The sequence below is a fragment of the Staurois parvus genome, unplaced genomic scaffold, assembly GCF_062004578.1.
Source record: "Staurois parvus isolate SC_StPar_1 unplaced genomic scaffold, SC_StPar_1.0 ptg000095l, whole genome shotgun sequence".
NCBI classification, from domain to species: Eukaryota; Metazoa; Chordata; class Amphibia; order Anura; family Ranidae; genus Staurois; species Staurois parvus.
The window spans coordinates 5040455-5112543 of NW_028317891.1; positions in this window are offsets into that span (position 1 = coordinate 5040455).

Here is a 72089-nt window from a genome sequence, read left to right on the forward strand (position 1 = left end):
GCATTCACTATATCCGGTCTCCCCAGATCCTGCATTCACTATATCCGGTCTCCCTGGACCCTGCATTCACTATATCCGGTCTCCCCAGATCCTGCATTCACTATATCCGCTCTCCCTGGACCCTGCATTCACTATATCCGCTCTCCCTGGACCCTGCAATCACTATATCCGCTCTCCCTGGACCCCGCATTCACTATATCTGCTCTCCCTGGACCCCGCATTCACTATATCTGGTCTCCCTGGACCCCGCATTCACTATATCCGGTCTCCCCGGACCCTGCATTCACTATATCTGCTCTCCCTGGACCCCGCATTCACTATATCCGCTCTCCCTGGACCCTGCATTCATTATATCCGCTCTCCCTGGACCCTGCATTCACTATATCTGGTCTCCCTGGACCCCGCATTCACTATATCCGGTCTCCCCAGATCCTGCATTCACTATATCCGCTCTCCCTGGACCCTGCATTCACTATATCCGGTCTCCCTGGACCCTGCATTCACTATATCTGCTCTCCCTGGACCCCGCATTCACTATATCTGGTCTCCCTGGACCCCGCATTCACTATATCCGGTCTCCCCGGACCCTGCATTCACTATATCCGGTCTCCCCAGACCCTGCATTCACTATATCTGGTCTCCCCGGACCCTGCATTCACTATATCTGCTCTCCCTCGACCCTGCATTCACTATATCTGGTCTCTCACAGTACACACAACGTGGAAATATAAACTGCTAAATACCTTTTCTCATCAGCAGTATATAGCAGTCTTGTGACATCTATCAGTGTTTGGCTGAGCACAGGTTAAAGCTTGTAGGATGAGTTTTATTTCTCCTCTGACTGTCCTATGAGGCTGCAGGACCCCTGACCCTCTGTCTGGACAGCGCTGATTGGCCCTGGGCTGATCACATGCTTGTAGGAGGAGATTGTATTCTCCCCTGACTGTCCATGAGGTTGCAAGACCCCTGAACCTGTTTCGACAGCGCTGATTGGCCCTGGGCTGCTCACATGCACTCTCCCAAAGACAAAAAAACCTCTCTAGCAATACACTTTATACTGAGCATGTGCAGCGTGCCCCCAAGGCTCTGCTCTATCAGCAGATGGATTGGGGACTGTGGAAGGGGAGGATCAGAGAAGACAAGATCAAACTGCCCTTTTACACAATGTGGAGGATTAACCCCTTAGGTCCCACAGTGAGTATAACAAGCATGCTTTACTGCATCTACAGACTGATTGTACTGTTGGGGGTTTAGTAACACTTTAATAGATCCTCTAGCAGAAAGCAACAATGGTTCACTCTCTCAAGAGTAGATCCTTCCCAGCAATAGTTGCCCCCCCTGAGCAACATATGACCCCCCAGCAACAGTACACCCATCCCTCAACAATAGACTCCCCTCAGCAACAATAGATCCCCCAGCAGCTAGCATCAATTGACCCTCCAGCACAACCCAGTACAGCTCGCCATTACATACATTCAGTGCTGGAGGTGCCGGAACTGCATTCCTCCACATTCCCACTCCAGAAAAGCCCTGCAGGTTAGGCGTCATTTACATCTGAGCTTTTTAGTAACCGGCCGCAAAATCACACATTTTTGCTTGTGCTACAAAACATGCTAAATAGCCGCACATTTGTGATAACATTCATTGCTAATAGCACCACAAATATGGCAAAACGCATGGTAAAACCACGCAAAACTGAATGCGGCCGAAAGCTGCGCGGGATTCTTTAGCTCATCTGTTGCACGTTGAGCCGCCTGTTGAAATCACGCACAAACACTCGCAAAAAAACGCATGCTTAGAAAAGCTAGGTGTGAATGGGGTCTTAAAGCAGATTTTCCCCCTAAAATCCCCCTAAGGTCGGTGATGTAGTTTGGGGCAGCATTATGAATGGCTTTGTATGTCAGGGTTAGTAGTTTGAATTTAATGCATTGGGCAATCGGGAGCCAGTGGAGGGATTGGCAGAGAGGGATGGCAGAAGCGGAGCGGTTGGTGAGGTGGATGAGTCTGGCCGCTGAGTTCAGGATAGACTGAAGCGGGGATAGTCTGTGATGAGGGAGACTGGTGAGGAGGGAGTTGCAGTAGTCCAGACGTGAGATAATAAGGGAGTGAATGAGTAGTTTAGTAGTGTCTGGGGTTAGGAACGAACATATTTTGGAGATGTTGCGGAGGTGGAGCCTGCATGAGTTTGCCAGCGATTGGACATGGGGTTGGGTGGACAGGTTTGAGTCTAGAGTGACACCTAGGACTTTGGCCTGCAGGGTGGGACTGATGAAGGCGTTGTTGGTCATGATGGAGAGGGTGGGGGGGGGGGGGCGTGGGCTGGGGGGGTAAATTGAAAAGGTTCAATTTGAGGAAATGGAGCGACATCCAGTCTGATATGTAATTCAGTAGGCGGGTGATACGGGCAGAGACTGAAGGGGTGAGGCGAGGGGTGGAGAGGTACATTTGCGTGTCATCAGCGTACAGGTGATAGTTGAAGCCGTGGGAAATGGCCATTATGGCCACTAGGTGGTACTCACTATTATAGGAAATAATCAGATTAGACAAAATTCTGAAATGTTCTGTTGTGCCTGTGTTTATAACTAGACCCATGTGCAGGGGCGGACTGACCATTTGGAAACTCAGGCACTGCCTGAGGGCCCGGGGTCAGTAGGGGGTCCCATGTGATGCCCCTGGTACCTTTTTCATAGTCTTTTTTGAGTTTGGGCAAGGACACAGGGGCCCCATGATCCCCTATTGCCCGGGGGCTCCATGAGTTGTCAGTCCGCCCCTGGGTGTGTGGGATTACTCACTCAGTAAAGCTTGTGGGTTGGTGGCTGCCTTCAGGCCTTACGTTGGGCTGGCTCCTTCCCTGCTTCCCTGGCTGACCTCTCTCAGAGAATGGTTGAGGCTGAGATATGCTCCCTTACAGCTCCTGCCTGCAAGTAGGTCCCTCTGCTCAGCTCCCTCCCAGGCTTCACAGTTCAGCCTTCATTCCATCTTCCACCTGACACTACTCCTGCTGATCAAGCTCTTCCTAAATTTAAGGGCTGTCCTGGCCCCATGCCAAGCCTCCTGCTTAGGGAGTGGCCAAGATCCCCTAAAGTATGCAGATCAGCCCCTCCTGATCCTCACCCACTGCCTTCTAGAAACCTCTCAAGTTTCTAGAGCAAGGAGAGATATCAGGGTACTGATCTGCAGAGCCCTCAACCCTGACCTAAAAATGACCCAGGCTGACTCATCCCAGGCTGCTATCCAGCCTCTAGATGAAAACCTATCATGTTCCCCATGGCAGAAAAACACAAGAAAAGATTTTATGGAAAATAGATTACAGGGCCATTAAGTAGTGGATGCATATGGAATATCTTTGGAGAATGAGGATATCACTTGGGGCCGGTTCATACTGGAATGTGCAAGTTCTCTTGAGCTTTCTGTGCATTCCAGTCCAATGAACTGGAACATGCAAGCACTACTTTTCTAGAACGCACTGCACCAAACTCCATGGTCCGCAAACTCTTTGCATTTGCAAGATGTGTTTGAGGGTCCATTAACAATTCATTGGCACCCGCACATTCTTGCAGAGCGTTCACCTGTGGTGCAACGCCTTAGGCTGCATTCACACCTGGGCATTTCCTAAAAGTGCAACAAAACAGAAAGAAATGTGTTTTTTTGCCACGCATTTCAGAAACACACTGCAAACATGCTGCAATTGTGGGTGACGCTTGTGGTGCCATTGATTGTTAATGGCATCGCAAGGGCAGGTAGCAGACGTGTGTTTTGCCAATCGTTTGTTGCACAACAAAACGCAATATAAATGAGCCAAAATGTACACTGCCCCAGGTGCAGGGGTGGACTGACCATTTGGAAACTCAGGCACTGCCCGAGGGCCTGGAGTCAGTAGGGGGCCCCATGAGATGACCCTGGTACCTTTTTCATAGGCTTTTTTGAGTTTGGGCAAGGACACAGGGGCCCCATGATCCCCTATTGCCCGGGGGCCCCATAAGTTGTCAGTCCGCCCCTGCCCAGGTGTGATGCCCATTAACGCATGAAAAACACGCAAAGAAAAGTCAAGTGGGAGTGAACGTTCCCGCTACAGTCAGGTGTCAATGAGGCCTTAGTGTCACTATATGTGTTACTGTAAAGTGTCTACTAAAAACCAAAGCTGTGTGTAAATTTGTAGCCAAATGTCAGTTATGTTAAAAAATTGGTTAGCATCTCCGATTCAAAATATTTCCTCTCTCCTACATACTCCAGGTAGACTTGACAAGGATCAGCAGGAACATTCTCTTCCAGCACTTTCCGGGGGCCTCTGAGGATGAGCAAAACGCTTATTCCTTGCATCAGCAACCTGAAAGTGTCACCTCACATCCGAAATGTCAGAGGCGAGAGCCGGAGCTCTACCTTAAATCCAGAATGACAAGACCATCTTGCATCTTCTGCAATGTGCATATGACAGCGAGACCCCCAGGAAGGGTTAAACACAAGTATGGAGCGTGCGTGACACGACAAATCCGCGGGTGACAAAGACGGTGATGGATGAAGCGTCGTGGAAATAAATGCCACTTGAAGTCTGGGGATGGGAAGTTGCTGAGTTTGGGATTTCGAAGCTGAAAATAATTAGATGAAACTGTATAGGTGGATTGAAGTGAACCAAATGGTATCCTTTGTCAGGCTCATGAGCTCCCTTTGCTGCCTCTTAAAATGGAGCTCAAAAAGTTAAGATTTTGCTATAATAAAGGAAACATTTAAAAGTGTTTTTCGTGCCTAAGTAGCACCTTCAAAAATTTAACTTTCGTCTAGATTTCCTCCTAAAAAATAGCAAAGATCTTCCTGGTATAGTGCCTAGGCACCTTTGTACTTACAGCTGCCCAATCGCTCGGAGGACACACAAACCTTCTCACGGTGAGCCATTCCTGAGCTCTCCCGCTCCACCGTGTGACCACTGCATGCATGACTATTGCACCAGAGATAGGCTTGTCCACTTCCCATTACCACCATTACCGTTTCGCACCAACCCCCCCCTCTCCCCTTAACCAATTATACTTACAAAAAACACAGCACCAATTTTGGAGTAAATGGCCAACATGGCCTTTTACTAACAACTCAAGTTTAAATACACCAACCATTCCTTATAACAGAAACCCAAAGAATTGTTGTTGGTCTTCGAAGGCACCCCAAACGATCCGAAATGCACCTGTGGACAACCATATACACTAGGCCTCCAGCCGCAACCAACCAGCTCGGAGACAACCATACCGTCCACAGTGCAGCACCACCACCTTCCAGTTAAACCTTGGTTAACTGGGAATGTCCCCCGGGCACCCCATACCACCGATGGGTCCCACACCATTGTTTTTTAGCTTCCAAGATAAGAACCGCCTCCACAGACCAACAACCGCCCATGAACCAACATAACCCCCCCTCTTCCTGGAGGGACCCAATACTCACCAAAACAGGGAGGGCGGGAGGGAAGCTCTCACTCCTGACGTCCAGCTCAACTGACGCCCCCTCACAGAACCCCCCACCCTAAGGTGCAGCAAACCCCACCTACACCAACCTCTACCAACCAGGTACCCCCACTATCAAAACAAACCCCCTGGAGCTAACCTTAACCCTTTCTGCTCCTCCTTCCCCACTCTGGGCCTAGTCATGCATGCCCTGCGCTATTTCTTTTTTATTTTCGCTACGGGCATTTCTTTTGGGTTGGCTGCCCACAGAGGAGATAGAGGAACATCCATTCCCCCATCTCCTCTGTGAAGAATGAAGCCAGAAGCAACAAGGATTTTGTCACTTGGGGTTTCAGTGCTCTCTTTACCTGGTGGGTACAGCCAGGGAAGCATCTAAATAAAACCGATCTGTGTTTAATCAGTGGCTTTGAAGAGCGGGGGAGATTTCAAGGGTCTAATAGAGAGTACCACCTTCCACTGTCCAAAGATATTACAAAGGGTCTTGTTCTCCCCTTGTGATAGCAATAAAGATAAATAAAAAAAGTGTAAAAAAAAAATATATCTTGGCATTCACTCCCTTTGAAGCTCTCCGAGTTGTAGAAACTACGTATCAGCACTAGAAGGCATGCAACATGAGCTTAAACTGGGACAAGCCTTCTTTTTCATGCATAAGCCTTGCATGTTGCTAGGATACAATAAATCCAAAATGAAATATAAATATTATATTCACAGTGTCTGTGCCACTCCAAAAATATTTCCTTACAAGACTAAAAAGTGAAAGAAAAAAATTATACTTATTACCATAAAATATATACAGTATATATAATATTCACAAAATTGCGCTCTCATCACTATCATTATTCCCCCTAAAGAAGTCATGCATGTGGTGATGAAACGCGCAGGGTCGGGACTTTTGGATGACGTCACGACGCTTGTTTAAACAATAGAGTGCAATATTCATACAGTACAAGAGTGAAGGCGTTATTGCATAGGATTATTGGATTTACCATACAGGCTGAAATTTTGGTGCGATTCAGCCTCTGAGGATAACAGGGGACATGCTCCCATTTGAAAGACTGCTGAGTTCCAAGATGGATTGTGGATGTATGATATCTAGGATTTATAAGATCCTGGTTGAATTGGTAAGAGCTGGATCCCCTTCGTTCTTGGAGGGTTGGGAAAGAGAACTGGGTACAAAAATGAATGATCACCAGAGGAGGAAAATGTTTAAGTTATTGCACGGGGTGACAAATACGAATATATTTGAGATGAATTATACATGTTTGCCTAGACCAGTGGTTCTCAACCTTCCTAATGCCGCGACCCTTTAATACAGTTCCTCATGTTGTGGTGACCCCCAACCATAAAATTATTTACCCAGTAATTATAATTCATGAAGTGTTGTTTTACCTCCAATACTGCTGCTTTCAACACAGTAGCTGCTTTCAACACAGTAGCTGCTTTCAACACAGTAGCTGCTTTCAACACAGTAGCTGCTTTCTACACAGTAGCTGCTTTCTACACAGTAGCTGCTCTTTACACATCGGAAATACTGTATGTGTTTTCCGATGGTCTTAGGTGACCCCTGTGAAAGGGTCGTTCGACCCCCAAAGGGGTCGCGACCCACAGGTTGAGAACCACTGGTCTAGACGGTATTGTAGAACGAGTGTGGCTCATAAACAGCGAGAAGAAGTATCACCTTTATGTTGGAGAGGATGTGGGGCAATAGGGACAATGGCTCATATATGGTGGGTATGCCCAAAAATTCAGTTATTTTGGCAGGAGATAATTCATCATATATAGGAGATTTGGGGGACATCTATCCAGAAGGATCCATGGCAGAGGCGGACTGACAACTCATGGGGCCCCCGGGCAATAGGGGATCATGGGGCCCCTGTGTCCTTGCCCAAACTCAAAAAAGCCTATTAAAAAGGTACCAGGGGCATCTCATGGGGCCCCCTACTGACCCTGGGCCCTCAGGCAGTGCCTGAATTTCCAAATGGTCAGTCCACCCCTGTTCCATGGGTGTGTCTTTTTTATAAAACAGAGATGTCAGTAAAACAAAATAAAAATAGTTTATTATACCATCTGATTAGTGCAGCAAAGGTTTTAATCCCTAAGTTTTGGAAAGCCCAGGATCCTCCAACAGAATTGAATATGTTAACAGGATGGAGGAACTTTGTTACATGGAGAAAGATGAAATGGAACAATTTAGAAAGATTTGGGGTAGATGATATGAGTTGAAAACATCAGAAAAATACTTCAAAGTGGAAGGTCCATCGGTAGCAGAACCAGAGAATTTAAATGGTTAAAGAGATCTATATACATGACCAGGGGCGGACTGACCATTTGGAAACTCAGGCACTAGGGGCCAGTAGGGTCAGTAGGGGGCCCCATTAGATGCCCCTGGTACCTTTTTCATAGACTTTTTTGAGTTTGGGCAAGGACACAGGGACCCCATGATCCCCTATTGCCCGGGGGCCCCATGAGTTGTCAGTTCGCCCCTGTACATGACTAGATCAATAGGAGGGGAGAGAGAGGATAAGACAAAATTGGACAGGGTTTTTTTTTTTTTCTATTGGGGGGGTGGGTTTGGGGAGGGAATGGGATAATGTGTATGTGTCTGATGTAATAAGAATTTATGGCTGTTTTGTATTGTATTTTTTATTTTTTTAAAGAAAATCTAATAAAAAATACAATAATTGAAAAAAAAATGGTGCGATCTAGCACCTGGACCAAGTGATTGCGTATTTATCTATTTTAAAGAGTTTATTAAATAGTTGGAGGATGAAGCACTACGTAGCGTTTTATTTACATGTGATGGCGTGGATACTAAGGAGAAGGTGAGCGGAGAAGTTGTGCACAATGGTTGGTGGATATACACAAGAGATCTTCGTGGTTCATTGAAGGGACAAAAGGCGTGTTGAGTATTTATTGTGAGGTCATACAGTGAAGGTGAGCGTACATCTGGTGGTAGTACAGACACTGAATGTAATTGAATCTGGCACAAGTGGTGGCACATATTTAAGAAATTGGACTGGTTTAATTAATTGATGACAGAGGACTTTTATTTTTATTTTTGATTTATGAGCATTTGACACCTAATTAAGTTATTTTCATTAATCAGCACTGCACAAATTTGGTTATATCTTCTTTTTCATGGTTTGGAAGAGCTGTTATGTTGAAGATGAATATCCTAGACAACTGTATATCATGCAAGCAGTCCCTATACAACTGGCTCCCACCTTCTTTTCCTCAAGACAAAAGACATCGCACAACTTTCTCCTGGCAGAATATTCTCCCCCAGATTCATTTTGCCCTTGATGTCCTACCAAAACTCAAAGGTGGTATTAAGTTCCCTGATATAAAAAATAATATTATTGGGTCTACCACCTTCCAATTGTTTGGAACATTCGTACCAACTTGAAGGGCTAGATCTGACCGGAACACAATTTTGCCCTAATGCCGCTTGCATCCATGCCCTGACTCTTTCCTAAGCACATTCCTTGCACCTTGATGAGACATCCTCTTATAGGCCCAATCTATGCTCCCAAAAGGTGTTCAAGACACTTCCTTTCTCTTCCTAGCCAGACCTTTTGACACCAGTTTGTCTCAACATTGAGTTTCCCTCCAGAATGTCTTGACAATGTCTATCCTGGATTTGGCCCCATTTGAAGATTTTGGTCAAACATTTTCACAACTGCAAATCCTTGAGCTACAAATCCCTGGCCTCTCAAATTCAGGGACAGTAGTTCTCCTTTTTGGACATATGTCCAACTGCAGCACTTTTTAAGAAGCTTGGATCGTATTATCCTATGGGCAGGAATCCTTACTCCTTTTGAGTCCATGTGTTCCAGAAATGCACCTCAAGAACACCTGATTTCCACCATCTATACACTCATATTTAGTGATCATCTACCGAATATAGAGAAGGTCTGTGCAAACTAGGAAAAGGACCTAACTTTAGACCTGGGAACCCATCAATACGTACATCCATAAAGGGTTAGTGAATGTGATAGTCCAGGAAAATGGCTACAAGATAAGATGGAGATAGTACAGAACTCCAACTCTGATACATACATTTGCTCCTTTTGTATCAAATAAATCCTGGAGAAGTGATATGGAACTAGGCACAATGCTGCACATTTGGTGGACCTGCCCGAAACTTCAACTTAACTGGTCTGAGGTTCACCGTTTCGTATCCATGGTTACCACCTACACCTTAGACTTCACCCCTGCCCAGCATCTTCTTTGTCATTCATTTTTAGCCAAGACATCTTCTTTTAGGTCCTTGGTGATGCACATGTTGAATTCAGCTAAGCTCTGTGTCCCTGTATATTGGGGCTCTGCTGAAGTCGCAGCTACTCAGGAATGGGTCTCCAGCAGGGGCGGACTGACCATTTGGAAACTCGGGCATTGCCCGAGGGCCCGGGGTCAGTAGGGGGCCCCATGAGATGTTCCTGGTACCTATTTCATAGGCTTTTTTGAGCTTGGGCAAGGACACGGGCCCCATGATCCCCTATTGCCCGGGGGCCCCATGAGTTGTCAATCCGCCCCTGGTCTCCAGACTTAGTAAAATAGCTGAGATGGAAGAACTGATCTGCATATCCCTTGATAACCCTTCAAAATTTAAGACCATTTGATCTTGCTGGCTTCATCTTCAAATGACTGTGGAATACATACAACTCTAGGGAAAAGCTCCCTAAACTTGTGACTCAATAGGGTGACAATCACTCGGGTTTGCACACCTTTCCTCTTCTCTAAGAATATTCAGACTTATCATGCCACCTAGTTTTCCGCCAATTGAGCATGGCCAAGGGGGTGCTGGAGGGAGTCAACAACCTAAGTCTCACTGAAGCCTGCCCACCCCTACCCTCCAAGCCTCACCTTTCCTTTCCCTCCCTCCCCCACCCAACATACAAAATTGCAACAGCCCCCTTTTTATTCTCCATGGCCCTTTCTTTCAGAAAATATTTCATGTTTGGTGGTTTTGCTGTAAGTAAAAAAAATAAACTGTTGAGTATGTGAAAAATGCCAAAATTGCCCTGGGAGGTGAGTGGTTAATTAGCGTATGAATATTTACCATGGCAGACAATTCTAACCAAAGGGTAATAGTCCGGCTTAGAGGGCTGATGAATGTTTTCTATACAAGATCCAGGCTGTGATGCTCCGTACTGCCATCAAAGGATGAAAAGGTCAGTCCTTCGGGGGAAGTAATTGGCGGCACACTCTTGTCGATGATTAGCAAACTTTCCTTCTCTTAAATTCCAAGCGAAAAATCCCTATCAAGAGTTTATGGCTTTTTGCAAAATGCAGTCAATTAATAGGAGACCGTGGGGTATTTTCAGAAAAAAAAAATAAAAAGGAATGAAGCTATCACATCTAAGGACCAGTAAGCTGCAATAATAACGTCAAGGCCAATGGTGTAACCATACCCATAGTAGATCCTGCAATTGCTATTAGGTCCAGAGGCATAGAGGACACAAAGCTGGCTGGCGTCACAGTAATTTATGCGCAGTGCATCTCTAAAGTATTCAGACCCCCTTCACTGTTTCCAATGTAAAAAAGTGAAAACAGAATTTTAGAAATGTTTTCAAATGTCTAAAAAAGGAAAAACTGAAATATCACATTGGCATAAGTATTCAGACCCTTTGCAACAACACAAACTTCACTTAGGTGCCTCCCATTTCTGTTGATCTCCGCTGGGATGCTTCTACACTTTGATTGGAGTTGACCTGTGGTAAATTAAATTGATTGGACATGATTTGGAAAGGCACACGCCTATCTATAAATATTGTCACAGCTGACAATGCATACTGTATCAGAGTAAAAGCTGTGAGGTCAAGGGAACTGCATCCAGAGCTCAGAGACAGGATTAATGCAATGCACAGATCTGGGAAAGGCTACAAAACATTCTGCTGTACTAAAGGTTCCTAAGAGCACAGTGGCCTCCATAATTCTCAAATGGAAGAAGATTGGCACAGCTAGGACTCTTCCAAGAGCTGGTCATCTGTCCAAACTGAGCAATCGGGGGAGAAGGGGGTTAGTAAGAGAGGTAACCAAGAACCTGATGGTCATTCTGACTGAGCTCCGAAGATCCTGTGTAGAGATGGGACAAAGTTCCAGAAGGAGAAATATCACTGCAGCCCTCCAAACGGCTTTATGGCAGAGTGGCTAGACGGAAGCTGTTCCTCAGACCAAAACACACAAGTTTGCAAAAAAGCACATGAAGGACCGCGAGGTGCAAGATTCTTTGGTCTAATGAAGCCAAGATTGAACTGTTTGGCTGAGGCTCCTGAAGGACTGTGAGGTGCAAGATTCTTTGGTCTAATGAAGCCAAGATTGAACTGTTTGGCTGAGGCTCCTGAAGGACTGTGAGGTGCAAGATTCTTTGGTCTAATGAAGCCAAGATTGAACTGTTTGGCTGAGGCTCCTGAAGGACTGTGAGGTGCAAGATTCTTTGGTCTAATGAAGCCAAGATTGAACTGTTTGGCTGAGGCTCCTGAAGGACTGTGAGGTGCAAGATTCTTTGGTCTAATGAAGCCAAGATTGAACTGTTTGGCTGAGGCTCCTGAAGGACTGTGAGGTGCAAGATTCTTTGGTCTAATGAAGCCAAGATTGAACTGTTTGGCTGAGGCTCCTGAAGGACTGTGAGGAGCAAGATTCTTTGGTCTAATGAAGCCAAGATTGAACTGTTTGGCTGAGGCTCCTGAAGGACTGTGAGGTGCAAGATTCTTTGGTCTAATGAAGCCAAGATTGAACTGTTTGATTGAGGCCAAACAGTTCAATCTTGGCTTCATTATTTCATAGAATTGAGATTCTAAACATTACATCTGGAGGAAACCAGGCACCACTCATCACCTGTGCATTGCCATCTCAACAGTGAAGCATGATGGTGGCAGTATCATGCTGTGAGGATGTTTTCCAGTAGCACGGACTGGGAGACTGGTCAGGGTTGAGGGAAAGCTGAGTGGAGAAAAGTACAGAGATAGCCTCAATGGAAACCTGCTCCACAGCACTCAGGACCTCAGACTGGGCAGAAGGTTCACCTTCCAACATCACAATGATCCTAAGCACACAGCCACGACAACACAGGAGTGGCTTAAGGACCACTCTGTGAATGTCCTAGAGTGACCCAGCCAGTGCCCTGACTTGAACCCTATTTAACATTTCTGAAGAGACTTGAAAATGGCTGTCCACCGACGGTCTCCATCTAAACGGACTGAGCTTGAGAGGATTTGCAAAGAAGAATGGCAGAAAGTCCGGATGTGCAAAGCTTGTAGCGTCATACCCAAAAAGACTCCAGGCTGTAATTGCCGCCAAAGGGGCTTCAACAAAGTACTGAGTAAAGGGTCTGAATACTTCAGTACTGTACATGTGATGTCAGCTTTGTCTTTTTAATAAATTCAGACATTTTTAAAATTCTGTTTTCAATGTCAATATGGGGTACTGAGGGTGGAGTAATAAGAAAAAATTATTTAGCCACAGTACATATACGTATGTGTATATACGTGATTTTGCATTTCCGGTAGGGGGCACATGCAATTTGCGCGACTTCCCTACCCGTGCCGCTAATTGCGGCCGTGTGTGTCAATCACTGGGTCCCGGAGCCCGGCGATTACCAGTAAACACTGACAGGGAGCATGGCTGCATTGTTTACACTGCAGCTCCCTCTCAGTTTGAGCACACTGATCCAGATCACTGAGCTCAGCCTTCCGGATCAGTGTGCTTACAGTAAAGCACACACCCCCCGCCCCCTAGTGAAACACTCCCCTCACACAGTTAACCCTTTGATTGCCTTCTAATGTTAACCCCTTCCTCCCCAGTGCCATTAGTACAGTATCAGTGTTTTTTTTTGTTGCACTGATCACTGTATTGATGTCACTGGGGATGTCAGTGACCCCAAGTCAGTTCCCCCCAGTGTCAGAATGTCCGCCGCAGTCCCGCAGTTCTGCCATAAGTTGCTAATTGCCACCATAAGTTACTGATCGCCGCCATAAATCATTGATTGCCACCATTATTAGCATAAAAAAAAATCCCAGTATCTATACCGCCATTTGTAGACGCTATAACTTTCACGTAAACCAAGTCAGTTCCCCCCCAGTATCAGAATGCCCACCGCCCCGCTATAAGTCACTGATCCCCGCCATTACTAGTATAAAAAAAAAAAAAACAGTATCTATACCGACATTTGTAAACGCTATAACTTTCATGTAAGCCAATTAATTTACACGTATTGGGATTTCTTTTTTTAGCAAAGACATGTCGCAGAATACATTTTGGCCAAAATTTACGATGAAATTTGATTTTTACATTTTTTTTACTGGACATGGTTTATAGCAAAAAGTCCAAAATATTGTTTTTTTTTCTTAAAATTGTCGCTTTTTTTTTTTTTATAGCACAAACAACGCACAGGCGATCAAATACCACCAAAAGAAAGCTCAATTTGTGGGTAAAAAAGGATGTAAATTTCATTTTGGAGCAGCGTTGTATGACCGCGCAATTGTCAGCAACACAAACCGCTTCTGTAAACAACTGTAGTATTAGGCTGTAACATAACACCAGGGGCGGACTAACCATTTGGAAACTCGGGCACTGCCCGAGGGCCCGGGGTCAGTAGGGGGCCCCATGAGATGCCCCTGGTACCTTGTTCGTAGGCTTTTTTGAGCTTGGGCAAGGACACAGGGGCCCCATGATCCCCTATTGCCCGGGGGCCCCATGAGTTGTCAGTCCGCCCCTGCATAACACCATTATCAAAGTGAATATTTTATGAATGCACTGTAGGTAACACTGACATCTACAGTGAAGGAAATAAGTATTTGATCCCCTGCTGATGTTGAATGTTTGCCCACTCACAAAGAAATGATCGGTCTAACAATCGAATGTTTGATGTATTGTAACAACTAAAAAATGATGACTGATCTGCATGTTCATGAGGGAAATAAGTATTTGATCCCCTTCACAAAACATGACTTAGTACTTGGTGGCAAATCCCTTGTTGGCAATCACAGAGGTCAGACGTTTCCTGTAGTTGGCCACCAGGTTTGCACACATCTCAGGAGGGATTTTGGCCCACTCCTCTTGGCAGACCCTCTCCAAGTCATCAAGGTTTGGTGGCTGACGTTTGGCAACTCGAACTTTCAGCTCCCTCCACAGATTTTCAATCGGATTAAGGTCTGGACACTGGTTAGGCCACTCCAGGACCTTAATGTGCTTCTTCTTGAGCCACTCCTTTGTTGCCTTGGCCATGTGTTTTGGGTCATTGTCATGCTGGAACACCCATCCACCACCCATTTTCAATGCCTTAGCTGAGGGAAGAAGGTTCTCACCCAAGATTTGACAGTACATTGCCCCGTCCATTTGATGCGGTGCAGTTGTCCTGTCCCCTTAGCAGAAAAACACCCCCAAAGCAGAATGTTTCCACCACCATGTTTGACAGTTGGGATGGTGTTCTTGGGATTATAGGCAGCATTCTTCCTCCTCCAAACACAGCGAGTTGAGTTGATGCCAAAGAGCTTGATTTTGGTCTCATATGACCACAACACTTTCAACCAGTCCTCCTTCCGCTGTCCAAAAGAAGTCTATCCCACATCACTGCATCCCGATGAGACGCTCCAACCATCCCAGCAAAGCATGATGTTGGGACAGTACTCTCTTGTCGACAACACCGGAAATTGATGGTTAGAGTTCCCCCCCCCGTGAATGGTGTTCTTGGGATTATAGGCAACATTCCTCCTCCTCCAAACACGGCGAGTTGAGTAGATGCCAAAGAGCTCGATTTTGGTCTCATCTGACCACAACACTTTCAACCAGTCCTCCTCTGCATCATTCAGATGTTCAGTGGCAAACTTCGGACGGTCCTGTACATGTGCTTTCTTGACCAGAGGGACCTTCTCACCCAAGATTTGCCCAATCAACCAGCAGATCTTTCGCTGTCCAAAACAAGTCTATCCCACATCACTGCATCCCGACGAGATGCTCCAACCATCCCAGCAAAGCATGATGTTGGGACAGTACTCCCTTGTCGACAACACTGGAAACTGATGGTTAAAGTTCCCCCCTGTGAAGGAGGATCTCCACACTTCCTGTTCTCTCTAACATCGTCAAATAGACAAATGAAGAGATATCTTCCAAACTGGAACCCAGGCAGCAAAAAAAAAGTTAACACATTACAAATAAATTAATTAACTAATTATATAATTTAAAAAAATACTCCAAATACAAACACATAAAAATACACTATAAATATAAAAAATATTTTTTTTCAAGAAAATGTTGCAATCTGAATCAGTGGAATTAAGTTTCTGCTTAGACGACATTCTGCCATTGGCAAAAAGGACAATTTCCAAAGGAAATTAGTTTTAGCAGAATCTCTCCACTCATCCCCCACCAAAAATAGATAAACTGCTGCTACCTCCCACCGTACCACATCCTAGAAGAATCTATCAGCAAAAGAAAACAGAGCCAGTAACTCCACGAAGATCCGACTTTGCGGGCACAAAAGTCATTATAAAACAATACAATTCTATTATATCTTCTTTGCCACTTCAATACCGGGCACTCTCACCCAGGGGCGGACTGACAACTCATGGGGCCCCCGGGCAATAGGGGATCATGGGGCCCCTGTGTCCTTGCCCAAACTCAAAAAAGCCTATGAAAAGGTACCAGGGGCATCTCATGGGGCCCCCTACTGACCCCTGGCCCTCGGGCAGTGCCTGAGTTTCCAAATGGTCAGTCCGCCACTGGGTTCTACCCGCTGTATTCTGATCTGGGTCTCTGAGCGTAGGTTTTGTCCAGTCCGGACACTTTCCCCCCCTTCCTGCCCAGGCCAATTGTCAGCTTTCAGCGCTATCACACTTTGAATGACAATTGCGCGGTCATGCAACACTGTACCCGTATGAATTTTTTTGCTTTTTTTGAGACAGATAAAACTTTATTTTGGTGGTATTTATTCACCGCTGGGTTTTTTTATTTTTTTGCTATATGAATGAAAAATCCACACATTTTGAAAAAAAGTTTTTCTTATAAAATGTTGCAAATAAATAATCTTTCTTCATAAATTTTGCCCAAAATGTATTCAGCTATCTTGTTAGTAAAAAAAAAAATAACCCAAATTAGTTTATAACCAAAAATTATGATTTTTCAAAAATATTTTTTACATTTGTATTTTATTTTTTTATATTATTATTTATGTTTTTTTTTTTTTACATACTGTCACCCTAGCAGTACAATGTCCCCATAGTGACACTGTACTACTTGTGGGGGGTGATGAAGATTTTTTTTTGTTTGTTTTACACCTATTGCTTTTACGCCCATAAAGGCTGTAAAAGCAATCATTTCTCCTTCTCTCTGTCTGCATTCCTGCAGCCATTGAGAAATACTGTGAGAGCTGTGATTGGCCACAGCTTGTCACATGGTACAAGGCTGTTGTGAATGGCCCTGTACCAGGGGTGGACTGAGGAAGAGGTTGTGTCCTCGAAACGCGTTAGCAAGTTGGTCATCCAGGGTTCCATCGTATGGACTCAGATGTTGTTTGGATCATACATCTTGTTCAGTGTGACATGCCTGTGTTATTATGTCCATTGTGAGTATGATATCTATTTTGTTTCTTCAATAAATTATTTTAAACGATAATGCACTAGGTCGGTGCGCCCTTTTTCTGTTTCTCCATTTGTATCCAGTGGACTGACCATTTGGAAACTCGAGCACTGCCCGAGAGCCCGGGGTCAGTAGGGGGCCCCATGAGATGCCCCTGGTACCTTTTATTAGCTTTTTCATAGTTTTTTTTGGGTGTGGGCGAGGACACAGGGGCCCTATGATTCCCTATTGCCCAGGGGCCCCATGAGTTGTCAGTCCACCCTTGCCCTGTACCATGTGATCTCTGTGATCATTCACAGATTTCACACATAATAAGCAATGATGTCAGAAGTGACATCTTGCTTACTACTCTGCATGTGATCACTGATTGGCCAATCAGTGATCACATGATCGGGACCTCACACAGAGGTCCCGTACAGGGATCGGTGTTCCCGATCCCAGGGAGCGCGCACAGGCAGGGAATCCGGAGGCCGTTTATAAACAGCCACCCGCTCCTGCTCTGCTCCTATCAGGACGGGAAGTGTTTAAAAGCCAAAAAAAGAGGTCCTATACAAACACCGCCTAGAACTGGGATTGGACCCCTGCCAAACAAATAAATATAAATAAATAATCATTATAAATAAATGATTATAAATGATAAATAAACATCCAACCATTTTCATAATCACGTGAAAAATGGCCGACAAGGCATCCTTCCTGTGTTTTTTATGTCAACGCGTTTTGTGGGGTTAAAAAAAAAAAAAAACTATTATAATAATTAGGAAAAAAAAGAGCAAAGTTTAACAATCTATTGTATGTGAACTAGAAATAAAACAAGTTTTACATCATTTTTAATAACATGTTTTTTTTTTTTTTTTTCTTCATTTTGTTTTTTTTTTCTTTGTACCTTTTTGAATAATTACCCGTAAGTCTAAAGACAACCGCTTCCTTTATTCAACTTTTGCATTTCCTTTGCAAAATTATCCAGCTGTTCTGCATATCTTTAGCCAAGAGGAGACCATATATATAAATATTCCAGTAATTATTGTCGGAGACTACCTGCCTTTCCCAACTGAAAGAACGACTAAAAACATTTCCAGGTTGCTAATAAAGAACAGTCTGGGTCTAGAATACCATTCAGCAGGCAATGAAAAATCCATTCAACTCCATTCAAAGGAAAGGAGACATGAACACCAGGTGTAGTTATTTTCTACTGTGCAAAAGATAAAAGCTGTTTTTTTTTTATTTTATTTTTTATTTGACACCTTAAAAAAAAAAAAAAACCTTAATTAGCCAACTGGAGAAAAAAAGAGTTCTTGGAATTTGTATAATAGAGATCTGCCTTGTTTTAAACCCTGACTTATACAGTTTTCTGAAAATTAATTATTTTAATGTACAGTTGTGTCCAAAATTATTCAACCCCCAATGCTGTAAAGGGGTTTAGGGACTATAGTGTACATTTGGAATTGTATTCAGAATCAAATCCTACAAGGACGTTGTAACTACCCAAATGCAACTAAAATGACATCAATTGTTTATGTAATACAGTAGTAAATGGTTCTTATGTGGTTTCTTCATTGCCACAATTATTCAACCCCTTAAAGACTACCACTCTGAAGAACAGAGGTTCATACAGGTGCTTTCCATCAGGTATTGAAAACACCTGTGGATGTCACCGAGCAGCAATCAAGCATAATAAGCACCAATTAGGCAGCTTTAAAATGACTGTGATACTCAGCTCCTTCTAGACATTTACTGGTGTGGTTACAAACATGGTGAAGGCAAGAGAATGGTCCAGGAAGACAAGAGAAGAGGTGATTTCTCTTCACAGGAAGGGCAATGGCTATAAGAAGATTGCAAAGATGTTAAACATACCAAGAGACACCTTAGGAAGCATCATTCGCAAATTCAAGGCAAAGGGCACTGTTGAAACGCTACCTGGTCGTGGCAGAAAGAAGATGCTGACTTCGACTGCTGTGCGCTACCTGAAGCGTAGAGTGGAGAGAAGTCCCCGTGTGACTGCTGAGGAACTGAGAAAAGATTTGTCAGATGTGGGTACAGAAGTTTCAGCCCAGACAATAAGACGCACACTGCGTAATGAAGGCCTCCGTGCCAGAACTCCCAGGCGTACCCCCTTGCTGTCTCCAAAGAATAAGAAGAGTCGACTGCAGTATGCCAAAAGCCATGTGGACAAACCACAAAAGTTGTGGGATAGTGTTCTGTGGACTGATGAAACAAAATTAGAACTGTTTGGGCCCATGGATCAACGCTATGTTTGGAGGAGGAAGAACAAGGCCTATGATGAAAAGAACACCTTGCCTACTGTGAAGCATGGTGGAGGGTCAATCATGCTTTGGGGCTGTTTTGCTTCTGCAGGTACAGGGAAGCTTCAGCGTGTGCAAGGTACCATGAATTCTCTTCAGTACCAGGAGATATTGGATGGAAACGTGATGCAGTCCGTCACACACCTGAGGCTTGGGAGACGTTGGACCTTTCAACAGGACAATGATCCCAAGCATACCTCCAAGTCCACTAGAGCATGGTTGCAGAGGAAAGGCTGGAACATTTTGGAGTGGCCATCGCAGTCACCAGACTTAAATCCGATTGAGAACCTCTGGTGGGACTTAAAGAAAGCAGTTGCAGTGCGCAAGCCTAAGAATGTGACTGAACTGGAGGCCTTTGCCCATGAAGAATGGGCGAAGATACCCGTAGATCGCTGCAAGACACTCGTGTCAAGCTATGCTTCACGTTTAAAAGCTGTTATAACTGTAAAAGGATGCTGTACTAAGTACTAAGATTGAATGTCACTTGGGGGTTGAATAAAACTGATAATGCTGTGAGCACAGAAAAGACATTTGTGGTTATTTCATTATAACTGTTATGTTATATTTGTCTGACCTACAAGTGCCTCTTTAATGTAAATGTAAGCAAGATGACTGAATGATCAAAAGCAATGTCAAACTGGCCAAAACACTCAATTTCAGTGGGGGTTGAATAATTTTGGACACAACTGTACAGTCTCCAGCTCCAATCCTCAACCCTTTTTATTTTTAACCATTAGCCACCCGGCCTATAGCTGTTTGGCGGCTGCAAAATTGCTCTAGCTTTCCGGGGTGTACGCCATTTGGTGTCCTCCCGCACATGCGCAGTTCGCGCGGTTGCAGAGCCACGCAGGGGCGCGATCTGTCACCGGCCATGTACCTCGGACACGGCCAATGACAGATCTGAGTACCAGCCCCCGTTGCCGGTACCATGTGACCTGCTGTGACCAATCACAGCAGGTTACATGACAGTTGTATACAATGGATGGCTTCATTCATGCCATCCATTGTATACTAGTGTCTAGCTGTGAATGGTCACAGCGATCACATGCACATGTCATGTGATTAGCTGTGGCCAATTCACAGTTAAGCACAAAAAAAAACCCCTGAATGAATCGATGTCATTCTGGTAAATGCTTGCTTATCGCAAAGTAAAAAAAAAAATACTGATCACTTCCCCAAAGTAGTACAATGTTACGATGGTAACATTGTACTACTTTGTTCATAGTAAAATATGAAAATAAATCTTAAAAAAAATTAAAAAAAGTAAAAAATTTAAAATAATAAAAAAAAATAAAAAAATATATATATAAATATATTTTTTTCATACTGTCACCAGTCAGTGTCCCTGATCACCACCATGCCAGTTATATGATGACACTGTACTGCACTGGTGACAGTATGTAAAAAAAAAAATAGTGAAAATAATTTTTTTAATTTTTTAATTTTCCGAAAAATTATGACAAAAAAAATACAACTTCAAAAAACTCACCATTCCTCTTATGAAGTACGTCGGACTGTCTACTCTGCAAAAAGGGGTCATTTGGGAGATATCTGTAATGTTCTGACATTTGGGGGATATCTGTACTGTCCTGACATTTGGGGGGATATCTGTACTGTTCTGACATTTGGGGGGATATCTGTACTGTCCTGACATTTGGGGGATACCTGTACTGTTCTGACATTGGGGGGATATTTGTACTGTCCTGACATTTGGGGGATACCTGTACTGTTCTGACATTTGGGGGATATCTGTACTGTTCTGACATTTGGGGGATATCTGTACTGTCCTGACATGTGGGGGATATCTGTACTGTTCTGACATTTTGGGATATCTGTACTGTTCTGACATTCTTGGACCTCAAGATATTAGATTGGCCGTCAGTACTTCAGGATTGATCAATATTCAGATCTATACCATAGTTTGTGAACTCTATAACTTTCCTACAAACTAAATAATACATCCTAATTTGGGTTATTTTCACCAAAGACATGTAGCAGAATACATCTCGGCCTAAATTTATGAAGAACAATTATTTATTTGTAAACTTTTATAACAGAAACAAAGAAAAACGTGGGTTTTTTCAAAATTTTTGGTCTTTTTTTGTTAATTTAGCAAAAAATAAAAACCCCGGCGATGATTAAATACCACCAAAAGAAAGCTCTAGTTGTGTGAAGAAAATTATAAAATTTTAGTTTGCGTACAATGTTGTATGACTGCGCAATTGTCATTCAAAGTGTGAGAAACCTGAACCTGAAAACTGGCCTGGGCAGGAAGGGGTAAAACTGCCCGGTATTGAAATGTTTAAATATTAAAGCATTTTACATTTTTTTTACATTTATTTTCAAACCTGAAATGTAGTCAAATAGATAATAAAACATATTTTTTTTTTAATGAAGTATTATTATTATTATTATTATTGTTTTTTTTAACCTAAAAAGCAGGCAAACAAAATAATTTATGCAGAGGTTTAATCATTTATTTTAAATCAATTAAATATATTACAGAAATTATTTTAAAGTGTGCCACCTCCAGTCCAGTCTTTTTTTTTGACAATGCATCATTATTATTATTTTTTTTTAATCTGAACCTCAGGCAGATCTCCAGCCATAGTCCTCCCCCCTTTTTTTAGATAATAAAACATAATTGTTTTTTATGAAGTATTTTTATTATTATTATTATTATTATTATTTTATTTTATTTTTTTTAACCTAAAAATTAGGCAAACAATATAATTTATGCAGAGGTTTAATCATTTATTTTAAATCAATTAAATATATTACAGAAAATATTTTAAAGTGTGCCACCTCCAGTCCAGTCTTTTGTTTTTTGACAATGCATCATTATCATTTTTTTTTAATCTGAACCTCAGGCAGATGTTTGTTTAAAAATAAAAAAAGTTTTGATGTCTTCAGACTTTTTTGTTACTTGACTATTACAAGTCAGCAGGATGTTCCTGTCTATATGTTATTGTTCTGCTCTGCCCCTGCGAGGGCGTATTTTGAGCCTGATAGGTTCTGAAAAATCAAACCTTTCCAAATAAAAAATATTGAAACAGAAAAATAAAAAAAGGATATTTTTAAAAGCAACTCTTGCGAATCCCTGAATACGAGTTATCAGCCTCGTGCATTATACAGCAGAGCTCAGACTGTAAGAAGAAGAAGCAGAACAAAGAGCCGATCGGTTGTGCTTACAGTGCTCATACGCCATCACAGAACAAGCTGATAGAACGCAGGGTGACAAGGAGATGAGCTCGTCAGTCTGCTGCTTCTCCTTCACTGTCCAATCACAGGCAGGGGTTGACCTTGAGAAGTTAGGTCACCCAGAAGGGGCTGTGTAAATCCCGGGACTGGATGGAAAAAAACATATCCTTCGGCAAATAAAACATTTCCTATATATATACAGTTGTGTTCAAAATAATAGCAGTGTGTTGAAAAAAGTGAATAAAGCTCAAAATCCTTCTAATAGCTTTTATTTCCATCCACACAAATGCATTGGGAACACGACACATTCTATTCCAAATCACAACATAAAGAAAAATACATCAAATTTGTGTTGTTCCTCTAAAAAAATTGAAGAAAAGTGAATATTAGACGGTTCAAAAAAATCGCAGTGTTTGTATTCTTCTTTACAAACTCAAACATTCACTATATAAACTGAGAAATGTTTGAAGATTTTCCTTTGAATGACTTCATGAATATTTGGTTGTAGTCGCACTGTTTCTGAGAACTGCTGTACATCTGTGTTGCATGGAGTCACCCAACTTCTGGCCCCTGTGATCAGGTATTCCAGCCCAGGATGATTGGACCACATTCCACAGTTCTTCTCTATTTCTTGGTTTTGCCTCAGAAACGGCATTTTTGATGTCACCCCACAAGTTTTCTATTGGATGAAGATCCGGGGATTGGGCTGGCCACTCCATAACGTCAATCTTGTTGGTCTGGAACCAAGATGTTGCACGTTTACTGGTGTGTTTGGGGTCGTTGTCTTGTTGGAACACCCATTTCAAGGGCATTTCCTCTTCAGCATAAGGCAGCATGACCTCTTCAAGTATTCTGATGTATTCAAACTGATCCATGATCCCTGGTATGCGATAAATAGGTCCAACACCGTAGTATGAGAAACATCCCCATATCATGATGCTTGCACCACCATGCTTCACTGTCTTCACAGTGTACTGTGGCTTGAATTCAGTGTTTGGGGGTCGTCTGACAAACTGTCTCCGCCCACTAGACCCAAATAGAACAATCTTACTTTCATCAGTCCACAAAATGTTGCGCCATTTCTCTTTAGGCCAGTCAATGTGCTCTTTGGCAAATTGTAACCTCTTCAGCACATCTTTTTTCCAACAGTGGGACTTTGCGGGGGCTTCTTGCAGATAGCTTGGCTTCACATAGGCGTCTTCTAATTGTAACAGTCCTCACAGGGAACGTCACACCTTCTTTCATCTTCCTGGAGCTGATTGTTGGCTGAGTCCGCGCCATTTTGGCTATTCTTCTATCCATTCCAATGGTAGTTTTTCGCTTTCTTCCATGTCTTTCAGGTTTTGGTTGCCATTTTAAAGCATTTGCGATCATTTTAGCTGAGCAGCCAATCATTTTCTGCACTTCTTTATATGTTTTCCTCTCCAATCAACTTTTTAATCAAGGTACGCCGTTCTTCTGAACAATGTCTGGAACGACCCATTTTCATCAGAATTTCAGAGAGAAATGCACTGTAACCAGCATGTACAACATTTGCTGTCTTCCTTCCTTAAATAAGGGCAATAATTGCCACCTGTTTATCAAAGAATGAATGACCTCACTAATAGAACTCCACACTGCTATTATTTTGAACACGCCCCTTTCAATGAGTGATTCAATGACACAGAATCAGCAGCATGCATGTCATGACTGTTGGGTCTGTTGGATTTCTATTACTCTACTACACCTGCTAGGAAATTATTTGCCATGTAGAAATATCATTTCCACCAAAAACAGTGATTGATCCGGTTAGTGATGTCTGACTGCTATTATTTTGAACAGAACTGTACATGTACTGTATTCGTGTATTTAGCTGTTTTCCTGGAGTTCAGATTTAACCACTTGACCCCCTGAGGATTTACCCCCCTTAATGACCACGCCTCTTTTTGCTACTTGGCGCTGCACTAATTCAACTTATAATTGCGCGGTCATGCAATGCTGCACCCAAACAAAAGTTATGTCTTTTTTTTCACACAAATAGAGCTTTCTTTTGGTGGTATTTGATCATCTGTGCACTTTTTATTTTTCATGCTATAAACAAAAAAAGGCCAAAAATTTTGAAGAAAAACAATATTTTTTACTTTCAGCTATAAATAATATATAGTAAACTCAAAGCTGGTTATAAATTTAGGCCAAAATGTATTCTGCTCCATGTTTTTGGTAAAAAAAATCCCAATAAGTGTATATTGATTGCTTTGTGTGGAAGTTATAGCGTCTACAAACTATGGTATAAATACTGCAATTTACGCCATTTTTTTGCTATACATCGCTGCGCTAGTTTAACGGACAATTGCGCGGTCATGCAATACGGTACATAAATGAAATTTACATCCTTTTTTTCCCCACAAATTGAGCTTTCTTTTGGTGGTATTTGATCGCCTGTGCAGTTTTTATTCTTTGTGGTATAAAAAAAAGGCTGACAATTTTGAGGAAAAAAAAACAATATTTTGGACTTTTTGCTATAAAACATGTCCACTAAAAAAAAATGCAAAAATCAAATTTAGTCATAAATTTCTGCCAAAATGCATTCTGTGACATGTCTTTGCTAAAAAAAAAAAACAATACGTGTAAATTAATTGGTTTACGTGAAAGTTATAGAGTTTACAAATGGCGGGAAAGATACTGGGATTTTTAGTTTTTTTTTTATACTAATAATGGCGGCGATCAGCGACTTATGGCAGCAACCAGCGACTTATGGCAGGACTGCGGGACTGCGGCGGACATTCTGACATTGGGGGGTACTGACTTGGGGTCACTGACATCCCCAAAAACACTAATACAGTGATCAGTGCAAAAAAAACAAAACACTGACACTGTACTAATGGCACTGGGGAGGAAGGGGTTAACTTTATTTTGCAGGGAAGGGTTATCTGTGTGAGGGGAGTGTTTTACTAGGGGGGGGGGGTGTGTGCTGCACAGGACACCACTGATCAGGAGAGAGAAACTCTTCTTTCTCGATAAGCTCGTCCTCGAGCTGTCAAGGAAGTGACAGACAGCACAGCTACTGCAGCTGTGCTCTCTGTCACTGTTTGCCGCCGATCGCAGGGACATAGCCGGTAAGGACCGGCTGTGATCCGGCGACTGACATCCTCGACGGTGATCGGCGGGACAGATAGGGCGGCGGCGCGCCTTGCGCGCACCCCCTATCTGTTTACAAAACACACGTTTTAAAACGTGGTTTTGCCTGCCCGTGCCGCCCTGCCGCCGTATTTATACAGTGGCTGGGCGGCATGTGGTTAAGTCTAATGAGTTGTCGGCTCAAAAAAAAAAAAGAAAAAAAGAAGGAAAGCTATTTCTCGGGTCTGCACAGTACGCAATGCGAGAGACAATTTTCTCTGACCTTCCGAAACGCGCTCCCTCCTCTCACCTGTAATGTGGATAACGATAAGAACTATTTGATTGCCTTCCCTGTTCATCGCAGAGAAATATCCGCGTCGTTTTACTGAAAGCCTTTCATTTTTATTGCTGGATGGTAATTAGCTGTTTTTAATGAACTATATTAAGCAACACTGTTAGAACCCGAAATGGAATCGGCATTAACCGGCCTGTGATTGGTTGTCTTAATTAGGACGTGAGATGAATGGTAATGGAGGATGATACATGGAGAGAGGCAGAACCAGGAGCTCCTCAGCAAGGTTCAATCAGGCTTGGGAGAATCTAGGAAAACAAAGGAAGGAAACTGTTACAAAGTATCCATTACCGAGGATAGGAGTCCTGTATGTGATAACCACTCATACCTTCAATAATGAACTCCAAGTGGGATACTTTAGTTTTAGGTGAGTAATAGTCCTTTAACCACTTTAACCTCCTCGGCGGTATGATTCTTTCCGATTTTTTGTGCTGAAAGTGGTACCATTTTTTTTGCATGGAAATATGTATTTTTTTTTATTGTAGGCTGTAATTTTTAGGAATAACTCACTGAAATCTGTCCGAGTCTAGTAAACATCCCGGGGATGATAAAATTTGAAACACAAAATCATAAATTATAATTTAATAAATAATCATAAAAAATAATAATATAATAATAATACATTTAATTCAATAATATAATCAAACCAAAAACAGTGAAATTTGAAATACAGAGGCAAATTCACACATCGCTGAGCAAAGTCGCAGAATCGTTTTCAGTGTCTGATGAGGAATTTCCCCCACGAATCATTATCACTCAATTCTGCAAGTGGTTCTGATTTACTATCGCTGTTCTCTAGCCGGTCTAAAACCGCTTTTGACCTAAAGGTACGCTTTTTGGACGCCATGGACGTTTCTCAGTTTCCAGGCAGAAAGAACAGTAAAAATGCAGGCAGGGCGCAGGACAAAGCTCTCGGGACAACATTTACAGTGGGGATCAAAAGTTTGGGCACCCCAGCTAAAAATTTGTATTAATGTGCATAAAGAAGCCAAGGAAAGATGGAAAAATCTCCAAAAGGCATCAAATTACAGATTAGACATTCTTATAATATGTCAACAAAAGTTAGATTTTATTTCCATCATTTACACTTTCAAAATAACAGAAAACAAAAAAATGGCGTCTGCAAAAGTTTGGGCACCCTGCAGAGTTAATATCTTGTACTGCCCCCTTTGGCAAGTATCACAGCTTGTAAACGCTTTTTGTAGCCAGCCAAGAGTCTTTCAATTCTTGTTTGAGGTATCTTTGCCCATTCTTCCTTACAAAAGTCTTCCAGTTCTTTGAGATTTCTGGGCTGTCTGTCACGCACTGCTCTTTTAAGGTCTATCCATAGATTTTCAATTATGTTGAGGTCAGGAGATTGTGAAGGCCATGGCAAAACCTTCAGTTTACGCCTCTTGATGTAATCCCCCGTGGATTTCGAGGTGTGTTTAGGATCATTATCCATTTGTAGAAGCCATCCTCTCTTTAACTTCAGCTTTTTCACAGATGGCATCAAGTTACCATCCAAAATTTGCTGAAATGTTATTGAATCCATTTTTCCTTCTACTCGTGAGATGTTCCCTGTGCCACTGGCTGCAACACAACCCCAAAGCATGATTGATCCAACCCCATGCTTAACAGTTGGACAGAGGTTCTTTTCATTAAATTCTGTGCCCCTTCTTCTCCAAACGTACCTTTGCTCATTCCGGCCAAAAAGTTCAATTTTAACCTCATCGGTCCACAGAACTTGTTTCCAAAATGCATCAGGCTTGTCTATATGTTCATTTGCAAAGTTCAAACGATGATTTTTGTGGTGAGGACGTAGAAGAGGTTTTCTTCTGATGACTCTTCCATGAAGACCATATTTGTACAAGTATCTCTTTATAGTGGAATAGTGTACCACAACTCCAGTGTCTGCTGGATCTTTCTGGAGGGATCGTGCAGTCAAACGTGGGTTTTGAATTGTTTTTCTCACAATCCTGTGAGCTGTTCTGTCTGATATTTTTCTTGGTCTTCCAGATCTTGCTTTAACTTCCACTGTTCCTGGTGACTGCCATTTCTTAATTACATTCCGAACAGAGGATATTGACATCTGAAAACACTTTGCTATCTTCTTATAGCCTTCTCCAGCTTTGTGAGCGTCAACTATTTTCAGTTTCAGTTTTCTAGACAACTGCTTAGAAGAACCCATGGTGCTGATTGTTGGGGCAAGGTCAGATGAGTCTGGGCATTTAAAACCTTTGAGATTGACATCACCTGGTCTTCCCAGACGATGATTGAGAACAATCCATGACACTGGCAGGTCTCAGCTTGGCAAAGGGGGCAGTGCATGCTATAAATTCTGCAGGGTGCCCAAACTTTTGCAGACGCCATTTTTTTGTTTTCTGTTATTTTGAAAGTGTAAATGATGGAAATAAAATCTAACTTTTGTTGACATATTATAAGAATGTCTAATCTGTAATTTGATGCCTTTTGGAGATTTTTCCATCTTTCCTTGGCTTCTTTATGCACATTAATACAAATTTTTAGCTGGGGTGCCCAAACTTTCAATCCCCACTGTATATATATATATATATTTTTTTTTTTTTACTGTATTGGTCACGTTTTTCTGAGGAGAGTGCCCTCACTGCCCCCAGATGACGAAGGTCTAAATTGTGAGTTAATAGGATTTTTTCTAAGTCTGCTCTGCCTGGCACAATATTGTATAATAATCCCAATAAAATAGTGAATGAACATCAAACAATTTGTCTGTGACCCGCCTGGCCTCCGATCCATAGAGGTATAGAAGAGAACACTTGACTGACTTGCTAAAATTTTTGAAGTTCTATAAATCCATACTTTGATATTCGACTGTTAACTTTGATATACTTCCTGATGCGTCCTTCTAAGAACTTACTTTTTGCAGATGAGTTAATTAGCAGTTATATTATCATCTCTACCAATTCTTTTTGTCTCAAAACTAAAAAAGAAGAATGGCTGCATTGAAAATCAAGAGTGAAAATGATATATACAGGGGGTTAGACAAAAATATGGAAACGCTACGTGATTTGCAGGTGTGAAAGTGATGACATGTCTCGCGTTGAAAGCGGCAGTGATGTAACATTTTTTCTTCCTCTGTGTGATGAGACACCTAGCTAACAGGTGGGAAGCCTCACTTTCGTCATTCACTGCGTGTGCTGCTAGTAATACAGAGCATGTCAGAGCTTACTGGGTTTCAAAGAGGGCAAATTGTTGGTGCCTCTGCGACTGAAGTCGCCAATTTATCTGCCGTGTCACGAGGTCTGGTATCAAAGGTTATGACGGTATATACAGTTCCGGGAAAACGTTGCCTGATAAGTGCGCTCAACTGACCGAAAAAGACAAAAGGACATTGTTCAAGATTGTGGCCCGGAATAGTAAAACAACTGCTACAAAAGTGACTGTAGAGCTCAATCTCAGTCTCGTGAAGTCCTATTGGCAGAAAGAGGCTTGCTTGACATCTAGGCCTTAACAGATGTTTCCCTTCGTATATACTATCCTCATTGTGTGTTCAATTTCCATATTGTATGTACCCTCCCAGATGCGGACTGACCATTTGGAAACTCAGGCACTGCCCGAGGGACTGGGGTCAGTAGGGGGCCCCATGAGATGCCCCTGGTACCTTTTTCATAGACTTTTTTGAGTCTGGGCAAGGACACAGGGGCCCCTTGATCCCCTATTGCCCGGGGCCCCATGAGTTGTCAGTCCATCCCTGTACCCTCCTTCTTTTTGATCTTTCTTGACGGTCCCGGGAACTCACCCCTGAGTTATTTGGCAGTAGTGTTTTCAGCATCTGACTATAACTTTTTATGATATATGTAGTGCTACCCCCCCCCAAGGGCCACTGGTTCTTCCATGATAGTACAGAGGTTGCCCACCCCCACTATAAGTACCAGTCCAAACACTCCAGCTCCAATGGGATGCCTTTTTGAATTGTTCTGCTTGAAGAACGTTAAACAGGAGAGGGGTTAGGACATGGGATGCTCCAAAAACAACTCAGCAAATAGCTATGAGAGGACAATCTTCTCCTTGAGTGATTTGTGAGCATTGAACAGTCTAGGGCCTCAAAGCTGTAGACCATGTGGCAAGTTTCTTTGGCATCTGCTTACCTTGAACCACTGCACACCTACTGGCACCCAATGCGATTTCCAGAGCACTGCGCTATAACAGGGGAACTTTTTCCAGTCTCACACTCCAGGATCCTGCCTAGGACAGAGGAATGGCCAGAACTCTGGAACCCCATCTCAATCCATAGCTACCACTGGTAATTACATCCCCAAAAGCACACAGTCAACGGGAATCAATTCAAGTTCTTTTGCTGTTGTCCTCCAGAGTCCTCAGGACATGATCCATTGAGTGGGACAATCCTGCTTCAGACCAGATCCCTTGTGGTGAAATCACCAAGCCCGCTCTTCTGAAGACCAATCCAGGCCCTCAACCCTGACACTACAGAGTCCTCAAGAACAGCTACACTGTCCATGGGCTGCCTAAGGGCAGCAGCCCCTCAGGCTTCACGGGGAGAGAGAACCATCACTGTAGGCCTTTAGACTATCACCTTTTCAGCCCCTTCTGGACACTCCTCTCCAGGGACTGGCTGGAACACGATAAATATTCAGGCTAGTTATTGAAATCCCCCTCCCTATTTTCTGGAAGCTTCTTCATGAGGCAGGGGGAACCAAAGGAACTCCCAGACTGTGAAACCCTGAACAGACCAGAACAAGCAATTACTTCTCCCTCGACTACAGACGGAGCCCAAAACTACATTTGCCTTGCATCTTACACTAGGGGGGTGCTACAAATGCCTACTGAGTAAGCAGAACCATTTTCAGGGAAACGCGTCGAGATCTAATTCCCCTCCCAGTTTGAAGTCATATCAAAGTTGGTCTTTACATGTATGACTACATACTACATACAAATATAATCCCATATTTATGACTATTATGACTGGGGTGTGACCACACTTTCTGAATGAGGCCTTATTGTGTATATTTCAGGAGATATTCAGAAATGCAGAATCTTTTTCCACCTTTTAACCTTTTCCCATCCGGCCCATGTCGTCGATAATCGGCCAGAAGGGAGCACTGCCGATGCGGGTGGACGTTTCTAAAAGTCCCCCCGCATCCATTGCCTGTGCACACTCCCTGGGAGCACACAGCACGGCGATCGGTGCCTGCTGTGTCCGGAGGGCACAGCGGAACACAGATCGCTGTACGGAACCTCTATGTGAGGTCCCGATTCATGTGATCAGTGATTGGCCAATCAGTGATCACATGAACAGTAGTAAACAAAATGTCACTTCCTGACATCATTGCTTACTATTAGTGAAATCTATGAATGATCACATGGTACAAGACTATTCACAACAGCCTTGTACCATGTGACAATCTGTGACCAATCACAGCTCACACAGTATTTCTCAATGGCTGCAGGAATGATTGCTTTTACAGCCTTTATGGGTGTAAAAGCAATCAGTGTAAAAAAAAGAAAAAAAAATCTTCATCATCCCTCACAAGTAGTACAGTGTCACTATGGTGACACTGTACTGCTAGGGTGACAGTATGTTAAAAAAAACATAAATAATAATATAAAAAATAAAATAAAAATGTAAAAACTTTTTTGATAATTGTATAATTTTTGGTTATAAACTAATTTGGGTTATTTTTTTTTTACTAAAAATATAGATGCATTTTGGCCAAGATTTATGAAGTAAGATTTTTTATTTGCAACATTTTATAAGAAAAACACTTTTTTTTCATAATTTGTGGACATTTTCACTGATATAGCAAAAAAATAAAAATTCCAGTGGTGAATAAATACCACCAAAATAAAGTTGTATCTGTCTCAAAAAAATGCAAAAAAAAATTAATATGGGTACAGTGTTGCATGACCGCGCAATTGTCATTCAAAGTGTGATAGCGCTGAAAGCTGAAAATTGGCCTGGACAGGAAGGGGGTGAAAGTGTCCGGACTGGAAGGCGGTGAAAGTGTCCGGACTGGAAGGGGGTGAAAGTGTCCGGACTAGAAGGGGGTGAAAGTGTCCGGACTGGAAGGGGGGGAAAGTGTCTGGACTGGAAGGGGGGGGAAAGTGTCTGGACTGGAAGGGGGTGAAAGTGTCGGGACTGGAAGGGGGGAAAGTGTCCGGACAGGAAGGGTGTACAAGTGTCCGGACTGGAAGGGGGGAAAGTGTCCGGACTGGAAGGGGGTGAAAGTGTCCGGACTGGAAGGGGGTGAAAGTGTCCGGACTGGAAGGGGGGGAAAGTGTCTGGACTGGAAGGGGGGGAAAGTGTCCGGACTGGAAGGGGGGGAAAGTGTCTGGACTGGAAGGGGGGGAAAGTGTCCGGACAGGAAGGGGGGAAAGTGTCCAGACTGGAAGGGGGGAAAGTGTCCGGACTGGAAGGGGGTGAAAGTGTCCGGACTGGAAGTGGTTAATGTGGTCTAAAGGCTCAAGGTTTTTTGCCTTTGTGCATTCTATGTATGAAGGTAAAAAAACCTTTTGTGTGCAGCGCCCCCCCAATCCTTACCTGAACCCCTTCCAATTCAGCAATGTTCACATAGCCTCTGCTGTTTGGAGACTCTCCTTTCCTATTGGCTGAGACAGTAGTGGGAGCTCATTGGCTCCCACTGCTTTTACTCACAGCTAGTGAGCCAGTAAGGAAAGAGGAAGGGGGGGAGGATGATCCGCGGCACTTTGTGCCTTATGGACACATAGAACAGAGGCTCGGGAGCGAGCATGCAGCGGTGTCCCCAGGCCACCCAGCTTTCTCTGGGGGCACTGCTCGAGGGGGAGGAGCCAGAGCGCTGGTGGGAAACCCGAAAATAAGAGGATTGGGGCAGCTCTGTGCAAAACTACTGCACAGAGGAGGTAAGTATGACATGTTTGTTATTTTATTAAAAAAAAAGAAGCTCTAGTATCACTTTAAATATATGTACTTGGTTTTTATCAACTGTTGATAGTAAAAACACTTCTTTTTAAATATATGTTGTTGGCTACCTTAAAAGTCCATCTGTTGTCCTTTTTTCCCATACATTAAATCTGTTGAGTGGATACTAAAGATTTGGAAGGTTGGGTATAAATGAAAATACAGGACATCAAAAGAAATAATAAAATGTGTGACCAATAGGGAAAAAGTTGAACTTTTATCAACTTCGTCATAAAAGTATGTGTTGCTTTTTTTTTTTTACTTCGGGATCATAGCGGAGAGACGCGTTTGTTCTCGGGCTACGGGGCCGCTGACACTGAAACAAGATTGTCAGTTAGCAGCAATGATTGTTTCCCTTTCATATCGATCAAGGAACCTCGGGTCAACCACTAGTTTAACTGGAGCTATAAATGAGGGTTAGGTTGCAAGTGAGACGTCTCAGCTGGGAATGAACAGAGGCCCAGTGCAATCTCAGTTCACCTGTGAAAAGAAATAGCTGACGGTTTGTAAGACTCGGAGCCAGAAGTTCAAGGAGCTCACACTCTTATGACGCAAATCCGAAAATGTAGCATTGTAGCCAAGATCTTTACATTGTTGGGTAGAGGTCTATCTGGCCGATTCACAAAGGCTGGTGTGTTATAAATATCTGGTATCTAACGATAAAGCAATCCAATATTCACCATCAGTCCCACCCCGCAAGCCAAAGTCCTAGACTCAGACCTGTCCATCCAACCCCATGTCCAATCATTGGCAAACTCATGCAGGCTCCACCTCCGCAACATCTCCAAAATACGACCGTTCCTAACCCCAGACCAGGGGCGGACTGACCATTTGGAAACTCGGGCACTGCCCGAGGGCCTGGGGTCAGTAGGGGGTCCCATGAGATTCCCCTGGTACCTTTTTCATAGGCTTTTTTGAGTTTGGGCAAGGACACAGGGGCCCCATGATCCCCTATTGCCCGGAGGCCCCATGAGTTGTCAGTCCGCCCCTGCCCCAGACACTACTAAACAACTCGTTCACTCCCTTATTATCTCACGACTCGACTACTGCAACTCCCTCCTCACCAGCCTACCTCATCGCAGACTATCCCCGCCTCAGTCTATCCTGAACTCAGCGGCCAGACTCATCCACCTTACCAACCGCTCCGCTTCTGCCACCCCCCTCTGTCATTCCCTCCACTGGCTCCCGATTGCCCAATGCATTAAATTACTACTAACACAGACATACAAAGCCATTCATAATGCTGCCCCAAACTACATCACCGACCTGATACCCAAATACCATCCTACCCGTACTCTTTGCTCCTCACAAGACCTCCTACTTTCTAGCTCCCTGGTCTCCACCTCCCACTCCCGACTGCAGGACTTCTCCAGGACTTCCCCCATCCTCTGGAACTCACTACCCCAATCCATCAGACTGTCACCTACCCTCCTCACCTTTAGGCGCACCCTGAAAACCCATTTCTTCAGGGAAGCCTACCTCACCCTCACCTAACAGCCGATCTCCTCCACTCCTCCTACCACTCCATCCCCCACAGCCACTTCCTCCTGTACCACTATCCCCTCCCTCCTAGATTGTAAGCTCAAAAGAGCAGGGCCCTTGAACCCCTCGTATTTTGTATTTTGTTTTGTTACTGTATTGTCTCATGTACTGTCCCCCACTATAATGTACAGAGCTGAGCAAACCTTTTAGCGCAATATAAATACTGTATAATAATAATAATAATAATAAATGGGCTGAATCCCTTATTGCTGCCTGCACCACAGAACGGAGCTTCGGTGATGAGGAATCCTCTGCTGAAGTCTTCTGTAAAAGCCAACAGTTCTGGGCATTTTGAGTATTCCCAAAGTGCTCAGTGGTTCCTCTCTCTGACCCCATTATTACATTACATTACATTGAGTTTATATAGCGCCAAAGGGTTTGCTCAGCGCTGTACAATAGAGGGGGGGACAATACATGAAACATTACAGCAACTACAAACAGCACACGAGGGGTTATAGGGCCCTACTCTTTCGAGCTTACAATCTAGGAGGGAGGGGGTAGTGGTACAGGAGGAAGTGGCTGTGGGGGATGGAGTGGTAGGAGGAATGAAGGAGAGCAGCAGTTAGGTGAGGGTGGGGTAGGCTTCCCTGAAGAGGTGGGTTTTCAGGGAGCGCCTGAAGGTGAGGAGGGAAGGTGACAGTCTGATGGATTGGGGTAGTGAGTTCCAGAGGATGGGGGAGGACCTGGAGAAGTCTTGCAGACGTGCGTGTGAGGAGGAGACCAGGGAGCAAGATAGAAGGAGGTCCTGTGAAGAGCGAAGGGTACGGGTAGGGTGGTACTTGGGAATCAGGTTGGTGAGGTAGTTAGGGGCAGTGTTGTGAATGGCTTTGTAGGTCAGAGTGAGTAGTTTGAATTTGATGCGTTGGGCGATAGGGAGCCAGTGGAGGGAGAGGCAGAGGGGGGTGGCAGAGGTGGAGCGGGTGGTGAGGTGGATGAGTCTAGCTGCTGAGTTGAGGATGGTCTGAAGCGGGGAGAGCCTGCACTGGGGTAGGCCGGTGAGGAGGGAGTTGCATTAGTCAAGGCGTGAGATAATCAGGGAGTGCACAAGTAGTTTAGTGGTGTCTGGGGTAAGGAAGGAGCGTATTTTGGCGATATTGCGGAGGTGGAGTCTGCACGTGTTTGTGAGTGATTTGACATGAGGTTGGAAGGAGAGGTTAGAGTCCAGAATGACTCCAAGGACTTTGGCTTGCGGGGCGGGATTGATGGTGGTGATGTTAATAGTGATGGATAGGATGGGGGGGGGGGGCGCGGGCAGGAGGGAAGATGAGAAGCTCGGTTTTGGAGAGGTTGAGTTTGAGGAAATGGAGCGACATCCAGTCAGAGATGTCGTTTAGGAGGTGAGTGATGCGGGCGGAGAAAGTGGAGGTGAGATGAGGGGTGGAGAGGTAAATTTGAGTGTCATCAGCCTAGAGATAGTAGTTGAAGCCATGGGAGTGTATGAGTTTGCCAAGGGAGGAGGTGTAGATGGAGAAGAGAAGGGGTCCAAGGACAGAGCCCTGGGGGACCCCAACAGAGAGGGGGAGTGAGGGGGAGGTGGCACCATTGTAGGTGACACTGAAGGAGCGTCGGGATAGGTACGAGGAGAACCAGGAGAGAGCGGTGTCTCTGATGCCAAGGGAGAGTAGTTTATTAAGGAGGAGGGGGTGGTCAACTGTGTCGAAGGCCGCGGAGAGGTCCAGGAGGAGGAGGACAGAGTAGTCGCCTTTGGCTTTGGTGGTTAGTAGGTCGTTGGTGATTTTGAGGAGGGCGGTTTCGGTGGAGTGTAGGGGACGGAAGCCGGACTGTAGTGGGTCAAGGAGGTTGTTGTCAGTTAGGTGTGCGCTTAGGCGGTTGTAGACTAAGCGCTCCAGGAGTTTGGAAGTGAGTGGCAGCAGGGAGATGGGTCTGAGGTTGTTTGGGTCAGAGGGGTCCAGGGAGGGATTTTTGAGTATGGGGGTGATGTGCGCATGCTTTAGGGGGGAGGGGAATACGCCGGTAGAGAGGGAGAGATTGAAGATGTGGGTGAGGGAGCAGATGAGGGAAGAGGGGGGTGACTGGAGGAGTTGAGAGGGGATAGGGTCCAGGGGGCAGGTAGTGAGGCGGGCTTCTGAGAAAACCCTGGTGACTTCCTCAGTGGTAGTAGGGCTGAAGGAGTGCAGAGCTGGTGGGGTTACGGTAAGCGGGGTCTTGGGTGTGGAGGGGGGCAGTGCGGTTGCGAGGTCAGAGGAGGGAAGAGATGAGGGGGAGATAGGGGGGGGAGGCTAGGTGGGGAGGTAGATTGCGAGTTGACTATGTCCTGACGGATTGCATCAATTTTGTTGTGGAAATGAGTGGCAATTTCGTGGGCGGTGAGTGAGGTACTGAGTGGAGGAGGGGGGGGGGAGAGCAGGGAGTTGAAGGTGGAGAAGAGTCGGCGAGGGCAGGAGGAGAGGGTGTTAATCAGGTTTACGAAGTAAGCCTGCTTGGCGGTGTGGAGGGAGGAGGTGTAAGTGAGGAAGGCAGATTTGTAGAGGGAGAATGAACGGGGGGACCTGGTTTTGCGCCATAGTCTCTCTAGCGCGCGACTGCGACGTTTGAGACTGCGACCCCACATCACTACTGTGTCCAAAATTAATGTAGAGACCTGCTGGAGGACCAATGACCTCTTCAGGAGCTTTATGATTGGATTCCCAGCTACCTAGACCGTGGATTAGGGGTGAGGAAAGAGTCAGCAGTGTTAGTTATGGGGAAAAAGCGCAATCCCAAGTTTTCTTTTCTTCCAGTACAACAAAGTGGGGAATATTATAATGGGTGAGCATAGGTCATTTTCATCTAGGAAGACTATAAAATAAAAGATTTTCCCAAATGTTAGGTAAGGTCAGAGCAGCTTCTATTGTTAGAATACTAAACATCCCTAAATTCCATGCAGATGTGCAAACCGGCAAAGCCACCATGAAACCATTTAGGGTTCATTTACAACTTTAACACACAATAAAGAGCCTACTGCTTCAACATCCTTTTTTGATGTGGTTTTGGTGCTTCTCTGATGCCCAGTAGAACCCCAGCTCAGTAGTACCTCCACTCAGCAGATCCCCAACTCATTAGCAACCCTGTTCAGCAGATCCCCCAACTCATTAGTACCCTCGTTCAGCAGATTCCTTGCTCAGTAGAACCCCCAGCTCTATTGATCCTCTGGTTTGCTGATCCTGCTCTCTCTCTGGTTCCTGCTCCCCTCCCGCTATTATGCTCACCACATGCAACATTGCTAGTTTCTTCTGCTCTGGTCCTTCAGCTCTGCCGATCTTCTGCCGATCAGTCCTCTTTCGGGTCCCCGCTCACCGTCATCTATAGTGTCCCATTTTGCACGCAATGTGCAAAATGGGACACTATATATTGGGACACTATTCCCTTTGTGTGTTGGTTTTCTATTTATTTTAAAGGGGCCCATTAGAACTCCAGCTCAGTAGTACCCCCACTCAGCAGATACCCAACTCATTAGCACCTTTGTTCAGCAGATCCCCAACTCATTAGGACCTTTGTTCAGCAGATCCCCCAACTCATTAGTGCCCTCGTTCAGCAGATTCCTTGCTCAGTAGTACCCCACCTCTACTGATCCTCTGGTTTGCTGATCCTGCTCTCTCTCTGGTTCCTGCTCCCCTCCCGCTATTATGCTCCCACACTGCTCACCACATGCAACATTGCTAGTTTCTTTTGCTCTAGTCCCTCAGCTCTGCTGATCTTCTGCCGATCAGTCCTCTTTCGGGTCCCTGCTCACCGTCATATATAGTGTCCCATTTTGCACGCAATGTGCAAAATGGGACACTATATATTGGGACACTTTTTTATTTGTGTGTTGATTTTCTATTTATTTTAAAGGGACCCATTAGAACCCCAGCTCAGTAGTACCCCCACTCAGCAGATCCCCAACTCATTAGCACTTTTGTTCAGCAGATCCCTAACTCATTAGCACCTTTGTTCAGCAGATCCCCCAACTCATTAGTGCCCTCGTTCAGCAGATTCCTTGCTCAGTAGTACCCCACCTCTACTGATCCTCTGGTTTGCTGATCCTGCTCTCTCTCTGGTTCCCGCTTCCCTCCCGCTATTATGCTCCCATGCTGTTCAGCACATGCAACATTGCTTTTTTCTTCTGCTCTGGTCCCTCAGCTCTGCCGATCCTCTGCCGAGCAGTCCTCTTTCAGGTCATATATAGTGCCCATTTTGCACGCAATGTGTGCTGTCCAGGGGCGGACTGACAACTCATGGGGCCCCCGGGCAATAGGGGATCATGGGGCCCCTGTGTCCTTGCAAAACTCAAAAAAGCCTATGAAAAAGGTACCAGGGGCATCTCATGGGGCCCCCTACTGACCCCAGGCCCTCGGGCAGTCTGATAGTTGCTCCATTCCAGTCTGGACCCCTCTCACTTTTCTGCTGCTCTATGCTGCACATCAAATGTGACGTCTGCGCCAGACACTCCCAGAATATACACTCACCGGCCACGTTATTAGGTACACCTGTTCAATTGCTTAGTAACACAAATTGCTAATCAGTCAATCGCATGGCAGCAACTCAATGCATTTAGGCTTCAAGACATGGTGAAGATGACTTGCTGCAGTTCAAACTGAACATCAGAATGGGGAAGAAAGGCGATTTAGGTGACTTTGAACATGGCATGGTTGTTGGTGCCAGACGGGCTGGTCTGAGTATTTAAAAAACTGCTGATCTACTGGGATTTTCACATACAACCATCTCTAGGATTTACAGAGAATGGTCCAAAAAAGAGAAACTTTCCAGTGAGCGGCAGTTTTGTGGATGAAAATGCCTTGTTGATGTCAGAGGTCAGAGGAGAATGGACAGACTGGTTCGAGATGATAGGCAACAGTAACTCATGTCAATATGGACCAACACCTTGTTGAATCTATGCCATGAATTATTAAGGCAGTTCTGAAGGCAAAATGGGGTCCAACCCAGTACTAGCAAGGTGTACCTAATACCGTGGCCGGTGAGTGTATATACATGAACCGGACGTGACTGCTAATGACGTCTTTCTGGTTTACTTGTTGGTTTCCCAGTCCATCCTGAGATATCTCATACCTGCAATCCCTCCAAAACAAAGTGAAGCTGCAGGTGCTGTGAGCGAGCATTTCTATAGACTTCTATGCAGGCTTTGAAGATGCTTTGAAGCACCAAGAACCTGACATAGGGTATAATTTTTGAAGCTAAGCAAACACAATGTGTGAACAGCACTGTAAGCTTACTATTTTATTTAGTGACAGGTGCTTTGAACGTGTCCAATGCCACATTTTAAAGCAAGTACAAGCCCTAAACTAAAGTCCCATAAAAAAAATGCTATGCATTATTGGGCTCTTCTAAAAAATATTTGACCCTCAAATCATTTTATTAATACATTTTTTTAATGTCATGGATTAAGCTGGTCCATTTGGATAATCTGTGTAGAGGAATACGGCATGGCAGATAACGAGTGGAAAGAACTAAAATGGAACTTTTATTCTCGAAAATTATGGCAATTACTTGGTGCCTTGTCAACTGGTGTCAGGAAAGCCTCCTTCTTTGTGCCGGAGGAGAAGTCTGAACAAACAAATCATGTCATCCAGACAAAGAACAGACAGGAACACAGCGATTCTGTCACCCAGGTAGAGGAAGCTGGATCACAGAGGTATTGTCTTGTCATTTTTATAGATGATCTCACCAGAACAGAAGGATCATAACTCCATCCAAACTTAAGTTCTTCTTCAAAGTTGAGCTACGTTCATTCCTGAACTTTCATATTTCATAGCTGCATTCCATACAAAAAATCTATTTCCCTTCACTTTCGTCCATACAGAAAGAGGGGAAATTTCTACAAAGTGAGGGAAAATTGTATTTCATAAAGTTGTTCTCATTAGAAGACTTTCCACTATTCTTATTCAGGTGGCAACTCAAAATTATGGACTTTTCCTCATTTGTAGTCACCAGGACAAATGAGGTGAGTGAATACCCCCAAGGGCACTCGGCACTGAAAACCTAACAGGAGGGTGAATGGGTACTGGACTGCTGTTTCTGATAGCTCTGGGCAGGACCAGGGGCAGACTGAAAACTCATGGGGCAATAGGGGATCATGGGGCCCCTGTGTCCTCGCCCACACCCAAAAAAGCCTATAAAAAAGCCAATGAAAGGTACCAGGGGCATCTCATGGGGCCCCCCACTGACCCCGGGCCCTCAGGCAGTGCCCAAGTGCTCAAATGGTCAGTCCACCCCTGGGCAGGACTTACAACTGCAGAGTCAATTTGATTGTCAGGCCGACGGCTATAGCAGGATGCATGTCCTGTGTAGGGGCGGACTGACCATTGGGGAACTTGGGCACTGCCTGAGGGCCAAGGGTCAGTAGGGGGCCCCATGAGATGTCCTTGGTACATTTCATAGGCTTTTTTGGGTGTGGTTTGAGTGTGGGTGAGGACGCAGGGGCCCCATGATCCCCTATTGCCCGGGGGCCCCATGAGTTGTCAGTCCGCCCCTGTGTAGACTAGTGTGTTTGGTGAGGAAAACTCTCCTTTTAAGAGTCCAACAAATCGGTTTTATTGAAAGTTGAAAGTCACACTGGGCTACAGCCACTGCATTTCAGTTTTCCAAAGGCTGCACTTAAAGTGTAAATCCACCTTTGTTGAGAAAAAAAAAAAAATCCCCTCTTCATAAATTTTTAAAAGTCCAACTAATTAGTTTTATTAAAAGTCACACTGGATTACAGCCAACGCGTTTCAGGGCTCAAATTGTTCCACCTATACGAGCACGTAAAGTTTAAATCCTCTTTTGTTGAGGAAAAAACAAAACAAAACATTTCCCTTTGGGTGATCTCCCAAAAATTGGTTAAATTGAAAGTCACATTGGGTTACAGCCAACGTGTTTCAGGGTTCTAAAGGTTCCACCTACATGAGCGCCTGAAGTATAAATCCACTTTTGTTAAAAGTCCAACAAATTGGTTTTATTGAAAGTCACTATTCAGACATTATCTCTGATAGCTCTGGTCAGGACGTATGACCGGAGAATCGATTTTTTTTCAGGCAACTTTCCAAGAAGTAATGGCTATGCAATGTATAGACTAGTGTGTTTGGTGAGGAAAGCTCTAGACTCCTTTTAAAAGTCCAACGAAGTCACATTGGGTTATAGCCAACACGTTTCAGGGCTAAAAAAGTTCCTCCTACACAGGGGCGGACTGACCATTCGAGAACTTGGGCACTGCCCGAGGGTCCGGGGCAGGGGTGAACTGAAAATTCATGGGGCCCCCGGGCAATAGAGGATCATGGGACCCCTGTGTCCTTGCCTAAACTCAAAAAAGCCTATGTAAAAAGTACCAGGGGAATCTCATGGGGCCCCCTACTGACCCCGAGCCCTCGGGCAGTGCCTGAGTTTCCAAATGGTCAGTCCGCCCCTGGTCTGGGGTCAGTAGGGGGCCCCTTGAAATGCCCCTGGTACCTTTTTTATAAGGCTTTTTTGGATGTGGGCAAGGACACAGGGGCCCCATGATCCCCTATTGCCCAGGGACCCCATGAGTTGTCAGTCCGCCCCTGCTCCTACATAAGCGCTTTAGGTATAAATCCACTTTTGTTTATCCTCTATCAGAGATTTAAAACATGGTATGTACCTTACAGGAATGCTAGCAAACTTTGTAGCAGATTCACACCTTTTTCTGTTTTGAAGAAAAAGCTGTTTGTCCTACCATGTCCTTGCAAGACTGATTCCTGATTGGGAGGGTCTGGTTCATTATAACCACCTGGTGCACTTTCAGTGTTCTACTGAGGAAAGTTGCAGGGTCTGCAGCCCTTTGAAGGTAATTAGCCCTTAGAGAGTTTACCACCAAAAATGAAAAATTCTTATTACATTTCAGGAGTCTAGCATAACTGGAGGGGATGTCTGGCTGTAGATCTGCAGCATAGCAATGATGAGTCAATGTATATCAGAGATGCAAGTCATCTTTGCAGGGAACTCTTCTGATAAAACAGTTGTCTCTGTGATCCTTTAAGTTTTAAAACCAGAAAAATGGCTGACATTTTGGCTTTAATTCCAAGGTTATTTTCCATGGTCTGCAGATACATTGTTGCATTCATCACTCATCTTAAGAAGTGCTGAGTCAATGTGTCTTTAAACTCCTAATTATCCCTCTTAAACTTTAAAAAGAGCGCCATCCAGCCAGCAAAGGGTTATATAATCCTCAAGGCTGCCATTGTCACAGCGCTCCCTCCATCCCCTCAATGTTATCTCTTTCGGCCTTGTGTCGCTCTTTTCTTCCTTCACATCATCTCACGCCGCTCTTTCAAGGGGAAGAATGTTCAGCTCGGCACAATTTGCTAAGTGGCTGCACATTTCCTGCAGATATTTTTTTTCCATTTTTTTTTCTTCTGGCTTACTTTGCATATGAGAACATGTTTCTAGGAGGGCCTGATAAGAGGATTCACCAAAGTCAAAGTTCCACTCCGCAGATGCGTGTTATTATCCCTGAAATTATCAAGGCGCACAGAGAGAGAGAGAGAGACTCCTGCCGCTTGTAGAAATATAAAGACTTAACATTCATAAGCAGAAAGTTTTACTAACAATGTGTAGGCATTTGGATGATAAAACCAAAGTTCTCAGGTAGAAGATGGAGTTATACTAAGAAAACTACTCTGGAGTTTGTAGACCCCATTCGGTCTCTAAACAAATGGAAACACCAGTTGCCTGCAATAAAAGAGGTAGTATACCCACCCCTCCAAGATGGCCATGTCTCCTACCTTCCTGCTGTCCAAGTGCTGCAGACTCCATAAGACCCTTGTGTAAGCAGGTGCAGTCTGATTTCTCGATTGTAGGTGATATTTGACAGGAGAGTCAGTACAGCGGGAGAGGAAGTCGAGAGCAACTCTGAGATTTCCTTGGTCCCTAGGAGCAGAGTTCCGGTTGGCTACACTGCATCCAGGTGACCCTGGTGGCCATCTTGTGTCAAGCAGAGCCTTTTTTAGTCCCTCTAGTGAGCCCCGTGCTCACTGCCCGGCACCATAGAGCTCAAATGACATTTGCCATTGAACACCAGAATTGGCAGGCCCGCCACTGGCGCCCTGTGCTTTTCACAGATGAGAGCAGGTTCACCCTGAGTCAGGGGCGGACTGACAACTTATGGGACCCCCGCGCAATAGGGGATCATGGGGCCCCTGTGTCCTTGCCCAAACTCAAAAAAGCCTATGAAAAAGGTACCATGGGCATCTCATGGGGCCCCCTACTGACCCCGGGCCCTCGGGCAGTGCCCGAGTTTCCAAATGGTCAGTCCGCCCCTGCCCTGAGTACATGTGACAGACGTGAAAGGGTCTGCAGAAGCCACGGAGAATGTTATGCTGCCTGTAACATCGTTCAGCATGACCGTTTTGGTGGGGGGTCATTGATGGTCTGGGGAGGCATATCCATGGAGGGGTGCACAGTTCTCTACAGGCTAGACCAGGGGTAGGCAACCTGCGGCTCTCTAGCTGTCGTGGAACTACATTTCCCATGAGGCATTGCAACATTACAAAACTGACAGTTACAGGTATGACTTGCAGCGCCATGATGGAACTTGTAGTTCTGCAACAGCTGGAGAGCCGCAGGTTGCCTACCCCTGGGCTAGACAATGGCATCCTGACTGTCATTAGGTATCGGGATATTGGACCCATTGTCAGACCCTACACTGGTGCAGCGCGTCCTGGGTTCCTCTTGGTGCAGACAATGCCCGGCCTCATGTGGTGACAGTATGCAGGCTGTTCCTGGAGGATGAAGGAACGGATACTATTGAATGGCCCCCACGCTCGCCTGACCTAAAGCCAATAGAAAACCTCAAGGATATAATTTTTCGGTCCAGCCAACGCCACCAGGTTGCACCTCAGACTGTCCAGGATCTCAGTGATGCCTTAGTCCAGATTTGGGAGGAAATACCCCAGGACACCATCCGTCATCGCATTAAGAGCATGCCACGGCATTATCAGGCATGCATACAAGCACGTGGGGACCCGTAGTTCGCGAGTCCGTAGTTTCCGGTGCGTGGTGACGCACTTCCGGCGTGCGACGCTATCTTGCTGCACCTAGGAAGTCCCATTCACATGCAGTATACCCACACATCGGTGAGGAGGGTGGACTGCCAGGAAATGTGAGTGTTGCTACTTTTTACTTTTAAATAAAGGACTCATTAATACTGCACTTAGAGGGCATTCTCTTTCTTGACTCACTGGATTGGTGAGCCATTGTTCTTCAGAGACATCTTGGCTGAGTAAGAGAAACAGGAGTCTCACAAAGGGATCTAATGAAGGAGGAAGCAGCTGGCCTATTTGAATTAGGGATCCAGGGTGATCCTGCAAGCCTGCTGGCCCCTAGGGGTCACCGGGAGGAGGTGAGGAGGCAATCTAGCCACCGTGAGGAGAGGAGTTTGGCACAAATCACTAATTTTATCACCACACATCGCATGGTTATACCTATCACCTGATGGACTGTGTTTTTCATTTGATTGGTTAAAAGTTTGAACAAATGTTTTTTGCACCTGTTTTGGCACTTTAGCACTTTATTCACTTTGTATAGGGTGCGATATTATTTGGTCACTATACATATTATTTATTTTTTATGTATAGGCATGATTTTGATCATTTATTCTAGACACTAGATTTATAGTATATGTTATCACTTGAGGTTTATATGATACACAGTCATTCATTATGTATTGATATTCATTTTATGTTATTTTTTTGGGGAGTATTTCATGGATTACACTATATGAATTGGTCACATATTTATATTTTTATGTTTATTTATTCATTTATTTTGTCACATATTTATATTTTCATATTTATTTATTCATTTATATATTTATTTATGTTGAGCGCCACACTATTTACTTATGGAGTTTACACTGTACTAGGTATCAGCAGGGGAGTGTTGGCAGCTTAAGGTTGGTATCTCACCATTTATAGCGCAGGAGGATTTCTGATTATTTATAGAAATCCAAGATGGATGCCAGCACATGGAGTAGCATAACCTCTGGGAAAAGGTAGGACCTTGACACTGTCAGGGCTCCCAGGTATGACCAGAGGTGTGTGACTGATGCAGGGAAACACAGACTTCAGATATGTGATAAACAATACAATTTATTAACACTAACCATACAAACATAAACGCAGTGCAATACTAAACATAATACAGTGCAAACAAACCAAACCAAACCACCCACAGATAACAGTACATACAAGCAAGCGTCGTCAGGCAGGCCGGGTCAATATCAATTGGGCAGGTAGGTACAGGGGGAGCAAGCGGAGAATGGTCGGGGTCACAGGCCAGGTTCAGCAGGTAGCAAGCAGCGTAGTACAGAGGGTCAGGCAGAGGGATGGTCAGGGTCACAAGCCAGAGATCAAAACAGGTAACAAGCAGCGTAGTACAGAGGGTCAGGCAGAGGGACAGAAACAGGATGCAGGACAGATACAGGGCCCAGGACAAACACAACACCAAGGCAGAGTCTGTGGGTCTGCCCATCCCTTAATACCCCAGCATCATCAGTTCCAGGTGTTAGCTGGCTGAAAGGTTGAGTCTCTGATTGCTGGGAGCACCCGCTGGCCAGCCCTGGTACTGCAGATCAAAAGGCAGGTGAGTCCCACCATTGCTGGCCAGTCCATTCCTAACAGACACTAGCCTGCTGCATTATTTTTTCACTTTGATTTTCGGGGTGTCTTTGAATTCAGTCCTCTGTAGGTTGATAATTTTCATTTCCATCAAACGATGGGGCACCCTTACGATCCTAACACATGACCCCGTCCATATCAGTATAGAGATCCCACAGGAGATTTCTCCCCATTGAGATCTGATGTGTTTTCAAAGTGTTCCTTTAATTTTTTTGAGTGGTGTAGAAATAGTTAAAAATGAACAGACACAATCTAATGGATAAACAATGTTTCATATGCATTCCCAAAGATCAACGCATTTCAAGGATATACCACTTCCTCAAGCAGTATGTCCATGAAGCGCGTTGACCTTTGGGGATCCATGTAAAATATTGTTTATCCATTAGATTGTGTTTATTAGTTTTTATAATTATTTCCATATTACTAAAGTATAGGATTTTGTAACATTCAAGTGCAACAGTAAATATTTAATAATTTTCATTCTTTATGTGTTATCACAGTTTCCGTGGGAGTACATATACAGTCCTATCCTTTTTCTGCTTAGTATAAGGCAGCAGTTTCAAATCTGCAGCCTGTGGTCTGGATGTGGCCCTTATCTTGGATTGATCAAGTCTTTGGGGTACTATTCCTTCTACAGACATTAACAATGAGGCGCCATTCTTTCCACTGACACCAACTGGACGTAATTCCTTCCACTGACACCAACGATGAGGCACTATTCTTTACACTGAAACCAACAATTGGTCATAATTCCTTCTACTGACACCAACAATAGGGCACAAGTAATTTTTTTTTTTACTCCCACTGACCATCAAGCCTGACGCATTGTCTACTCTCACTGATGCCAGGCATTTTCTACTCCCACTGACCACAGTCCAGCCCCTCTAAAGTCTGAAGGATCATAAACTGGCCCTTTGTTTAAAAGCTTGGAGACCCCTGATATAAGGATTTGAAACTCTTTCAGGTTCTCTCTGTGTCCCTCCTGGGAAGATTTCCTTTTTTTTCTTGTCCATTGTTCTGGTTGGTCTATGAGTTTTTTGGATGGTGCCTTCAGGAAACCCTACTATATCATAGATACATATGGGGACCTACCATTTTGTTGCAGGAAATTAGATTTAAACCCTTTCCTGCTCTATCCAACAATTACATGAAGAGAGAGAAAGGTGAAGACCAGGGGAGGACTGACAACTCATGGCCCCCCCAGGCAATAGGGGATCATGGGGCCCCTGTGTCCTTGCCCAAACTCAAAAAAGCCTATGAAAAAGGTACCAGGGGCATCTCATAGGGCCCCCTACTGACCCCGGGCCCTCAGGCAGTGCCCGAGTTTCCAAATGGTCAGTCCGTACCTGGGCACAACTGGCCATTTGAGGGCAACCATAATGCTGATGTGGCCTGCCATGAAATTGAATTTGACACCCCTGGTCTAAGGGATTAGCCTGGCGGGTCAGAAGAGGGGGGGAAGAGCAAGCGCCCCCCCCCCTGAACCATACCAGACAGGGGCGGACTGACAACTCATGGGGCCCCCGGGCAATAGGGGATCATGGGGCCCCTGTGTCCTTGCCCACACTCAAACCACACCCAAAAAACCCTATGAAAGGTACCAGGGGCATCTCATGGGGCCCTCTACTGACCCCGAGCCCTTGGGCGGTGCCCGAGTTTCCAAATGGTCAGTCCGCCCCTGGTGAAGACCTCATCAGTGTGCTGGGGTCAGTTCACTGACCAAGCTCTGTTTCTTAACTGCAGCAAAGACAAGTGAGGTCAACTGTGCTGCCTGGCAGGAGTGCCTGGATCACAATACCAGTTGAACCCTATAACCAACCCTTTGGCAGGTAAAACAGTTAATGCACGTGTATTGAAAGTGCGTTTTTGGCTGTTTTACTGTAGTTCATCGTCGAGTTTCGGCTTCAGATTTTCTCTAATACCAAATCTAAAACTCTTTTAATGTGCGGAAGAATTTTCTCTAACTTTCATCCACTAAAGCTGCGACGTCAATGGAGCGTTATGAATTCATGCAAAGGGAAAAGGAGAAAAAAAAAATGACTGAGCGAACAGCAGTCGAAGAGACATTAAGTAAATAGAGGAGAAAAAAACCACACATACTCAAAACAAGTAATAGCGGTATAAATCCTCCCGGCTTTAAGAAGGCGAAAACGTCTGGACTGGAAGATTGTTCAACCTCAGCTCCAAATCCCCCCAAAGCTCTTCACTGCGAGCCGCTTGTGTTTCATGTCCCATTATCATAGAGCACACAGCTGCCTGCCGAGCCGAGCCGCAGACGCGACAATCCCTGACAACATGCGTGAGAAGAACAAACCGCGGTCCTACCGAGAAAGAAGGCCGTCGATACATGGGAGGTACTCCCAGCAGGAAAGCCAGACGACATTGACTGTATGGAGTGTTAGCACAGCGGGGAAGCTGAAGGTCAATGAACGCTACACGACACAAAAAAAAAAAAAGTCAGAATCATCTGCCTAATGGTTCGTCTTTCGGGAGATTAAAGGTAATCCATAGCTTTTTAAATTTTTTTTGGAGTTTATTTATATATTTTATGTCTATGTGAAATTTTAACGAAAACCTGCACCGAAACAAGTGCCGTAGCTGTCGTTCTTTTGACAGTGATACGAGGTGGTATCAAAAAGTTTCAAGACTAGTTTTGTAACATGCCAACAGATGACAGCACAAGGCTGCATGCATAGTCACAGGGAGCGCTGAACTTCATAAGTCAGTGTGCCAAAAGGCATCGTCCTGTGTACATCGGGAGCTGTGCAACTGGTGCTATTCTGACCACGTGTGTTACCATGTCTGCTTTTTTATCATGGACAACAAGTTAGGACAAAGAGCAAAAGCACAATTTTGTATGAAGCTGGGCAAATCGCTGGATCCCCGCAATGTCGTCTAAATGGCGACCTTTGAGTTGGATCTTCATCTTCGGGAAGAGGACATTTTCAGGGGTTGAGCTCACTGAAGGTCTTCATGGTCTCTCGTCATCTTCTAGTGGTGTTCTTCCGCTCTTGAAGCACCAGGGGAGGACTGACAACTCATGGGGCCCCCGGGCAATAGGGGATTATGGGGCCCCTGTGTCCTTGCCCACACTCAAAGCACACCAGAAAAAGCCTATAAAAAGGTAACAGGGGCATTTCATGGGGCCCCCTACTGACCCCGGGCCCTTGGGCAGTGCCCGAGTGCTCAAATGGTCAGTCCGCCCCTGCACACCGCTCAAAACACCTCATTGCAGCATCGCCGTAAACCTGCCTAGTCGTGTCAAATGTCTCTGTGGCAGATTTAACCAGTTTCACACAGAATTTCACATTTGCTCTTTGTTCTAAGTTGCTGTCCATGAAGAAGTAGCAGGCGTGGTAAGGCACATGGTCAGAATAGCACCAGTTGCACTGCACCCGATGTACACAGGACGATGCCTTTTGGCACACTGACTTATGAAGGTCGGTTCTCTCTGCGACTGTGCGTGCTGCCTTGTGCTGCCATCTGTTGGTGTGTTACAAAACTAGTCTCAAAACGTTTTGCTACCACCTCGTAGTTGCATAGTTATTGCTGTCCTGGAACAAACATGCAGCCAGTGAAGTCAGGATTCCTGATTTGGTTTAATAAAAAACAATAATGACCATTTTCTAGGATAATAGACAAAGGATTGGCAAACAAATGACATGGGGGTTGAGCATTGCCCTGGGGAACATGTACATCTCTTTTGTAAATACCATTTGGTGGCAGCAATTTTAATAATGTTTACAGTAAAGTAATGTTTAAATGTCCCATTAATTGCATCGCCCTCTCACCCCCCTTATACTTATCTGAGTCCTATCTCGATCCAATGCTGTGCCTGTCTTTAGTGGCTCTCTCCTCTGTCTACTCACAGAGGCAGCACTGGAAGCCATTGGCTCCTGCTGCCGCCAATCAAATCCTGTGAGCAGAGAGTGGGGGGCAAGGCTGAGGCGGGCTGTGTGCGTCAATAGGCTCACACATTCCCACTCAGGATCAAGCCTGCAGGTGGGCCCCCATAGGAAGTGGATTCCTATGTGGTGCACTGAGAAAAGGAGAAGCCAAGAGTACCAGTGTTGGGGGGGGCACCAGAAATGTCCAATTCCTTTAACCACTTTAATACCGGGCAATTTTACCCCCTTCTTGTCCGGGCCAATTTCCAGCTTTCAGCGTTCTCACACTTTGAATGACAAATGCGCGGTCATGCAATGCTGTACCCAAACACAATTTTTATCATATTGTTCACAAAACTAGAACTTTCTTTTGGTGGTATTTATTCATCACTGAATTTTTTTATTCTTTGCTAAAATAACAAAAAATGCAAAAGATTTTGAAAAAAAACCCCACATTTTTCTTTGTTTCTGTTATATAATTTTGCAACTAAATAAATGTCCTTCATACATTTATTAAGATGTATTCTGCTACATTTCTTTGGTGAAAATAACTCAAATCAGTATTTATTATTTAGTCTGTAGGAAAGTTAAAGAGCCCAAGAAGTATGGGATATATATATATATATATATATATATATATGAAAATCGATCAATTACTGACAACCAATCGAATTTATTGAGGCCCAAAAATGTCAGGACAGTACAGATATTCCTCAAGTGACCCCTTTTTTCAAAGTAAACAGTCCAAGGTATTTAGTAAGACACATGGCAAGTTTTTTTTAAGTTTTAATTTTTGTCATAATATTTTTCTAAATGAAGAAATTAAAAAAAAAAAATCACAATTATTTTTTTTTTAACATACTGTCACCAGTGCAGTACAGTGTCATCATATGACTGGTGTGATGGTGATCAGGGACACTGACTGGTGACAGTATGAAAAAAATAAAAATAAATAAATAAATTATATATATATAACATTTGTATTTAAGTATTTATTTAGTTATTACATTTTTTCCTTTTTTTTTTTTACAATTTTTCTTAATAACACACTATGACCAGAGTAGTATAATGTTACCACAGTAACACTGTACTACTCCATGGGAGTAATCAGTATTTTTTTTTTAATACATTATGATTGCGTATAACAAAGAATGTATTTGCTATAAGCAATAATTTAACTGAAATTGATTCATTCAGTTTTTTCGTTGTGATTAATTGTGATTGGCCACAACTAATCACATGACATACATGGGCTGTGATTGGCCCAGTCTGTACATGTGATCACTGTAACCAATCACAGCTACTGATACAATTGTATGCAATGAATGGGATGGAAGGAAGCCATCCATTGTTTACAATTGTCATGTGAACTGCTGTGATTGGTCAGGCAACAGGCCGGTACACAAATCTGCCATCAGCTGTGTCGGAACCTGCCATAGTACGTCATATAGTGCCCACCCGGATCGATGACAGTCCCACTCAGCCGTCATAGAGGGATCATAGATGCTGGCTGAAACCCCTACATGAATGACTAAGGGGTACATGGTATCTCTACTCATTCATAAAATAAATGTAAACACTCGATGATAGACAAGCCAACCCACCCTCACGCTGGCTCCCATCACTACCAACAAATGAGAGATTCCCAGGTGACAGCTGGTTTGTACACAAAGGGGTTGGGAGGATGGATGATATCACTGACCAACTAGGGTCCTGGCCATATTTGGTCACTGATGTCAGCCACCCATGTGTTTACCTTCAATTGTCAGCCACATCTTCAGGAAGCTTCCTGACCGTCACTTCAGGTTCCTCGGATGGCACTTCCGTAGACCGGAAGGACCGCAGGCTGAGCAGCGGTGTGGAGGGAGAGATCCCCCTAGTGAGCTGTTTGGGTTGGTGCCAGAGGCTTAGCTGGGGGGGGGGGCAGAGGGGTAAATATGTACCCGGGTGCCAAGGTACAGGGGTGCCAAAATGAGGCTTAAAACCAGGGGCGTATTTGTCTCAAGGCAAACAAGGCATTTGCCTAGGGCGGCAATTTTTAGGGGGGCGGCGCGGTGCCGCAATTAGTACAGGGGTGGGCAGCAGGCTGCTATGTCTTACCTGGCTCCGTGTCCCAGTCCCACGATGATCCATTCCAGGAGGTGCTGCTGGAGAAGGGGTAGAGAGGTCCGCAGGTCCGGTGTCTTCTTTTCCCTGGACGCGATGTGTGGGCGGGATGACATGCCACCCCTGTCATCTGGCCACACCCTCGGGATCACTGGACAGCCTATGGCAGCTTGTACCTCCCTCTGCAAGCTCCGCCTTCTCACCGATGATTGGGCGCCAGCTCAGGAAAGGCATACAGGTGGCCAATCACCTGCGTGGAGGCAGAGCTTGGAGAGGAGGAGCCGAGCGGCAGCGTGAAGATCGAGGGAGCGAGCGGCCGGAGCAAGTGAAGAAGACAGCTGACCGGTAAGTGTGCCGTGCAGATGGTGCTGCTGCAACCAGGTATGCTGGCTGTGGATGGGAGAGAGAAGGAGCCTAGGCTGGAGCAGGGGTCAGCAAGGTAAGTGTCATTGGTGTCAGTGGGAGGAATAGTGCCCCATCATTGGTGTCACTGATGTGATTTAATGGGGAGGGGGGCTGGGGCGCCAATTTTATAGTTCGTCCCCGGGCGCAAAATATCCTAGCTACGCCTCTGGTTGGTGCTCCCTGTGGCACCTATAATATGTGAGTGGAATACATTTTTGAATAAAGAATTTGCTTCACTATGATTATCTTCTTGGCCTTTTTCTGAGACACTGAGAATGGAGAAAGTGGTTTCATGTAATTTGATTGAAGGAGGTTGAAGGATTCTGCAGGATTGTGCATCACACCTAAGGCATACAGGATCTGTGTTTACAAGCTTGCTGGCTACTTTGTTGGCAGAGTTGATCTGGTGAGGTCCCATTTCAGCCATACACGGTGGTGGAACACAATTTGGAGTTGCAAGAACTAGTCACCAACTGGACATTAGAACAATTTCTGGGATTTTGGATTTCACATTTTTTGTGACACAGTATTATGTATGTTATGTTGATTCATAGATAATTTGTATGATTATCACGATTGCACTATTATGGTGAGTGCCTACTTCTATTAATTGCACATTTATGTTAAGTGTTGTCTCACTTAGAGGGGCAACTGCCTAGATTTTTATTGAATTTTTATTCTAGTTCACAATTTGGTTGGGTTTGGCATTGCTTCCTCTTTTTGATTAGAAAATTCTACTTTGGTCCGAACCTTATCCCTACGGACTACCAACATAAGGGGATGCTTCACCAACAATCAGTAATTTAAGGGACACCATCATTGGCCACCAATGTACTGTATGAGGCACTTCTACTGACTTCAAAGGTAAAGTACATGTCTATGCTGACCCCCAATGCCTTCACCAACAATCAGTAATGTAAGGGACACCATCATTGGCCACCATTGAATGAGGCACCTCTACTGACTTCAAAGGTAAAGGACATGTCTATGCTGACCCCCAATGCCTTCACCAACAATCAGTAATGTAAGGTACACCATCATTGGCCACTAATGTATGAGGCACTTCTACTGACTTCAAAGGTAAAGGACATGTCTATGCTGACCCCCAATGCCTTCACCAACAATCAGTAATGTAAGGGACACCATCATTGGCCACCAATGTATGAGGCACCTCTACTGACTTCAAAGGTAAAGGACATGTCTATGCTGACCCCCAATGCCTTCACCAACAATCAGTAATGTAAGGGACACCATCATTGGCCACCAATGTATGAGGCACTTCTACTGACTTCAGAGGTAAAGGACATGTCTATGCTGACCCCCAATGCCTTCACCAACAATCAGTAATGTAAGGGACACCATCATTGGCCACCATTGAATGAGGCACCTCTACTGACTTCAAAGGTAAAGGACATGTCTATGCTGACCCCCAATGCCTTCACCAACAATCAGTAATGTAAGGTACACCATCATTGGCCACTAATGTATGAGGCACTTCTACTGACTTCAAAGGTAAAGGACATGTCTATGCTGACCCCCAATGCCTTCACCAACAATCAGTAATGTAAGGGACACCATCATTGGCCACCAATGTATGAGGCACTTCTACTGACTTCAAAGGTAAAGGACATGTCTATGCTGACCCCCAATGCCTTCACCAACAATCAGTAATGTAAGGGACACCATCATTGGCCACCGTTGAATGAGGCACCTCTACTGACTTCAAAGGTAAAGGACATGTCTATGCTGACCCCCAATGCCTTCACCAACAATCAGTAATGTAAGGTACACCATCATTGGCCACTAATGTATGAGGCACTTCTACTGACTTCAAAGGTAAAGGACATGTCTATGCTGACCCCCAATGCCTTCACCAACAATCAGTAATGTAAGGGACACCATCATTGGCCACCAATGTATGAGGCACTTCTACTGACTTCAAAGGTAAAGGACATGTCTATGCTGACCCCCAATGCCTTCACCAACAATCAGTAATGTAAGGGACACCATCCGTGGCCACTAATGTATGAGGCACGTCTACTGACTTCAAAGGTAAAGGACATGTCTATGCTGACCCCCAATGCCTTCACCAACAATCAGTAATGTAAGGGACACCATCATTGGCCACCAATGTATGAGGCACTTCTACTGACTTCAAAGGTAAAGGACATGTCTATGCTGACCCCCAATGCCTTCACCAACAATCAGTAATGTAAGGGACACCATCCGTGGCAAGTAATGTATCAGGCACGTCTACTGACTTCAAAGGTAAAGGACATGTCTATGCTGACCCCCAATGCCTTCACCAACAATCAGTAATGTAAGGGACACCATCATTGGCCACCAATGTATGAGGCACCTCTACTGACTTCAAAGGTAAAGGACATGTTTATGCTGACCCCCAATGCCTTCACCAACAATCAGTAATGTAATGGACACCATCATTGGCCACCAATGTATGAGGCACTTCTACTGACTTCAGAGGTAAAGGACATGTCTATGCTGACCCCCAATGCCTTCACCAACAATCAGTAATGTAAGGGACACCATCATTGGCCACCATTGAATGAGGCACCTCTACTGACTTCAAAGGTAAAGGACATGTCTATGCTGACCCCCAATGCCTTCACCAATAATCAGTAATGTAAGGTACACCATCATTGGCCACTAATGTATGAGGCACTTCTACTGACTTCAAAGGTAAAGGACATGTCTATGCTGACCCCCAATGCCTTCACCAACAATCAGTAATGTAAGGGACACCATCATTGGCCACCAATGTATGAGGCACTTCTACTGACTTCAAAGGTAAAGGACATGTCTATGCTGACCCCCAATGCCTTCACCAACAATCAGTAATATAAGGGACACCATCATTGGCCACTAATGAATGAGGCACTTCTACTGACTTCAAAGGTAAAGGACATGTCTATGCTGACCCCCAATGCCTTCACCAACAATCAGTAATGTAAGGGACACCATCATTGGCCACCAATGTATGAGGCACTTCTACTGACTTCAAAGGTAAAGGACATGTCTATGCTGACCCCCAATGCCTTCACCAACAATCAGTAATGTAAGGGACACCATCCGTGGCCACTAATGTATGAGACACGTCTACTGACTTCAAAGGTAAAGGACATGTCTATGCTGACCCCCAATGCCTTCACCAACAATCAGTAATGTAAGGGACACCATCATTGGCCACCAATGTATGAGGCACTTCTACTGACTTCAAAGGCAAAGGACATGTCTATGCTGACCCCCAATGCCTTCACCAACAATCAGTAATGTAAGGGACACCATCCGTGGCAAGTAATGTATCAGGCACGTCTACTGACTTCAAAGGTAAAGGACATGTCTATGCTGACCCCCAATGCCTTCACCAACAATCAGTAATGTAAGGGACACCACCATTGGCCACCAATGTATGAGGCACTTCTACTGACTTCAAAGGTAAAGGACATGTCTATGCTGACCCCCAATGCCTTCACCAACAATCAGTAATGTAAGGGACACCACCATTGGCCACCAATGTATGAGGCACTTCTACTGACTTCAAAGGTAAAGGACATGTCTATGCTGACCCCCAATGCCTTCACCAACAATCAGTAATGTAAGGGACACCATCAGTGGCCACCAATGTATGAGGCACCTCTACTGACTTCAAAGGTAAAGGACATGTCTATGCTGACCCCCAATGCCTTCACCAACAATCAGTAATGTAAGGGACACCATCATTGGCCACCAATGTATGAGGCACCTCTACTGACTTCAAAGGTAAAGGACATGTCTATGCTGACCCCCAATGCCTTCACCAACAATCAGTAATGTAAGGGACACCATCATTGGACACCAATGTATGAGGCACCTCTACTGACTTCAAAGGTAAAGGACATGTGTATGCTGACCCCCAATGCCTTCACCAACAATCAGTAATGTAAGGGACACCATCATTGGCCACCAATGTATGAGGCACCTCTACTGACTTCAAAGGTAAAGGACATGTCTATGCTGACCCTCAATGCCTACCGTTGAGGTCATGTGCAGAATTATCTGTGGCATACTGTTTTCCTTTAATTTACGAATGTATTAAAGAAGAATTCAGGGATGGACATTTTATACATAGCAACCTTGGTCCAGCTTGGACCGATGCCACTGAGAGCTGAAAATCACTAAAGTATACACTGCTACTCCAGTGATCTATCTTCCAAGTCCTGTGCTAAGCAGCTGTCTGCTGTATTGCCTTCTCTGATTGGACAAGGAGAGGCGGGAGATGACATCTCATTCTTCACCTCATCCAGTCAGAGAATGCTTTGAATTAATTTAGAGAATGCAAAGCATTCTCTAACTGGCACCCATGCCGAGCTGCCAACATCTTGTGTTCAGGATAGCTGCTCAGCACAGGACAGCTAGTGAAGATTTCTGGAGTAGTGGTGCCTTCTACAGTGATTTCCAGCTTCTAGAACAGGGGTCGCCAACCCCTGGTGATGGTCCGTGGCCTGCTGAGGGCCGGGCTGCACAGCAGGGGGTGGGTGGCAAGCCAGCCAGGCAGCACAACCTGTACTGCCACCTTCCAACCACCAGAGCTTGCCCACTCCCCTTCTCTCTGCACCACTACTCCCTTCCCATGGGAATAAGAGAAAGAGAAAAGCCGGACCAGGGACAGGATCTCATAGAGCACTGGTGAGACCCAGACTGCACCCCCCACCCCCACACTGAGGTGAGAGCCTTCAAATCCCAGATATCCCCTTCCCTCCCGAAGTGACAGACAGCACCCCCAACATCCTCCCCGCACACACATTACCACACCCCCTCACACACACATACACCCCTCCCAGTCCATAGAGGGTTGATTTCCGCATGCCTAGTACCTGGTGCTGGGAAGGTTGGAGACCATTGTTCTAGATCCCAATGCTATTGTACATAAATAGATACTGTCCATTGGTTCAAGCTGTTCCATTGTAACTACAGTTGCAAGAAAAAGTATGTGAACCCCTTGGGATTACATGGAGTTTTGCATGAATTGGGCATAAAATGTGCTCTGAACGTCATCTAAGTCACAACAATAGAAGAACACAGTCTGCTGAACATAATACTACACAAACATTAGATGTTGCCATGGTTTAATTGCACATAACATGTAAACATTCACAATGCAGGGAGGAAAAGTATGTGAGGCATGCTGTGGCATGACCTTAAGAGAGCGATTCACACCAGACATCCCAAGAATATTGCTACACTGAAACAGTTTTGTGAAGAGGAGTGGTCCAAAATTACTCCAGATCGTTGTGCAGGTCTGATCTGCAACTACAGGAAACATTTGGTTGAGGTTATTGCTGCCAAAAGAGGGTCAACCAGTTATTAAGTCCAAAGGTCAACAATTCTTGATCGTAGGTCTTCTGAGAGCTCTTTTCTGCGAGGCATGGTTCACATCAGACAGTGCTTCTCGAAACCAGTAAACCCAAAACAGGTGTGTGTTTTTTAAGGGCAGGACAGCTGTCAGCAACACGTCCAATATCATCACACTGATTGGAGTCAAGGTTGGCTCACTCCTGGCTCCAATTAGCTCTGGGAGAAGTCATTAAGCTACGGCCTCACATACTTTTTTCTCCCTGCACTGTGAATGTTTACATGTTATGTGCAATTTAACCATGGCAACATCTAATGTTTGTGTAGTATTATGTTCAGCAGACTGTGTTCTTCTATTGTTGTGACTTAGATGACGTTCAAAGCACATTTTATGCCCAATTCATGCAAAACTCCACGTAATCCCAAGGGGTTCACATACTTTTTCTTGCAACTGTATGTATAAAATATCCATATTTGGAATTCCTCTTTAAATAAAATGATGAAATGCATTTAAATGCAGCAAAAATAAATACCTATCTCTTACATTATATTACCTTCCTTCAATTCTCTGTAAATAAAGGCTCAAACTAGAAGAAGGAACGCCAAAGAGAAGGAGTAGAAGTGCTGGCCTTATCAGTAAGATGCTGCTGCTTCACTGTCCAATCAGCAGGTGTACGGCAGGTCACTGACCAACCTATCGTGATTAAGAGCATAAGAGAAAAGTGGGGTCATCGACCTGGCATTCTTGTCTGGCACCCCTGCCTTAATCACATATGTGTACATGGGGCAATAGAAGGAGTTCACTGTTAACCCAAGCGAACAAAAATAAAACTTGTATAACATAATGGAGGCAGAAGGTCTACAGGCATAAAGTCCTTCACATGTGCTTAAGATGGTCTGAACTGTAAAAGCAGCCCTGCTCTTCTTGTTTACTCTTTCTTTAAGGGTTTAGTCTAAGATATGGCCTTTCCTTCCCTCTCCAGTGAGAAATCTACTTTTCCATCAGAGAGTCCTCTTGTCTGTGGTTGTCGTGGAGATACGGATGATGTATTATTGAAGGCTGCACTTTCATCTTTGTGCATTGATACAGAGAATTCTAAACACCCTGCCTCGCGATCGATAGGGGCTGCTTGCAGGGGATGCCTGCGGCTGCTATTCCTCTTGTACGCTTGCTCGGGGTAAAATAAGACGCCCTGTGAATGCAGGATTACACGGAGCCAGCCAACGGGCACAGCCCTTTGTTGGCTATAGATGGGATTTTTCAAAATGGTTTATATGCTAAAATTGAAACTATAGCAATCATGGTCCCAATTTGGAAAATGCCATTTGTGCAAGACATAGATCACAGGCTTAAAGGCACCACACTGTAACTGGTAATATAATATAATATGCTTTAATTGAATAGTTAAATATAATATAAAAGATTTCAGAATCTACCTGCCCTAGGCAAGTGGTTTTGAGGATCAGAGGTGGGTGGGTGTTAGCCAGGTAGGGTACAGGGACCCTGCCCTATGACCATGACCAATACAGGACTCCAAGTGGTCTTGAAGTTCAGAGTTTGGTGTGTGTTAGACTGGTAGGTTACAGAGACCCTTCCTCATGACCAATACAGAACCCCAAGTGGTTTTGAGGTTTAGAGGATGGTATGTGTTAGACTAGTAGGTACAGGGACCCTGCCCCATGTCCATGACCAATACAGGACCCTAACTGGTCTTGAGATTCAGAGGTGGGTGTAGACTCACAGGGTACGGGGACCCTGCCCCATGACCAATACAGAATCCCAAATGGTCTTGAGGTTCAGAGGTACATGTGTATTAGACTGGTAGGATACAGGGACCCTGCCCCATGACCATGACCAATACAGGACTCCAAGTGGTCTTGAAGTTCAGAGTTTGGTGTGTGTTAGACTGGTAGGTTATAGTGACCCTTCCTCATGACCAATACAGAACCCCAAGTGGTTTTGAGGTTTTGAGGTGGGTATGTGTTAGACTAGTAGGTATAGGGACCCTGCCCCATGTCCATGACCAATACAGGACCCTAAGTGGTCTTGAGATTCAGAGGTGGCTGTAGACTCATAGGGTACAGGAACCCTGCCCCATGACCAATACAGAAACCCAAGTGGTCTTGAGGTTCAGGGGTACGTGTGTGTTAGACCGGTAGGATACAGGGACCCTGCCCCATGACCAATACAGGACTCCAAGTAGTCTTGAAGTTCAGAGTTTGGTGTGTGTTAGACTGGTAGGTTACAGAGACCCTTCCTCATGACCAATACAGAACCCCAAGTGGTTTTGAGGTTTAGAGGTGGGTATGTGTTAGACTAGTAGGTACAGGGACCTTGCCCCATGTCCATGACCAATACAGGACCCTAAGTGGTCTTGAGATTCAGAGGTGGGTGTAGACTCATAGGGTACAGGGACCCTGCCCCATGACCAATACAGAATCCCAAGTGGTCTTGAGGTTCAGAGGTACGTGTGTGTTAGACTGGTAGGATACAGGGACCCTGCCCCATTACCAATACAGAACCCTAAATGGTCTTGAGGTTCAGAGGTACGTGTGTGTTAGACCGGTAGGATACAGAGACCCTGCCCCATGGCCATGACCAATACAGAACCCTAAATGGTCTTGAGGTTCAGAGGTGGGTGTGTGTTGGACTGGTAGGGTAAAGGTGCCCTGTCCCATGACAAATACAGAACACCAAGTCATCTAGAGGTTCAGCAGTGGGTATGACTGGAAGGTACATTGACCCTGGCCCATGACCATGACCAGTATAGGACCCCACGTGGTCTTGAGGCTCAGAGCTGGGTGGGTGTTAGCAAGCAAGGGCACAGGGACCCTGCCCCATGACCATGAGCAATGCAGGACTCCAAGTAGTCTTGGGCTTCAGAGATGGGTGTGTGTTAGACTGGTAGAGTACAGAGACCCTTCCCCATGACCAATACAGGTCCCATAATGGACGACACAGAAGTTAGGAATGTTCTACCACACCTCTAGATAGATCTCCTAAAAACTGGAACTCAAACCTACATTTTTTTTTGTTCTCTTTTGGATGGAGTTGTTAGTGATTCTCCTGCTGGCTTTTTTCTTTTTTTTTTTGCTGACAATTTATAATGGGGTTCATGCACTGCAAATGCAAATCAAAGGTTTGGGTCACAGTTGTGACTCTATTGACTTGAATTGCTAAGTTTGACAGGTGGCACCTGTCATCTCCAATCAGCATGGAGCATGATAGGGTTGACTCAGCAGGGGGAGTCTCAGATCTCTTTAGAGAGACCACTGCTTCCACACAGAGTTCAAGGGTCCTTTGCAGCCTGCAGTCAGGCTTTTCTACCCCTTCTCTAACTGGTTTCTAAAGAAAACTAACTAGAAGACTTTGCCCAGATTTTGGTTTGATGCATGGAAATGGATTTAGCTGATTTTAACTGAATTTGAATTTAAACAGAGTAGATATTGTATTGTGTTATTTATAGGGGATGTGGCCATTCCAAATAAAAAAAAAGCTGTCTGGATGGATAAGTTTGCCAAGGTTAATTATGGGTTGGGTGACTAATATCTTTTCTTTCCCAACTTCCCTTTCCATCCCTGTCATTCTTTTGTTGTTCCTAGACTTTTGTCTGATTATTATACATTATTATACACAATATATATATCACCAACAATTTGTACAGCTCTTTACAATATGTCTCAGGACCTTGACATTATTATTATTATTATACAGGATTTATATGGCGCCAACAGTTTGCTCAGCGCTTTACAATATAACAGGAGACAATACAGCAACAATACAGTTCAATACAAGAGGGTTAGGAGGGCCCTGATCCTTGGAGCTTATAATCTAGGAGGGAGGGGCTAGTAGTACAAAAGGTAGTAACTGTGGGGGATGGACTGGTTGGAAGAGTAGAAGATTCCATTGTTAGCTGAGTTAATTTAGTTAATCACCTGTTATTGAGTGCTCCACCCAAAGACTATAGGCCCCAATTCCAGCCTGATTGGGTTTTGCTCTACTGGCCAGTAGGATAGTAATTAATTTTGTTCACCTTAGTTAGGTAATTTGGTTATTTGCCTGTTATAGAGTGCTCCACCCAAAGGCTATGGTCGCCAATGCCAGCCTGACTGATTTTTGTTCTAGTGGCCAGTGGGGTAGTAATGGATTTTGTTCATCTTAGTTAGGTCATTTGGTAAATTACCTATTACAGGGCACTGTACCCGATGAGTATGGGCCCCAACACTGGCCTTATTGGATTTTGTTCTATTGGACAGTAGGGTAGTTATAGAGTTTGTTCATTAGTTAGGTCATTTGGTTAACCACCTGTTGTTGAGTGTTCCACCCAAAGGCTATAGGCCCCAATTCTGGCCTGATTGGGATTTGTTCTGCTGGCCAGTAGGGAAGTAATTATTATTATTATTATTATTATAATTATTATTATAATACAGGATTTATATAGAGCCAATAGTTTGCTCAGCGCTTTACAATATAACGGGAGACAATACAGCAACAATACAGTTCAATACAAGAGGGATAGGAGGGCCTGATACTTGGAGCTTACAATCTAGGAGGGAGGGGCTAGTAGTACAAAAGGTAGTAACTGTGGAGGATGGACTGGTTGGAAGAGTAGAAGATTACATTATTAGCTGAGGGCAGGATAGGCTTCCCTGAAGAGAGAGGTTTTCAGAGATTGCCTAAAAGTGAGCAGAGTAGGCGATAGTCTGATAAATTGGGGTACAGAGTTCCGGAGGATGGAAGAAGCTCTGGAGAAGTCCTGGAAATGAGCATGGGAGGAGGAGGCAAGGGAGCTAGAGAGCAGGAGGTCCTGCGAGGAGCGAAGAGTACGGTTTGAGTGATATTTAGAGATACGATCGGTGATGTAATTTGGGGTTGAGTTGTAAATGGCTTTATACGTTATTATATTTTATGTATCATACAGATACGTTTAGGTCTGTGTGAGAATTGTTCCTTCGATACTGTGGTGGACAGCCTCAAGTTGTCTACAGAGTTGGGCAGGTTTGATTTCTGACATCCCTTCTTAGTCTCACCTCCTCCCTTTACTGGCTGTTTCAATAACACTCCAAACTGTTTACTTCTAGTCATAATTCACCAGACAGGGCGACGTCAGTTCCTCCAAGAGGAGATCGGGGCCACCACAGGGCACCGCTTGACATTTCTCCCATTGTCTTTACACAGCGGCCTGGCGGTGTCCTGGCTGCCCGGGTGCCGTTTCTCATTAACCCTCTGATCTGTCACATCAGCTGCGCTCACGGATGACATTCAAGAGCCGTCTACGGGTCCTGTCAGCAGTGTGCCGGCGTAACTTCACAGCAGTCATCTCCACCTCCATAACCGGGAGATAATACTGAAAGGTTTCATTTCCTCGCCTGATGATTTGACAAATATTTACCATAGTTATATAAAGGAAGTTCAGAAATTAGTAAAATACGAGAATGAAATCATAATACTCCATAACGGAGGAGATCTTCATTGAAACTACTGTATAAAATGTGTAAAAAATGTGCAATTAGTAGACTTCTTGTTGCCCACAGATACCATCTAGAGACTTTGCGGTCCATGTCTCTCCAAGAGTGGTAAGGATTTACCATATCTATGTATATATTTATGTATAAAGTGATAATATGGCCTTACCACATCCATGTCTATAGCAGTGAGTATTGTCTTGGTACATCCATGTATAAAGTATTAGTATGGCCTTACCACATCCATGTATAAAGCAGTAGTATAACCTTACCACATCCATGTGTAAAGCAGTAGTATGGCCTTACTTCATCCATGTATAAAGCAGTGGTATGGCCTTACCACATCCATGTGTAAAGCAGTAGTATGGCCTTACCACATTCATTTATAAAGCAATAGTATGGTATAAGCACATCCATGTATAAAGCAGTAGTATGACCTTACCACATCCATGTATAAAGCAGTAGTATGACCTTACCACATCCATGTATAAAGCAGTAGTATGACCTTACCACATCCATGTATAAAGCAGTAGTATGACCTTACCACATCCATGTATAAAGCAATAGTATGACCTTACCACATTCATGTGTAAAGCAGTAGTATGGCCTTACCACATCCATGTATAAAGCAGTAGTATGACCTTACCACATCCATGTATAAAGCAATAGTATGACCTTACCACATCCATGTATAAAGCAGTAGTATGGCCTTACTTCATGCATGTATAAAGCAGTAGTATGGCCTTACTTCATCCATGTATAAAGCAGTAGTATGGCCTTACTTCATCCATGTATAAAGCAGTAGTATGGCCTTACTTCATGCATGTATAAAGCAGTAGTATGGCCTTACTTCATGCATGTATAAAGCAGTAGTATGGCCTTACCACATCCATGTATAAAGCAGTAGTATGACCTTACCACATCCATGTATAAAGCAGTAGTATGACCTTACCACATCCATGTATAAAGCAGTAGTATGACCTTACCACATCCATGTATAAAGCAATAGTATGACCTTACCACATTCATGTGTAAAGCAGTAGTATGGCCTTACCACATCCATGTATAAAGCAGTAGTATGACCTTACCACATCCATGTATAAAGCAATAGTATGACCTTACCACATCCATGTATAAAGCAGTAGTATGGCCTTACTTCATGCATGTATAAAGCAGTAGTATGGCCTTACTTCATCCATGTATAAAGCAGTAGTATGGCCTTACTTCATCCATGTATAAAGCAGTAGTATGGCCTTACTTCATGCATGTATAAAGCAGTAGTATGGCCTTACTTCATGCATGTATAAAGCAGTAGTATGGCCTTACCACATCCATTTATAAAACAATAGTATGGTATAAGCACATCCATGTGTAAAGCAGTAGTATGGCCTTACCACATCCATGTACAGTATATAGTTGTACTATGATCATATCCTATCCATATCCTATCCATGTACAAAGCAGTGGTCTGACCTTACCACATCCATGTATAAAGTATTAGTATGGCCTTAGCACATCCATGTAAAAAGTATTAGTATGGCCTTAGCAGTAGTATGGCCTTACTTCATCCATGTATAAAGCAGTAGTATGACCTTACCACGTCCATGTGTAAAGCAGTAGCATGGCCTTACCACATCCATGCATAAAGCAATAGTATGACCTTACCACATCCATGTATAAAGCAGTAGTATGGCCTTACCACATCCATGTATATTGCTGTACTATGGTCATATCCTATCCATGTACAAAGCAGTGGTCTGACCTTACCTTACCACATCCATGTGTAGTGTCCTCCTACATAGCAGTGTATAATAATAATAATAATAATAATAAATATGATTTAAAAAAAAAAAAAATAATATATATATATATATATATATATATATATATGTATATATATATATGTATATATATATATATATATATATATATAAATATACATATATATATAAATATATATATATATATATATATATATATATATTACTATTTACTCTGCATTGTCTGGAGACAACTGTATGCCTAGTGTAAAAAAATAATAATGATACCATCTACTCTACATTGTCTGGCATTAATTAAACAAAAATAAATAAATAATAATAATAATAATAATATAATCAAATTTACATTGTATGCCTAGTGTAAAAAAGTTAATAAGGATAATATTAATAATATCATTCACTTTACATTGTATGCCTAGTGTAAATAAAAGATAATAATAATATAATTCACATTGTATATGGTGTAAAAAAGAAAAAAAATAATAGAATACACTTTCCATTGTATGAGTGGTGTAAATAAAATATGATAATAATAATATTCACTTATATTGTATATACGATGTATAAGTGACCACTTTAAAGATGTATCCACTGTCACTATATCGCTCCAGATGCAAACACTTTACTATATGAAAACATAAAATATGTGTAGAACGTTTGCTGCCACTATATCTTACTTCACAATACACTTATATTGTATGCCTAGTGTAAAAAAGATCATAATAAAAAATATTATCATCTACTACATTGTATGGTTTAAATTTTTAAAAAAAGGGTAAAAAATAATATCATCAACTTTACATTGTATGCTTAATGTAAATAAAAGATGATGACAATATTAATAACAACAACAATAATAATAATAATAACAATAATAATTAAAAATATTTACTTTACTATAGATGGAAACCCCAAGTGATTCACTATAAGTTTGCTAAAGTAAAGTAATATATTGTAATATTTTCAGCAGTTTCCCATTCTTTATTGCATTTTAGTGCTGCTGATCCCCTGCATCCCATTTGCATCCACTGCCTGTGTGCATGTACTCCAGCAACAGTTGCATAGTATTTCTCAGAATGGGTTTCCTGATGGTATCAATAATAATGGACCATGCCTGTGTAATGTGTGTTGAAGTCGGCTACTCGTAGTTCCCACTGGAAGTCTGTGTGACAGAGTGACAACACAGAAACACAATCTGGAGACAGTGCACGGCGTTGTCACCCTAAAGCACCCTGTGCATGGCAGGATCAGGGGCGGACTGACCATTCGAGCACTAGGGCACTGCCCGGGGGCCCGGGGTCAGTAGGGGGCCCCATGAAATGCCCCTGGTACCTTTTTTATAGGCTTTTTTGAGTGTGAGAAAGGACACAGGGGCCCCATGATTCCCTATTGCCCGGGGGCCCCATGAGTAGTCAGTCCGCCCCTGGGCAGGATAACCAGAAATTATTTTAATGAGAGTTAAAAAAAATATTAGAATTAAAGCATATATGAGATTGTAGCGGTTGGGATCACATCTACTCCCCCCCCGGATTTCCTCTTCCCTAGGCTGGGCCTTGCATGCCTCTTCCCCAGCCGAATCCTTCCACCGGCTACAATAACAAATGGCCGCATCCCGGGGATAAAGTTGCTGACTCTGGTGGCTCGGAGTCACCTTGCCGTTCATCAGCATTGCTAAACATCCCCCGTAACCTTTTCATTATCAGCCCGGCACCCGCTCTGCACCCGGCCCAACTGCTCCAATAATTTCAATTACCTTCCCTGACAAATTTTATGTTTCATGTATTTTAGTGGCCCGATAATTATGATTTCTTTCATTCCTCACTATCAAGCTTAATGGGTTCCAGAGCGCGTATGCGGTTTCAGAAATGAAGTTCCACTTGATTTCACAAGTTATTATCTACTTTCGCTAATGGAATTCAAAAAAAAAAGAAAAAAAAAGAAAAAAAAAAAAAGGGGGGGGGGGAATGGAACAAAAGATAAGGATGAGTGTTGCTCAAAACAAGGGAGACGGCGGGACAGAAAGAGGGACGAGGTGGTGCTGAGCTACGTCACATTTCATATTCCCTGGGCTTGCTTGAAGGGATAATGTGGCCAGTATGCAAACCTCAACAATGGATTCCACCTGTTTGCTCCCTTTTGGTCTGGTTTAGGCGGTTTGTTATATCTGTTCAATTAAAAAAAAAAAAAAAGCGGTTGATCCTGCCAGAAATCTTGTGAGCTGATAACTTCTAGTGTTCCCTGCCTGTGTTGCACTGTTAGCAGTTACATTGTTCTGATTTTTCTCTGTGGACTACAAAACACCTCCTATGCAGGGGCGGACTGACCATTTGGAAACTCGGGCACCTCCCGAGGACCCGGAGTCAGTAGGGGGCCCCATGAGATGCCCCTGGTACCTTTTTCATAGGCTTTTTTGAGTTTGGGCAAGGACACAGGGGCCCCATGATTCTCTATTGCCTGGGGGCAGGGGCGGAGTGAAACTCGGGCACTGCCCAAGGGCCCGGGGTCAGTAGCTGGCCCCATGAGATGCCCCTAGTACCTTTTTCATAGACTTTTTTGAGTTTGGGCAAGGACACAGGGGCTCCATGATCCCCTATTGCCCGGGGGCCCCATGAGTTTTCAGTCCGCCCCTGATAGTGAAACATTCTTTAATGTTTCAGCTGTCAGCGGAATTCCCCACTGACAGCTGAATGTAAAAAGAATTGTCGGCAATTCAAATAAAATTTAAAAAAACTATGCGGGGTCCCTTCCTCTATCCATACCAAGCCCTTTGGGTCTGGTATGGATTTTGATGGGAACCCTCATGCCAAAATAAAAAAAAAATGTCATGGGGGTCCCCCCCAAAATCCATACCTGACCCTTATCTGAGCATGCAGCCTAGCAGGTCAGGAGCCCCATGATCCCCTATTGCCCGGGGGCCCCATGAGTTGTCAGTCCGCCCCTGCTCCCATGTTAAGAAAATAAAGATTGGGAAGTGAGTGGGTTCTGTAGTCCAAACACTTCCTGTCCCAGGGTGACAACACTGATCCATATTTAAATGATGGTGAATGCGTGTTGTCACCCTAGAACAGGAAGTATGCTACTTGATTACTTGAAATAAATATGTTAAAGATTATATAAGATTTTAGTCACTGGCCTTGGGTCAATGTCCAAAAAGGACTTTAATTAAAGCCGAACGAAACACATTTTTTTTTGGGATAGAGTAAGTCTAGGTTCACACCTAAGCATTCTTCGCAGCGTTTTGCAGAAACGCACTACAGTCCATTTTAACATGATTTCCTATGGGACAGGTTCACATTGCTGCGTTTTCACCCGGTGGGTTTTTTTGGAAAGGGTTAGGGACTTTTTTTTTGTAATTAACATTTTTATTGAGTTTTCACATAATACATGAAATTTTGAAGAAAAAAAAAAAAAAAGAGGAAAAAGTGGCTCATCGATGATAAGAACATGAAAAGGTAAAAAAAAAAAAACATACAATGTCAGTAAAGCAACAATGGAAGGATAATCAAATCAGTACATTTTGAGCAAGGTCAGGGACTTTTTTAAACACAAAACATTGCGTTTTTGATTGTATAGACTTCAATGGAGACGCTGCAGAAAAGCATGTAGTGCGTTTTTTATGCATTTTTGACATATTTTTGATGCGTTTTAATCTGCCTAGCAACAAGAAAAAAAAGGAAAACGCATCAAAAACGCAAAACACATTGAAGAAACGGATCAAATGTGAACTGCATAGGCATCAACCTAGCCTTAGGGAGGGTTATAACCTCTTTCTGTTTTTTTTTTGCCATTGGAGGGACTTCCCTTCATTTCCTGTCTCATAGCCGCAGCAGGAAATGATAGAAAATCTCTCCAGAGATTGAAATCCCTGGTAGCCACCAAAAGTAGCGTCCCCATTTTAAGATTTTCCTTCTGTTCCTGCCCTGGTGACAACCCAAAATCTGAGATTCTCTTTCACAGTCACCAGGACAAATAGTAGCGTCCAGGCGGAAAATGCATACAGTACAGCAGATGTTAGTCTAACAGGACTGATGAGTGGCTGGGGGGACCAGGGGTGGACTGACCATTTGGAAACTCGGGCACTGCCCAAGGGCCTGGGGTCAGTAGGGGGCCCCATGAGATGCCCCTGGTACCTTTTTCATAGGCTTTTTTGAGTTTGGGCAAAGACACAGGGGCCCCATGATCCCCTATTTTCCGGGGGCCCCATGAGTTGTCAGTCCGCCCCTGGTAGCGTCCCCATTTTATGATTTTCCGTCTGTTCCTGCTGTGGTGACAACTCAAAATCTGAGATTCCCTTTCACATTTACCAGGACAAATAGTAGTTACCCCATTTTAAGATTTTCCATCTGTTTCAACAGTGGCGTCCTGAGATCGGTGTGGGGGGTGTGGCCCGCACGGGTGACACCTACTGCACGGGGTGACACCGGACCCGCTCCAAAAAGGTAAGCTGTAAAGAAAGCCGACGATCCCCGCACGATGGATTGGATCTGCGGATTGGGGAGCATAATGGATCGAAGTCCGATCCGTTATGCTCAATCCACAGATCCAAACAATCCTGCGGGGATCGTCGGCATGCAACCTATATGGGGTGAGACTGCACCGGGTGACACCAAGCCTAGGGACGCCCCTGGGTGACAGCCCAAAATCTGAGATTCTCCTTCACATTCACCAGGACAAATAGTAGTGTCCCCATTTTAAGATTTTCCTTCTGTTCCTGCTCTGGTGACAGCAGTGGCGTCCTGAGGCAGATGCGGGGGGTGCGCACTGCACCGGGTGACACCGGACCCGCTCCACGAAAAGGTAAGTTGTAAAGATACCCAATGATCCCCACAGGATGGATGGGATCTGCAGATTGGGGAGCATAATGGATCGGAGTCCGATCCATTATGCTCAATCCGCATATCCGATCCATCCGGTATACCAAGTATTATCGCACCGGGTGACACCAACCCTAGGGACGTCCCTGGGTGACAACCCAAAGTCTGAGATTCTCTTTCACATTCACCAGGATAAATAGTAGTGTCCCCATTTTAAGATTCTCCTTCTGTTCCTTCTCTGGTATCAGCAGTGGTGTCCCAAGGCAGGTGTGGGGGGTGCGGCCCGCACCGGGTGACACCTACCGCACAGGGTGACACCGGACCCGCGAAAAGGTAAGTTGTAAAGAAAGCCGACGATCCCCGCAGGATGGATGGGATCTACATATTGGATTCCGATCCATTATGCTCCCTAATCCGCAGATCCGATCCATCCTGCGGGGATTGTCGGCATGCAACCTATACAGGGTGACACTGGACCAGCTCCACGAAAAGGTAAGTTGTAAAGATACCCAATGATCCCCGCAGGATGGATGGGATCTGTGGATTAGGGAGCATAATGGATCGGAGTCTGATCCATTATGCTCAATCCGCAGATCCGATCCATTCTGCGGGGATCGTCGGAGGGGTGTCACCAAGTGTTACCGCACCGGGTGACACCAACCCTAGGGACGCCCCTGGGTGACAACCCAAAATCTGAGATTCTCTTTCGCATTCACCAGGACAAATAGTATTGTCCCCATTTTAAAATTTTCCTTCTGTTCCTGCTGTGGTGACAACCAGGGGCAGACTGACAATCATGGGCCCCCCGGGCAATAGGGGATCATGGGGCCCCTGTGTCCTTGACAAAACTCAAAAAAGCCTATGGAAAAGGTACCAGGGGCATCTCATGGGGTCCCCTACTGACCCCGGGCCCTCGGGCAGTGCCCAAGTTTCCAAATGGTCAGTCCGCCCCTGGTGACACCCCAGAATCTAAGATTCTCTTTCACATTCACCAGGACAAAAAGTAGCGTCCCCATTTTAAGATTTTCCTTCTGTTCCTGCTCTGGTGACACCGCAAAATCTGAGATTCTCTTTTACATTCACCAGGACAAATAGTAGTGTCCCCATTTTAAGGTTTTCCTTCTGGTCCTGCTGTGGCGACACCCCAAAATCTGAGATAGTGTCCCCATTTTAAGGTTTTCCTTCTGGTCCTGCTGTGGCGACACCCCAAAATCTGAGATATTGTCCCCATTTTAAGGTTTTCCTTCTGGTCCTGCTGTGGTGACACCCCAAAATCTGAGACAGTGTCCCCATTTTAAGATTTTCCTTTTGTTCCTGCTGTGGCGACACCCCAAAATCTGAGACAGTGTCCCCATTTTAAGGTTTTCCTTCTGGTCCTGCTGTGGCGACACCCCAAAATCTGAGACAGTGTCCCCATTTTAAGGTTTTCCTTCTGTTCCTGCTGTGGTGACACCCCAAAATCTGAGATAGTGTCCCCATTTTAAGATGTTCCTTCTGTTCCTGCTGTGGCGACACCCCAAAATCTGAAATAAAGTGTCCCCATTTTAAGATTTTCCTTCTGTTCCTGCTGTGGTGACACCCCAAAATCTGAGATAGTGTCCCCATTTTAAGATTTTCCTTCTGTTCCTGCTGTGGTGACACCCCAAAATCTGAGATAGTGTCCCCATTTTAAGACTTTCCTTCTGTTCCTACTGTGGTGACACCCCAAAATCTGAGATAGTGTCCCCATTTTAGGATTTTTGTTCTGGTCCTGCTGTGGCGACACCCCAAAATCTGAGATAGTGTCCCCATTTTAGGATTTTCCTTCTGTTCCTGCTGTGGTGACACCCCAAAATCTGAAATAGTGTCCCCATTTTAGGATTTTCCTTCTGTTCCTGCTGTGGTGTCACCCCAAAATCTGAGATTCTCTTTCACATTCACCAGGACAAATAGAGAGAGCGAATCTCCCTAATGGGGGCACAGACAGAAATAAAAACCCAATAGTGTTCTAATCCCTCTCCACTCCAAAACTGTATAAAAAAAGTGTTTTTCCTTCTGTTATGAAAGCTCAGGGTGCTCTATAGAAGCAGTGTGTGTAATCTGATCTCCCCTGCCCAATCTTGGTTTACAAGCCTGTGGCGCTGCCCCCTGCTTGCTGCAAATGGTAAATATAAATGTTAAGAACTTTTTTTTCTCCAATGTATCAGTTTCTAAACTACATTAGAATGTTTGTGGTGATGTGAGCTCTCTTACTGC